At 53.9% G+C, this 60,948-nt stretch overlaps 1 long non-coding RNA gene, 1 other non-coding gene and 1 pseudogene across 4 annotated transcripts; 1 reads left to right on the top strand and 2 right to left on the bottom strand.

Moving 5' to 3' along the window:
- Positions 1 to 5,130: 5,130 nt before the first annotated feature.
- On the bottom strand, positions 5,131 to 16,786 carry LOC114204132 (uncharacterized). Of its 3 annotated transcripts, none has more exons than XR_015766977.1 (3): positions 16,134 to 16,786; positions 15,561 to 15,802; positions 5,131 to 5,236 (listed from the first exon to the last, which is right to left on the bottom strand). It is a non-coding gene; the product is annotated as an uncharacterized LOC114204132 (long non-coding RNA). The 3 variants fall into 3 exon arrangements; XR_003608123.2 differs by lacking the exon at positions 5,131 to 5,236 and adding an exon at positions 14,446 to 15,147; XR_003608122.2 differs by lacking the exon at positions 5,131 to 5,236 and having other exon boundaries at positions 14,446 to 15,802.
- A 2,098-nt stretch (positions 16,787 to 18,884) lies between these two features.
- LOC148162344 (U6 spliceosomal RNA) lies at positions 18,885 to 18,989 on the bottom strand. Its single transcript, XR_015767060.1, has one exon. It is a non-coding gene; the product is annotated as a U6 spliceosomal RNA (small nuclear RNA).
- A 1,808-nt stretch (positions 18,990 to 20,797) lies between these two features.
- On the top strand, positions 20,798 to 35,849 carry LOC148162343 (sec1 family domain-containing protein 1 pseudogene; annotated as a pseudogene).
- The last annotated feature ends 25,099 nt before the right edge of the window (positions 35,850 to 60,948 follow it).

Genomic DNA, 60,948 nt, shown 5'->3' with positions numbered 1-60,948 from the left:
GGAGGCAGAGGTGAGCATCTCCCACTTGGGCAGCTGGCCCAGGAAGCCCCAGTTCTGTTCATCTCCTCTGCCTGCCTGTGGCGCCATCTGTACGGGCACACACCTGTGACATGGACCCAGCAGGGTCCTCAGCCCCCATCTGTCTGTCCTGGGGCTGCTGCCGAGGGAGAGATCCACCCTCCTGGGCTGCAGGATTCCCCCTCGCAGGTTTAGGGGCGCGGAGGGGCATCTAAAGCCCCGCATGAGCCGTGGAGGGACCAGGCATGCGCCAGCCTCCTTCTCTGGTTGCGTCAGCCCTCCGGGTTTTCTTACAACACAGTCTTGGGTTTGTAGCTCTGGGTGGGGCCTGGAATTCCGAATTTCCATCAGACATTCAGGGGTTGCGGATGCTGCCTGTACAAGCAACCTCCCTGCCCCCCCTTCCCCCCCCCCCCCCCCCCGGCCCCGGGAGGGATGAGGCCCCACCGCGGGAAGGCCGCGGGAGGGGAAGCAGGTCTGCGGAGGCTCCGGGCTCCCATCACCCTGGCGGGGACCCCGGCTCAATGCGTGTCTGAAGCCCCGGGGCAGGGCTCCGAGCAGTCCTGCTCGAGGAAGGTGCCTGTGGGATGAGCCCCGCGGAGGACGGAGAGTGACCTTGGGGCCCAGTCCCAGAGGGGCTGGTGGGCGGGGACACCCACGGGAAGGGGCCGCAGGGACGAGCGCTGCGCACGTGACCCCTGACTCAGATGCGCACGTGGGGCAGATTAGGGACCTCCAGCTACGCCTGGGAAACGAGGTGCCGGGGACACGATGCTGTCCCGAGAATGAGCTGGTATCTCGGGGAGTCTGGGACAGCAGAGCGTGGGGTGCCCGACAAATATCACACTGTCCCTGGGCTTCTGTCTTTAATTCTTTTATTTTTCCCTCTTTTCTATTATTTTAAGTTTTGAAGGTGGTATTTGAACGTATTATTATTTTTCCTCCCTGTCATCATTCCGCCCCCTTCCCGACCCCACGTAGAGCCCGGGGCCACCAGACGGGGCGCAGGTCCGGCTTAGGGACGTGCTCGCAGCTGCTAGGCCCACGTGTCTGCAAAGCCCCAGGCTCCCCGGCTCGCTCCCTGGCGGCTCCGCCCATTCCCCAGAGCCCACCCCATTGGGCTGGTCTGCTCATGTGCCCAGCCTGAGCCAATCCTGCTTCAGAGGACCAGAGCCTTTATGCTGATTGGCCGGGCCTGATTCCCTGCGCTCTCCTGAACCAATCACCGTGCGGGAACCGCCGGGACTAGAAAGGGAGCCAGGGCCCCTCCGCTCCCCTTCGTTGTGGGGGGAAATGAAGGCACGTGACCAGAGATGCCGGGAACCGCCCCCTGCTCACACCCAGAGAGATGTGCCCTCTGTGTCTTTGATCCTAGGTCCCCTGCCGGGTGATGGCCATGCTCCTGCACTACTTCTTCCTGAGCGCCTTTGCGTGGATGCTGGTGGAAGGGTTGCATCTCTACAGCATGGTGATCAAGGTCTTTGGCTCAGAGAACAGCAAGCACCGCTACTACTATGGGATAGGATGGGGTAGGTGGGGGCGGGAGGGGCAGCTGGGGGCGGGAGGGGCAGCTGGGGATGGGAGGGGGCCGGTGGGGATGGGAGGGGGCCGGTGAGGGTGGGAGGGGGCCGGTGAGGGTGGGAGGGGGCCGGTGGGGGTGGGAGGGGGCCGGTGGGGATGGGAGGGGGCCGGTGAGGGTGGGAGGGGGCAGCTGGGGGTGGGAGGGGGCCGGTGAGGGTGGGAGGGGGCCGGTGAGGGTGGGAGGGGGCAGCTGGGGGTGGGAGGGGCAGCTGGGGGTGGGAGGGGGCCGGTGAGGGTGGGAGGGGGCCGGTGGGGGTGGGAGGGGGCCGGTGGGGATGGGAGGGGCCCGGTGAGGGCAGGTGAGGGTGGGAGGGGGCAGCTGGGGATGGGAGGGGGCCGGTGAGGGTGGGAGGGGGCCGGTGGGGGTGGGAGGGGCCGGTGGGGGTGGGAGGGGGCCGGTGGGGATGGGAGGGGGCCGGTGAGGGCAGGTGAGGGTGGGAGGGGGCAGCTGGAGGTGGGAGGGGGCCGGTGAGGGTGGGAGGGGGCCGGTGAGGGTGGGAGGGGGCCGGTGGGGATGGGAGGGGGCCGGTGAGGGCAGGTGAGGGTGGGAGGGGGCAGCTGGGGGTGGGAGGGGGCCGGTGAGGGTGGGAGGGGGCAGGTGAGGGTGGGAGGGGCAGCTGGGGATGGGAGGGGGCAGTGGGGATGGGAGGGGGCAGCTGGGGGCGGGAGGGGGCCGGTGAGGGCGGGAGGGGGCAGGTGGGGGCGGGAGGGGGCCGGTGGGGGTGGGAGGGGGCCGGTGGGGGTGGGAGGGGGCCGGTGAGGGTGGGAGGGGGCCGGTGGGGATGGGAGGGGGCCGGTGGGGATGGGAGGGGGCCGGTGAGGGCAGGTGAGGGTGGGAGGGGGCAGCTGGAGGTGGGAGGGGGCCGGTGAGGGTGGGAGGGGGCCGGTGAGGGTGGGAGGGGGCCGGTGGGGATGGGAGGGGGCCGGTGAGGGCAGGTGAGGGTGGGAGGGGGCAGCTGGGGGTGGGAGGGGGCCGGTGAGGGTGGGAGGGGGCAGGTGAGGGTGGGAGGGGGCCGGTGGGGGTGGGAGGGGGCAGCTGGGGATGGGAGGGGGCAGCTGGGGTTGGGAGGGGGCAGGTGGGGTTGGGAGGGGGCAGGTGAAGGTGGGAGGGGGCAGCTGGGGATGGGAGGGGGCAGGTGGGGATGGGAGGGGGCAGTGGGGATGGGAGGGGGCAGGTGAGGGTAGGTGGGGATGGGAGGGGGCAGGTGAGGGTAGGTGGGGATAGGATGGGGTAGGTGGGGGTGGGAGGGGGCAGCTGGGGGTGGGAGGGGGCAGCTGGGGGTGGGAGGGGGCCGGTGAAGGTGGGAGGGGGCAGCTGGGGATGGGAGGGGGCAGGTGGGGATGGGAGGGGGCAGTGGGGATGGGAGGGGGCAGGTGGGGATGGGAGGGGGCAGTGGGGATGGGAGGGGGCAGGTGAGGGTAGGTGGGGATGGGAGGGGGCAGGTGAGGGTAGGTGGAGATGGGAGGGGGCAGGTGAGGGTAGGTGGGGATGGGAGGGGGCAGGTGAGGATGGGAGGGGGCAGGTGGGGATGGGAGGGGGCAGGTGAGGGTGGGAGGGGGCAGGTGGGGATGGGAGGGGGCAGGTGAGGGTGGGAGGGGGCAGCTGGGGATGGGAGGGGGCAGGTGGGGGTGGGAGGGGGCAGCTGGGGATGGGAGGGGGCAGGTGGGGATGGGAGGGGCAGGTGGGGATGGGAGGGGGCAGGTGGGGATGGGAGGGGGCAGGTGAGGGTGGGAGGGGGCAGGTGGGGATGGGAGGGGGCAGGTGAGGGTGGGAGGGGGCAGGTGAGGGTGGGAGGGGGCAGGTGAGGGTGGGAGGGGGCAGGTGGGGATGGGAGGGGGCAGGTGGGGATGGGAGGGAGCAGGTGAGGGTGGGAGGGGGCAGGTGAGGGTGGGAGGGGGCAGGTGGGGAAGGGAGGGGTAGGTGGGGATGGGAGGGGGCAGGTGAGGGTGGGAGGGGGCAGGTGGGGAAGGGAGGGGTAGGTGGGGATGGGAGGGGGTAGGTGGGGATGGGAGGGGGCAGCTGGGGATGGGAGGGGGCAGCTGGGGATGGGAGGGGGCAGGTGGGGAAGGGAGGGGGCCAGTGGGGATGGGAGGGGGTAGCAGGGAGTAGGTGGCCATGTCTTTATCGTCATCCTTCGTGGCACCCCGGGGGAGGGTAGGAAGGGAAGGAGAGTCCCCTTGGATAACAATGGCAAAGACCTGTTGGTTTGTTTAACTTTACTCTTGTCCACACTGAGGAGTCTTTTGAGCAGTTGAGGCCCTGTTTCCTGACGGAGGTTAGGCTGCATAACTGACACCTGGAGGTCTTGGGTCTGCCACGAGGCATCTACCAGACACTAGAGATTTGCTACTTGTTCTGGTTTTCTCTAAATAGATTTAATTTTCACGGTTCTCATTGTACATGAAGATAACATGTTTTGTGCTTTCAGGGAGCAAATTTCTTTGAAGAGGAAGTGGAGATAAAATATACACCCCCACTTCCGGTTTTCTAGGTGTGCATGGCTTCATTAGTCCCCTAAAGGGTGGAAGAGGGACACATGGGACTTCAAGGAGCAGCTAGAGAGCGGAGTCCCTAAAGGAGGGGCCACCAAGGGAGGGGCGTCTCATGGCAAGAAGGAGGCGAGAGGTATGCTGGTAGACAAACTGTCTGCCCTGTCCTGCAGTAGTAACTGAACTTTTTATATCTTTTATTGAAATGGGGAACTAGGTGATGGGAATTAAGAGTATACTTATCAGGGGCGCCTGGGTGGCTCAGTTGGTTAAGTGTCTGACTCTTGATTTTAGCTCAGGTCATGATTTCAGGGTTGTGAGATCGAGCCCCAGGTTGGGCTCCGTGCTCAGTAGGGAGTCTGATGGAGATTCTCTCTCCCTCTGCCCCTCTCCTCCGCATGATCTCTCTACAAAAAATAAAATAAAAGTGTACTTATCGTGATGCACACCGAATAATGTGTAGAACTGTTGAATCATTGTACACCTGAAACTCGTAACACTGTATGTTAATTATCCTTGAATAAAAAATAGAACAAGGGGAAAAGCTGTTCAATTATTTGCAAAGTCAAAAAAATGTGAATCTCCCCTTTTGCAATAGATGTGCTCCTGACAAGGAAGGGACTACAACAGTTTTTTAGCAGTTTATGATAACCAGGATGGGACATAGTTGTGAAGATGAGGGCTCTCTACTTCCCCTATCTGAAAGGTTGCTTTACTCAAGGACTCTTAATTGTGGTTGCAAACTCACACGTCCACCCAGACCAGACAGGACACATACACCTGTGAAGTGCTAGGTGTAGAATGGGCTGTAGGGGGGGGCAACACGTGACCCACCTGAAAGCATGTGAATTAAAAAAAAGTTCAGACCCTGTTGAGTCCAAGTAAAGCAGTTTTGAGGTCTGGACTCAGCACCCCAGCAGTTTGATGCCTGCCTCCCGTGTGTATACAGTGACACCATGGTTTCCAAACCCCACAACCTAAATAGACATGCATAAAAGAGATTTTTTTTTTTAAGATTTATTTTTTTTAGAGAGAGTACATGAGAACAAGTGGGGGGACGGGCAGAGGGAGAGAATCTTCAAGCAGACTTCCTGCTGAGCGTGGAGCCTGAGGTGGGGCTTGATCTCCAGACTCATGAGGTCATGACCTGAGCCGAAACAAAGAGTCGATTCGCGACTGAGCCACCCAGGTGCCCCACACAGAGGAGATATTCTATATAATTTATTTTATTATGTTATGCTGTCACCATACAATACATCATTAGTTTTTTTATTGTTATGTTAATCACCATACATTACATCATTAGTTTTTGATGTAGTGTTCCATGATTGTTTGTGCATAACACCCAGTGCTCCACGCAGAACGTGCCCTCTTTAATACCCATCACCAGGTTAACCCATCCCCCCACCCCCCTCCCCTCTAGAACCCTCAGTTTGTTTTTCAGAGTCCATCGTCTCTCATGGTTCATCTCCCCCTCCGATTTACTCCCCTTCATTCTTCCCCTCCTGCTATCTTCTTTTTTTTTTTTCTTAACATATATTGCATTATTTGTTTCAGAGGTACAGATCTGTGATTCAACAGTCTTGCACAATTCACAGCGCTCACCATAGCACATACCCTATCCAATGTCTATCACCCAGCCACCCCATCCCTCCCACCCCCCCCACCACTCCAGCAACCCTCAGTTTGTTTCCTGAAATTAAGAATTCCTCATATCAGTGAGTTCATATGATACATGTCTTTCTCTGATTGACTTATTTCACTCAGCATAACACCCTCCAGTTCCATCCACGTCGTTGCAAATGGCAAGATCTCATTCCTTTTGATGGCTGCATAATATTCCATTGTGTATATATACCACATCTTCTTTACTCATTCATCTGTCGATGGACATCTTGGCTCTTTCCACAGTTTGGCTATTGTAGACATTGCTGCTATAAACATTGGGGTGCACGTACCCCTTTGGGTCCCCACATTTGTATCTTTGTGGTAAATACCCAGTAGTGCAATTGCTGGATCATATGGTAGCTCTATTTTCAACTGTTTGAGGAGCCTCCATACTGTTTTCCAGAGTGGTTGCACCAGCTTGCATTCCCACCAACAGTGTAAGAGGGTTCCCCTTTCTCTGCATCCCCGTCAACATCTGTCGTTTCCTGACTTGTTCATTTTAGCCATTCTGACTGGTGTGAGGTGGTATCTCCTTGAGGTTTTGATTTAGATTTCCCTGATGCCCAGCGATGTTGAGCACTTTTTCATGTGTCTGTTGGCCATTTGGATGTCTTCTTTGGAAAAATGTCTGTTCATGTCTTCTGCCTATTTCTTGATTGGATTATTTGTTCTTTGGGTGTTGAGTTTGATAAGTTCTTTATAGATTTTGGATACTAGCCCTTTATCTGATATGTCATTTGCAAATATTTTCTCCCATTCTGTCGGTTGTCTTTTGGTTTTGTGGACTGTTTCTTTTGCCGTGCAAAAGCTTTTTATCTTGATGAAATCCCAATAGTTCATTTTTGCCTTTGCTTCCCTTGCCTTTGGCGATGTTTCTAGGAAGAAGTTGCTGCAGCTGAGTTCAAAGAGGTTGCTACCTGTGTTCTCCTTTAGGCTTTTGATGGACTCCTGTCTCATGTTTAGGTCTTTCAACCATTTGGAGTCTATTTTTGTGTGTGGTGTAAGGAAATGGTCCAGTTTCATTCTTCTGCATGTGGCTGTCCAATTTTCCCAATACCATTTTTTGAAGAGACTGTCCCTTTTCCATTGGACATTCTTGAGGAGATATTCTATAAACCCATGCATTGCAGGTGGCATGCAGATAACCACCATAGGTTTATTTTGTAAATCAGATTATTACTTTCTTGGTGAAGACCTCAGAAAACCCCTGTAATTCTGTCCCTGTAAACAAGGTCTGTGGGAAGCACTAATATTTATAGCAACGTGCTCACCACCTTTGGGCTTCCTATGGCTCTTTGCCCGCCCCTCTCACCACCCTCCACCGGGCCCATTTATTACAGCTGCTGGAGTGATTACAGCTCAGGTGGATGGGAAATTGGATGATGCTGCATTGGCGCCGAGCTCAGGAGGGAACCGGGTGATCATTAGAACATGCTGGGACTCCCCAGGGTGAGGGCTGAACTGGGTGAAGAGCTTCAGTGTGCCTGAGGTGTTCACAGCGCCACGGGATGCAGGCATCTCTCCATCCTCTCTCCTGGCTGTCCCCTCATCTCACAGCCGGCTCCATGCCCACCCGACACGTCCTGCCAGAGCCCCCCAGACCACCCGAGCGCGGGCCTTCCTGGGGACAAACCAGCACAAGCATCACTAGCTCCCCCAGCTGAAGAGGCCATGGTGCCGGCCTCCGATCGGCCCAGCTGCCATCGCCACCGGCCCCTCCCCTTCCTGGAGGCTGCAGCTGAGCGGCCATGCTCTGGAGGCCGGAGCGGGGGACACGCAGCGCAGCTTTTCCCTCACCGCCCGCAGGCTCTCCTGGGATTCATCCAGAACACAGCCCGCATTCTCACGGTCCAACTTGAGACAGACAGACGGGGTCTGCTCCGGGGACATCCTCCCGCGTCCACGTTGGCCGCCGGTGAGGCCCTTTAAAGATGCCGTGTTCGTGCCCTTGGGCATCGCACCCTTCCGCGCCGGGTCAAGGAGCGGTGCGGGCAGCCGCCGCGCTGAAGGAGCCGCACGCTCAGGGCCTCCCACGCCGCCGCAGAGCCCGTAACAGGCTGGAGCGGGGCCTTCGGGGAGGAGCCCTCGCCTGTTCGCAAGGTGCCCGGAGCCTCCGTGGCGGGCTCTGCGGGCGTCCTGAGGTCTGGGTGAGTGACGACTCGCCCTGCGTCCGCTCTTGTGCGGGGAGAGGGAGGCCGGTGGGGACCCAGGTCTGCGGGGCGGTCGGCGCGCAGGGCCTGGCGTGGTGCCCTGGGCTGGCGGGTGGAGGGGCCCGCTCAGGACGAGCCAGAGCGCCCGTGAGGGGGTGCGGTGGGAACGAGCCCTGATGGAGCAGTGGGAGAGAACGTTCCAGAAACGCAGGGGGGGCGGGGCCTGGTGTGCGGCGGTGGGGGCAGAGGGTGGCCCGCAGGTCCTGTCCCAGAGCTTGGGCTGGGGGAGAGGCCCGCGGGGATGACGCCCAGCCCGCCCGGCTCCCGGCGCTCCCTTCCCGCGGGGACACGGCCCCGAGTCCGGGTCACGGTCAAGGGCGGAAACCGTGCGCTGCTTTCCCAGCCTCCCTTGCAGCCAGCCCCCCTCCCGTGACGCGGGCCCCCCCATCAGAAGCCTCCCGTGAGCCTCTGCGCAGACAAGGCCCCGGGCGGAAGATGGCGCCGGGCCCCGCAGGTGCCCGGGCCCCGGAGGCCACGCTGTCCCTGGCGAGCGGGGCCGGAGCGGCAGCTCGGGGTCTGGCGGAGTGGCCTTCCGAGGCGCTGAGCCCGAGTCTGTGCCCACGACGGGCCCCAGAGCTTCGGAACGTCTACACCCGCCGCCCGGGGTCGGCCTCCCCCGGCGCGCTTTGGAAATGCGCGGCTTCACGCCCGCCCAGACCTCCTGCGTCCGAGGCCGCGTGTCCACCGGGTGCCGGGGCTGCGGGTGCGCGCTCGCCTCGGGGCACCTGCCCTGTGCCGCGTCCACCCCGCCCGGACCCCCGGGTCCCCTTCGGTGCAGTTAGGACCCGGAGGCCGGAGAGGCCGCGGGCGGGACTTCGCGGAGGGGGCGGGGGTCCGGTGTGTCCTCTGAGGGTCCCTCCTGCCGCTGCACTCGGAGGGGCGGCCGGGAGGCCGGGCGGCCAGAAGGGTCCGGGGAAAACCCGTCCTGGTCGCGTGAGGAGGTACGCCGGCTCGCACGCGGCTCGTGCAAGGGCCCGGGCACACGCCTGCACGCTGGGCCCCGCGGGCACACACACGGGCAGAGGCAGAAACACTCCCGTGGACGCACAACCACAGAGACTCAGAGGTGGGGGGCTCCGCCCGGAGGGTCTCTCGTGTCCCCAGAATGGCAGGCCCCTCACCCTTCTCTGCCCTCTCAGCTGGTGGTGAACATCCTCAAGCCCACGGGGGCCGGGTTTGGGAGAAGGACGCCGTGACGAGCGGTCACAGCCCAGGCCGGACGGAATGCCCGAGCTCCTGCCCGTGTCTGGGGGGCGGGGGGCCCTGGGCTCGGGCCATGCTGCACAGCGGGAAGGATCAAATGCTAACGGGTTTTTAGCCGGACCGGCAGGGTGTCTGTGTGCCAGTGGGCACCGCTGCCCTCCGCAGGGCAGAGCGGGCTGCCTCCCACTGGGACCCCGGGTGGGTGACGCGGCACGTGTCCCTCGCGCGTCAGCAGGGCCCTCGGCATAGAGGGTGTGGAGCTCCCCTGTACCCAATCGGTGGTAAACATGATTTGTGCCCCGGCTAGGTTTGTCCCAGTAATCCATTTCTGGGGAAGAAAATCACATTTGAGAGAGACTCATTATGCTTATATTGCACTCGAAATTATAATTGTATGAAATCTCAACGTCTAGACTAAAAGGAATTGAATTTGATTATTTAACTACATTTCCTGTTGCTCTCAGGAGGATGGCTGTGTTTCTAACAGCTGTCTGCCTCCTTCAGTAAGGGTGATGTTTTCAGAGCGGCACCCTGGGGGCTTCTAGAAAGCTCTGGGAGTCTCAGGGTTTGCCCTGGTGGGTCCTTCTGAAGGACATGCCCATTCTGGGCCTGTTTGCCCTCAGACCTCCCCCGCTCCCCACGTATCCCAGATCCTGGAATGGGCTGGTCTCTGTCTGGATTAGTCCACAGGAGGCAGTGGTGGAGGTAAGGAAGGGAGAACCCAGAGTATGCCTCTGCCCGGACCTGTGCCTGTAGTGGCTGCATCTCCGCCAGGCCTCTCCCTCCCCCCATGCATGGAGTGTGGGAACCCTACCCCTCTCTTGGTCTGTCTAACCCAGGCTTGGTGGCAGGTTGCTGGGCGGTTGACCTTTGCCTCAGCGCCCGTCTGCCTTCGCACCCTTTCCACACCAATGCCTACATTAACACTTCCCGGGGTGGAGCACCCGCAGTGATTCCTCTTTACCTGGGTGGACCCTGCTGTACGTGCGCCTGACGAGGACTCAAGCCTCTACAACGTCCTCCTTCATCCCCCCCCCACCCCCACGCACCCTCCACCCCAGCACCTACAGACTCCCGTCACCTTCCAGGCAGGCCCCAGGACCTTTGCCCATGCTGCCTGTTGGCAGGAGTCCTCACTGCAAACCCAGCCCCTCTTTTTTTTTTTTCAGATAATCTTCCATGGATGTAAATTTTTTTAAATTAATGTATAATGTATTATTTGTTTCAGGGGTACTGGTCTGTGATTCATCAGTCTTAGCACAATTCACAATGCTCACCATAATATGTACCCTCCCCAGTGTCCATCACCCAGCCACCCCATCCCTTCCACCCCCCTCCACTCCAGCAGTCCTCAGTTTGTTTCCTGAGATTAAGAGTCTCTTGTGGTTAGTCTCCCTCTCTGGTTTTGCCTTGTTTCATTTTTCCCTCCCTTGCCCTATGATCCTCTGCCTTATTTCTCAGATTCCTCATACAGTGAGACCATATAATTGCCTTTCTCTGATTGACTTGTTTCGCTTAGCATAATACCCTCTCGTTCCACCCAGCTCTTTGCAAATGGCAAGATTTCATTTTTTGATGGCTGCATAATGTTCCATCGTATATATATACCACATCTTCTTTATCCATTCATCTCCTGATGGACGTTTAGGCTCTTTCCATGGTTTGGCCATTGTGGACATTGCGGCTACAAACATTGGGGTGCACTCGCCCCTTCTGATCGCTACATTTGTATCTTTACCCAGCCCGTCTTTGATGCCCCCGGTCGAGGTTACCAGTCTTGATCCTCACATCTGTAGTGATGAGATCTGCTGGGTCCTCCCAGAGCCCCTGTTGGTCCCGTCGGGGTGCTCAGCAGGAGCGCATTGTGGGCTGGTCACACATGTTCACTTTCACTCTTTCATGCATCAATTATCCATCAAGATTTTATTGATGCTCACTAGGAGACCAGCTTACATCCCCAGGATGCTGTCTCTTTACCCCTCTTGGCTCTGCTTTCCTCCATGTGGATGCTGGAGGTACAACAGTGGAATGAGAATTTATTTTCAGTGATTAGTGACACAAACTCTACCTAGCATTGGCTTAAATGCAGAAATGTCTGTTGATGCAGATAACTGAGCCATCCGTGGGTCCTTAGCTTCAGGCATGGATGAATCTCCTTGATTCTGCAGGGATTCTCTCTCCTCACATAGTACTCTGCTTTCCTTTGGGTTCACTGCGTTCTCAGACAGACGTCCCTCATTGTGGTGTCAAGATACTCCTAACATTGTGAGGCTTGCATCTTAGCTCAGGAACCCGAGTGGAAGTGCTTGACTTTGTCCAGTAGTTTCAGAATTCAGTTTCCTGGTCTCTCCATGGTCTGGCTTGAGTCACATGTCCAGCCTCGGACCAAGGCTTGTTACCAGCCATGTGCAACATTGTGAATTGTGTGCCCGAGACACAGGCCCAAGGAGACGGGGCACCGAGTTGAGGCAGCGAGAGTCCATATGTGTCTGTTCAGCGAAGGTTTCGATCTTGAGGAAGTTGGAGGTGTGTGCTGTTGTAATGCAGGGAGACACTGCACAGGGCCCCAGATTGCCCCAGCGGGACCTCTGCCCCCAGTGTCGCACCACTTCACAGCCAGGGAGTGGACACTGAGGCCTTGGCAGGTGGAAAGGTGGGGGTCGTCCTGGCCCAGGCGTTCAGGAGATGGATCTCAGCTGTGTTCCCTGTGTGCTGCATGTGTCTGTGGGTGTCTGTGGTTTGCGAGCACACACTGCCCATCAGCCCAGCCCTCCCTGCAGGTGCAGGCTTGACCGGGGAGTCATCAAAGCCGCAGAAGTTGTCCTTTAGCTTTATAAGAAGAGGTTGTGCGCATGTCTGTGCACCTGAAGATTAACATAGACGTTCCCACCAAAGCTCCCCCAGGATGGCGGCCTAGGAAGGTGTCGGGTGCAGCATTTTGGCGATGAAAGTTAACTTTTAACATGGAAACACGTGAGGCAGCCTGCCTTTGCCGAAGGAGAACGTCTCTTATCTGCTGCGACATTCGTTCCATGCCTGGCAGAGAGAGTGTCATCTTCTGTCACCCCCTCACTGGATCCCTGGAAATAATATTCCAACACAACACAGCATCCAGCCCCACCAACATAACGCGTGTCTGCCGAGGGTGTGGATCTGGGCATCTCCCTGTTTGGTTTTTCCCACAGAGCCAGGTCCACATGGGGCCCCAATAAGGACGTGTTGACTGATGGCTTCCCGTCACCTCTTCACGCCACTCCCATGTGCCTGGTCTCGGGGCTGGCTGTTTTCTCTGTCAAGTCCCTCCAGCTGCTTGTCTCCTGGCTCCAGCCTGACGTGCCCGGGAGGCCCCAGCACATACCAGGGGCTCAGTAAGCTCCAGCTCATCCCGCTGAAGGGTGCGGATGAGTCTGACTCCGATCACCTCCCCTCGGGGCCTCTGAGCTAGGGGTGAGGTGAGATCCGCCCTGGAGCACGTCACGGGGGAGCTGGCCTCATGTGGACGCAGCAAGGAAACATGCCCCTCACCAGTGTTCAGATTTTGTCTGTCTCTGCAATTCTGGAAGAAATCGGGCACTGGCTCTGGAATGTTCCCTGCCGTCAGAACGGGCCAGGGCTGCAGTTTAGCCTCTGCTCAGCCGTAGACCCAGCTGGAGTTCCATCGGGCAGGAGGCACATCCCTCAAGAACTGTGTCTCCTGCTCCCGTGAGACGCCGTCCTGAAGGAGGCCCGTGTCATCAGTGGGGGCTCCGTGCGACGCAGCGTGCCCCCATTTCCATCCACCCTCCCTGCGGGGCCTTCGTTTCTGGAGACCAGGTCAGTAAATATATTTACACCTGCACAGTATCTAAATTTGGGTCTTGCTCAGGGGGACCTGTGTGTCCCCAGGTCAGGCAGGGGTGGGGGAAGTGGGGGCATCTTGGGGAAGCGCTTACTGAGAAGGATGCTTCTGCCAGAGAAGGCTTCATGGGGGAGGTGGAGGTGGCTGAGCTGTTCTGTGGGTCGGGGTCTGTCTACTTAGACTTAAGAACCATAAACCACACCTGCCACATCCCATACTCGCCAGTTTCGGTGGATTTGCGGCTGATTTCTGTGCTGCAAATTGCCGGGCCTCGGGAGAAGCCAAATTTCCCAAGCGGGACAACTTGACACAACTGACTGGGGTCCGCTCTGGGGCCAGCGTAGGTGTCTGTGACTTCACGAAGGCGGTGTTTCCCTCTCAGGGCCCTCAGGTGGAGTGGCATTAGCTCGCCGCGATGGGAGGAGGCAGCTCAGGTGGAAGGAGGGTGCGGTGTGGCCCAGACATGGCCCTGGGATGACCTTGTTCCCGGTGAGGCCGCCTGCCCCGTGCCAGGTGTGACCCAGGTCCAGCTCTCCCACGCTCCTTCAGCCCCGGGATGGACGTGCTCCTGCCCGCTCACACTAGGCGGTGACGAAGCTCTGCCCGCCTCGTTTCCCGCCGGCACCTGGGCAGGAAGTCTTCCTGAACCTCATCTCCGGTGTCCACACCCCCTTCAAGGTATTGGCACGAGATCCTGCCTTCCCGAGTCTGCGATCGGTGGTGTTTATCCCCTGGGACAGAATGGACTTTCACACCCAGTGTGAACAGCAGCTTGGGATTCACCTCGGCCTGGCCTCTGGCCGAGCCCCACCTGAGCCCAGTGTCTTACCCCCGACCAGCACCTCTGGCCGCTGTGGGGGCTTCCTAGTCACAACACCAATGTCCCCAAGCTGATTTTAAGGAAGAACCAAGTGCAGGAGAAAGCAGAGCTGGGAAGAGGCTGGTCCCAGCCGGAGTGTGGGGATCCGACTGTGCGGGAGACGGAGCCTCGGGGCACCGGCCACAGGAGGGAGTCGGGAAGATCGTCTCAGAAGCTCCAGGCTGCTGGGGGTTGACGGAGGGTCACACTGCTGTTTGGACACAGCCTGGGCAGGAGGGGCAGCTGGGAACCGGCCCCCCCAGTGTCAGAAGGAAGTCTGGGTCGGGGGACCCGGGCCCCCGGTGCATATCCTGTACAGCCACCTGTCCCCTGTTGGCTCATCCCCTGTTGAAAAGCTGGCCTGGGTCAGTGATGCGCTTGCACTGAGGGCCGTGAGACAGTGACGTGCAGTCCCTTCTCCTCTCCCCGCCCATCAGTGGCTTCGTTCTCCTGCCATGCGGAGCCTTTGGGAGGGCGGTGCAGGCTGAGTCCTGTCTCTTGAATCAGCACTTCCCACAGTTGTGGGGTCCTAGCTGGGCCCTGCTTATAACACCGACACACAGAACATTTTGAGAACATTCTGGAAAATTAGAATGTAATCTGGATTAGGAGATTACACATTTTTGTAGGTGTGATCATGTAATTTTGTCTGTAGGGGAAAATGTTGCGCTCTCGTGCTACATGCAGCCAAAAGCAAAAAAGCTTTACTTCCCTCAAATGACCCGAGTGTCATTGATCCCTGAGAAGTAGAGTGAAAATACAGTTGGTTCAGACACAGGATGACTGCGGGCACTCTACCTGCACGTGCGCACACACACTCACAGAGTGGGGCGAGCAGCACAGCCTCCCTCCGTCTAGTCCTGGCCTCCCTGTGCCTGGGATCCTAGCTCGGCCGCGGAGGAGACTGGAGGCGTGGGCTCTCCTCACCTTCATCCCCCTCCTGCGTCCTCACCTGTGCCGCGACTTCGGGTTGGCACAGGTGCGGCGCTTGGGCGGGGACACGGAGTCCGAAGGGGCGGGGCCAGTTCCCAGGTTCGGGCTGAAGAGCTGCTCATGTTTCCTGGACCCTCCGCCAAACCTGCTCTTGCCCCGACGACATGCGTGGGCTCACCCGCCGGCCACGGGGGTACGAGACTCGAGGCACGGGGACTCCGGAGCGGGTTCGGCCCAGACCAGGCCAGAGTTCTGCCCACCGCTGATCTGAGAGCGGGTCCCACCAGACCCGGGGATGCACCGAGGCGGACCCCACAGAGTAACCGGCCCTTAGCCGGTCGACAGCCCTGTGAGGACACAAGGCTCCTGTTTTAGGCCCCTGTTCAGGGTGCCTCCTGACACGGCATTCTGTGGCAAGAGCTGACAGACACTGTCCCCTTCCCGGTCTGGGCACCCAGGAGTACATGGGCGCCCTGTCCCACAAGTGCCCGGGTCCCTCATCCCACTGAAACAACAACTCTCAGAAAGCTGGGGGAGCCTCTCTTCTGTTGCATTCACGAAGACACCAGGCATGCCCGGACCCTGCTTTTCAGACACTTAACAGGCAGGTTACAGCTCGTGTAAGAAACACAGCATCATTGCTTATGAGGGTTTTGTGACTGCATTACGGGAAGATCGATCTCCACTCAGGAGTTAGTGGGGGAAAAACTACCGTCCCCAACAAGCCTCCTGAACAGTAACGTGCGATGTGTTTACTCACAGCGAGGGATCAGATTGTAATGAGCTTTCACGTTCAGACACGGCACACTCGGAAAACCGTCCTCAGTGGGGTGGTCTGATCAAGCTGGTAACACATCAGACGTGGAGAGGTCCTCCCGCTCCTGGTGAAGAGACTTCGAATCCTCGCCACCAGCTCCGAACTAATTTGGGGCCCCCGAGGCAGCAGAGCCTGTGGCAGGTGGTAAGGAGCTGGTGAAAACGCTGGATGTTCATTGGAGCGTCCTAGGAGGGAAGCAACACAACTTACCAAGTGGATCAGGAGTCATCACCATCCCCCCGATGGGGCCGTGGGAGCGGACCTCCCGGCCAGCAGAGGACACAGGGCTGGGCGGTGAGCACTGCCTGGTGGCCCCAGGCCCACACGCGCTGTGTTCTGGAGGAGGTTAGAGGACTTTGGGAGGTGTTCCGAAGTATTCTGTCCCTACTCCCACCCGCAGGGGCAGAGTTGTGCCCTGCTGCCCCTGATGTTGGGCAGGCGCCCCATGATGAGCCGTGAGAGGAGCCTGCCAGCCAGCTCACTAGTCCAGGAGATCAGGAGACATGCGGAGCTTACCCCAGGCCTGCAGGCTGAGGACGGGTGGCCCTGCTCACCAGGAGCCTCACCTGGCTTAGCCACCTCGGTGCCATCTCACCCGGCAAAGCCCCGCTGAGCTCCCTGAGGGCACCCCTCCAGCTGTGTCTGCCCTGCGGCCGCTGCCAGGGGCCACCTAGCTCAGAGCTCCTGCCTTCAGACTGATGAGCTGTCGGGGCTGAGCCGGAAATGGCCTCCTTCGGAAGCCTGCACCAGCTGCCCCCTGCCAGGGAGAAAGGCCCGAGTGACAGCTCTCCAGCATGAGACAGACTGAGCCTCCCATATAAAATGAGTCTCCCTTCCACAGGCTTTTCTCCTGAGGGTGGGCACTTTGCCAAGTCGACAATTTTAAGAATTGGGTTTGTGAACGATGGGTTTGCTCTTCTTGCTTCCAGAAGCTCAGGCGTGGCAGGTCTCTCCCAGCCCTCCCACATGCAGAGGCTGTGCCCCCAGCAGCCCATTCCCAAGGGCAGCACCCATGCCCTCTGACTCTGCTTGTGGGGGAAGCAGTGCTCAGGCAGGCGCAGATGCTCCCTGGTGCGGCCCTTCCGTCCCCAGCGTCTTTTTTAGAGATCTCAGATGAGAACGCTCGAGCCCAGTGTGGGCTCGTTCGGTCCACACAGGCTGGACTTGGGGGCCCTCGGCTTTTCTGAGAAATGCCCCGAATCTTCCCCTTTGCTTCTCTTCTCTATTTTTAACAGCTCTGTTGAGTCACCATGGGCGTAAAACAGAAGGCACGTGCTGATAACTGTGCATGTGTGTATCCCTGTGAAACCATCGCCACGGTCAGAACGATGAGCATATTCATCACCCCCAGCTTCCCTTGCTTCCTTTTCTCACCCCCGCCCGCTGTTTGGCAACAAGCACTCTGCGTGCTGTCACTATAACACATTTCCACTTTCTAGAATTTTTCATAAACAGAATTCTGCCATTTGTACTCACTTGGGCTTCTTTTCCTCAAAATCATGGTTTTGACCTCATCCGTGTAGTTGTGTGTCAGTGGTTCACCCTTCCTGTGGCTGAGCAGGTCCGAGTATGGATGGACCACAGCTCGTCGATCCATTCAGCTGTGGATGGATGTTCATTTATTTCCAGTTTGGCTCATTACACATAAAGCTGCCATGCACATGTGAGGATGTGGTTTTATTTAGGCATTTGCTTTCATTTTCCTTGGGTGACAATCTAGGAGTGAATTGGCTGGGTCACACGGATGCGTGTGAGTGTCTAAGCAGCCGCCGTATTGTTTTCTGGAATCCTACCATCTCTCAGGATCATTAGCAGGGCACGAGAGTTCTGGTCGGCCCACACCCCGGGCAGCACTCTGTACCATAGGTCTGAAACGTTGGCCATTCTAATAGGTGTGCGGTGGTATTTTTAAACACCCCAGAGAGGTAACTTAGGTACCACACATTGACTTGTTGAAGTGTACAATTCAATGATTTTTAGTCAATTCCATCACCACACCATCACCACAATCCAATTTTGGAGCATTTGATCTGTACGGTCTACTTTTTTTTTTTTTTTCCAGTTATCTATTACAGTATAATTCATTGGCCCAAAACATTTATCAGGCCCAACACCAGGAACAGGTGCTTCGGGACCAGGTCCCACTCTGGCTGTCCATGGGGAAGCGCATCTGGGGAAGAACGAAGGGAAACCGCGTGGCTCAGTGGCTAGAAGGACCACCGTGGCCAGGCGGCCTGACTCCCCGTCCTCAGCTGTGGGTGCGCCCAGATGCACACTCTCTGTTTACCGTCACCGGACCCGTCTCGTGTCAGAGCCAGCGTTCTCACCGATGCGACACATGTGGTTCAGTAAATTCTAAGGGAATTCAGACCAGATCCAAGTAAAGTACAGCAGGGTGTCCTAGTGGGAGCTTCGACGCAATCCCAGGCGTGACGTGCATGCAGCCGTGACCCTGGTCGGAGTCTGGTGCTCGGGCAGCAGGAGGTGCTGTGCCCCCACCGCTGGAGCCCGAGGACGGGGTGCTGCCCAGGCCCATCCTCATGCCGCCCCTGCTGAGAGGAGTGCCGACGTGTGGGGGGGGGGGCGGGAGACGGGACCGAGGGATCCCATCCCTGCAGCCTGAGAGCCCTTCTTGGGCCCCCAATCCTGACTCCGTCCTAAATGTAGCCGCTGTGTCAGGATGTTGATGGCAGGGCAGGTGTAGAGGGAAGGTTCCAGAGCCTCTCTCAGCCCCATGCTGGAAACGGTGTAGCCTGGAAACAAGGTTGTAGGTGTCCGTGTGCACAGTGCACATCCCACTGCCAGGGTCCTGCTGGAGGGCGAGCGTGTGCCCTGGGGTCACTGCCTGCATCTCTGCGCGTGATAGCAAGGCCCTGGGGAATCCTGAGGGACCCAGAGCAGGACTGTCCCGTGCATTCTGGGCCGGTGCTCGATGGCACCTCTGCAGAAAGCAGGTGGCCCTGCAGATCTGTGTTATTTATACCCAGTGGTCTCTGCTGTGTATCGAGTGCTGTGGGGAGGAGGTGACATGTCATTTACAATATGGTTCCGTTCCGGTAGAAAGAAGGTTGTATGTGTGCATGAGGGAATGTGTGCTCTTCTCTAGTGTAGCAGCATTCACACACGTGTTGTATTAGTGTGAACTGTTCACATAGCGACTCAGCAGGCCCGTGCGTGACTTCGTGCTCCCACAGTACGTGTCGTCACCCTCTGTCACCACACAAGGTGATTAGACTCTCACTGAGTAGAGTCCCGATGCCGTGCCTTCCATCTCTGTAATGCTTCATAAATGTGCATGTCTTCCTGGAGCTGGGGCCGTGCTAATCTTCTGGAATGTTCCAGGTTTGGTATCTGTGCTTTTTTTCTAAACCCAGGTGAAAATAAGGGAAAGATGCAGCATCAATTGGCAACGGTGATTGGTTTCTGGTGGTGGGACTGTGGGCGGTTCTACTTCTTCTTCGACTCCCTGCCTTTTCTGGGCTCCTCTCCTGTGCCATTAACATGCACTGCTTATGCAACTAAACTAATGGGAAGCTTTTAAATATTGGCTTTGCCTGCTGGCACCTTCCTCCCTGGGCACGCGTCTTGGTGAGAATGGCCCGTGTGTGTCCCCATCTTTGTGAAATGCATGTGAAATGTGCAGTGTCTCCCACCGGCACCGCGGACCCACGAAGGTAATCTGAATAGTGGTCAGACTGGACAACAGAGGTCTACACTCGGAGTTTCAGAATGTTCCACTGGTCTTGTCTGTGCACAAAGTTCAGTTTGTCTCACACTTTCATCTACAGACGAGAATAATCTCTGAGGGAGTCTTCCCCAGAGAATTTATACCTTCCCTATGAATAAATCAATTCCTTTTGTATCAATGATTTCATCGCAGAATTACGTTTAAAAAATATCATTTGGGGGCGCCTGGGTGGCTCATTCTGTTAAGTGCCAGACTGTTGATTTCAGCTTAGGTCATATCAGGGTTGTGATATTGAGCCCCAGCTCCGGTCCACACTGGGCGCAGAGTCTGTTTAAAGTCCTTTTTTCTCTCTCTGAACCTCCCCCCTCGTGCACTCTCCCTCTCTCTGTTTCTCAAAAAAAAAAAAGGAATTATTTTAAAAAGTGTCTGGAAAAGAACAAAGACCAATGTGCAACTCTTTTAAGAGTCACAGATGAAGGGGCGCGTGGATAGGAGGGCGGGGCTAGGCCCGAGGGGCGTGGCTGAGGCAGAGGGGCGGGCCCGGATCCGCATTTCCCCAGGCGCCCGCTGGAGGGAGAGCGCAGCGTGACTGTGGTGCCACCTGCTCGCCCACAGACCCCAGGGTCCCGCACACCTGCCAACCAGACGCCCAGGGCTGTGAGGAGATCCCAGCCGGAGAGCTATAGTTCTCGTTATAGAGACCTCTTTGTTATAGGGGAAGCCCCACACACGCAGGTCAGGGTGCAAAGTGCACATCCGAACATGCAGCCGATGCTTCAGAGGGACATGATAGGGACATAGCCATGTCATTCCAGGTGGTTACGCAGACAATAAAAATACACGATGCCAGTTACCTTTAATTTCAGATGAATGACAGATCATTTTTACTCGATGTAGGTCCATGCGGCGTGTTCCTAAACACATGGGGTCTGTTACGAGGGGATGGGCGTGTGGGCGGGGTCCACCCCTTGTTATGCTCCCTGAGCCCCTGGACGCAGACCACCTGGGCGGGGTGGGGGCGACCACAGAGTGACAGGAGCCAGTGGGAGGGAAGAGCCCTTAGATGATCCATGAGAACATTCTCCTGCAGCTGCTGTGTCCCTGGAAGATTCCCCGTGAGTGGGAACAGCGTGGCCTGCATTTCAGGGGTGAGCAGGGCGGAGAGATCCGGTGTTCAGCTCCCGAAGGAGTGAGGAGGCAGCAGGAGGAGAGCAGGCAGGAGTCTGTGCAGGGCAGCAGGGGAGGGTAATGTGGGAGGGTGGCTTTGGGAGATGAATTATTCTGAGTGGGAAGAAAACGGTAAAGGTGGGTGGGAGCTTCTGGGTGGGTGACCAGCTGGAGATCTAGGGAGTTGGTGTGCCTGGGGAGGGCAGGGAAGCTCCGGGCCCTTTCTCCATACCCTGCCTTGTACATCTCTTCTGTCTGGCTGTTTCTGAGTTGGAGCCTTTATAATAAACCAGTAATCTAGATCTTTGAAGTCAGTTCTGAGTCATACCATTTAAATTTTATTTGCGCTATCTCAGAAACATACTGGAAAACACCGTAAATGCAGAAGTAGCAGCTTGTGCTGTAAAACAAGTAACCAGCGTTTTTGATCCACATCTCAACTTTATTACTTTGGAATGTGATATGCTTGCATTATGTAGGAGATGTTTCATACCGCAGAATTAACAGTCCAGATATCACACAAACATGGAAACTGTTGTGGACACAATTGTTGATGGCCTCTTCTACTCTTGTCACAATTGGTCCTGGTCCTAGAACCGCACGTTCAGGAGGAACAGCAGCAGAAGAGGTGGCAGTGAATCGAGATAAGGAACTTCAGGTGTGTGTAAGACATACAAAGAACAGTGTCCTTGCAGGCAACACCCTTGGAGCTGGCCCAATTCAGCCTCCGAAGGTCTTTATTCATCCTGTTGACAGGAACAGATTTGGCAGCTCCTTTGCGCTATCCTTGGGTGCATGAAGGAAATGGATTCCCACTTAAACAGAGTTAATCTGGAAGAATCTTCAGGATTGGAAAATTTTCCAGCTGGTGCTAGACCAGAGAGAAAAAACAAGAAGTCTTGTGATTTAACTCCAATTGATGAATTTTGGCAGAAACACAAAGGAAGTTCATTCCCAAAAGCTGTGGAATGAGTTCAGCAGGAAGTAGAATCTCATAGACCACAGGGAATGAGGTCAAATGACTTGAAGGCCTTATAGTGCTGGAGGGGACAACGGAGCAGCTTTGAGTATGCTTTCTGAGAATATGGCTGAGCTAACATCCGCTGCTGGTTGTTTGCCAAACTCCTTGGAAAACAGGCTTCCTGATCTCCATACAGATATTGTCACTGCTGTCTGAGAACATATAAAGGCAAGAAAACTGGATATATGTTTTGAGTATGAAGAAAAAAATACCGAGCTAAGCTACTCTGGATAAATCTCCTCTAGATACAATCAGACCCTGATATGGGAAATCCCAAAATGAAAGAGGCTGCTTCTCACCTTTTATGCAAAGGCACAGCAAGCAGCCTCGGAGGCTGATTTGGAGCAAAACAAAAAGCTTCAACTGACAGAGCATGGAAACCTAATCCCCTATAAGGAGTCAAGAGGATTCAAGTCCTGCCCTGGGCAGTGGGGAGGGGGGTTAGCACCAAGGCAATGGGCCCCTTATCACCGGTTTTAAAAACAGGGTCCACCTGAGGATGGAAGGGGGCCAAGAGCACCAGGAACTGAAACAGCAGAATCCAGGGCTCACTTGTATTTTAGACAGGGACGAAGTCAAACCCTGACACTGATGACTATAGATATTTGATCCCCACATGCTGCGTGGCAAGGGCAGCTCAGTTCCAAGAATGAAAATCCATTCCAAGAGGCTACTGTTTTTGTGTCAGGAGGAAGCAACTACATTGAATACCAAGATCTTGTTGACTACATAAAGGGGGAACTAGGCAAACACATTTTATGTGACTGCAGTGAACATTTTCATGCTTTTGTAAAATTTCATAAAAGAGCTGTCACAACTCAGACAAGAAAAGGTGGCCTGGAGTTTAATGGGCGGGGAGGGGCTCCCAGGTAAGGCTGTCTGCTCCTCCTGGACCCGGACCCCCTCCCCAGCCTCAGCTGGGCTGCAGCTCTGCGGAGGCAGCGTGGCCCCGGGCGAGCCCCTCTCTGCAGGAGGTTCTTGCTTGCCCTCCTGGCAGCACCTTCTGATGCCTATTCAGCTTCAGCGAGTCCTCCTAACGGTGCGGTGACACGGCGAAAGTATTTCTCCACCTGCCTCGGATGGTTTCGTCTTTGATTCCTCTGTATGCCCAGGACGCATGCAGGCACGTTGGGGTCTTGATTCATCTGTGACTTAACAAAGGGCTCTCCCAGCGCGGGGCACCTCCGTGTCACACACGGAACAGCGCAGGCCACACCCTGGCCAGGTGGGGCCAGAGTCGGAGCTGCTTTCTGAGAAGCTGTCGTTAGGGACACCGAGGGGCAGGTGGTCTGGCAGGTGCATTCCTGCTCAGGGACCTGTGGCCAAGGCCCCTCCACGGTCACACAGAGCGGTGTCTTCACTGCAATGGCACGTCTGCTGTTGGACTGTCATTCATTTCCTCTGCTTCCCCAAACCAGAGCCTGGCTTTGCTTTGGGAAACCACCTCTTCCCTTAGTTCTCACAACAGCTTTGGAATTGGTTTCTCCACAACCCAAGCATTTAACCATCAGATCTTCCCATTCTTCTGGAGAATGGGAGGAAGGGGCAATTTGGGGAGAAAAGGTTTCCCAAGTGAGAGCATCCTGGGCAAGAACGTACAACCGGCGTGTCCGTGCTGGGCTCTTGGGACAGATAAAGCCAAGTACATGTAATTCCCCGAATGCAAACACAGTCCGCGTGATTGGGGTGGGGGAAGGCCACCGTCCCACCTTGGCTGTTTCTCTGTCAGGTGTAAGTCGAGAGGCAGGTGTGCTCCGGAATCTCCTCCTCCCAGTTCAGGGCTGCTGGTTACCTGCCCGAAGGGCCCCTTGCTCACCGGGGCCAGGTGCTCTCTGCGGTTCTCCTGAGCAACCTCCGTGCCTCAGGAGCCTGTGAGGCCTCACAAAATGCCCATGGAAAGATGATGAATGTGGGAACATTCACGGAGTTGAGCCCCCTCCCCCCAGATGCAGACTTTCTCACGGTCACAGGGGCTCCTGGCTCCTCTCTGGAGAGACCAGTGTAAACAGCCCGAGTGGACCAGGGCACTGGCAGCCCAGTGGTGGCGCCCGTGTCGGTGGCCTGACCTGGGAGCACACCCCACCCCCTGCTCGGCCTCGCTCTGCTCTTCCCCACCCCCCACACCTGCCTCTCCCGGGCTCCTCGCTGGGAACCCTCAGAAGGACCCCCCCACAGTGCTGGCTGAGATGGCCCCCTGTCTGTACCCACACAGTCTGTACTTGGACAGGTGAGGCTGAATGTGAGACACTGTGGAGCACCCTGCGGTGGGGGTGGAGGGCTGGCTCCAGGGACGGCATCGTCTGCCGCAGGGTCTGATGATTCTCTGCCCGCACGGTCGGTGAGTCCACACACGTCTCCGTCTCCAGCTGACATTCCATGTTGTGCCCTGGGCCCTCGTGATGAGAGGCTCTGTCCGTTATGTATTCAAGTGCTGTAGATGTTTGACCCCACACTGGACGAGCAGCAAGACGCCAGCTGCAGAGACAGTCCCGTGACAGGTCTGATCGCCATGCCTGGCGTGCGGTGGCTGCCCATCCCCAGCCCAGCTCAGCTCCGGGCACTGAGTGCACTGTGAGGACTGGGCCCCTGGCTGCGTCCTCAGGGACCACACGCTGGGTGGGAGGGCGCTTTCCTCATGAGGGATTCCTGCCGAGCTTGTCAAGTGCAGCAAAACATATGTCAGAGACCATAAAGGGAGCTGATGAGCGAAAGCGTTTCCGCTCTCTCCCCCTAGTGCGGAGCAGGCTTCCTCGGGGCTCCAAATCCCAGGCCCCTTGTGCACGGAATCAGCCTCAGTGTCGTCACTGAGTATAAATTGCGACACTTTGAAGATCAGACTGGAACAGATATTCATGCACTGTGCGTGTGTGGGATCCTAGAGCCTTGTTGCAATGTGAACTCCACAAAGTATGTTTCTTGAGAAATGCCAAAAATGCAACCTCTCCTAATATTTACCTTTTAAATCCTTTCTTACTCTGCTTGTTTTGTACAGGGATTTTTTTCTCCCAGAGGAGGCTGACATGCACAGACACGTCACCGTTCAGGTGTTCTTTATCACTGTCAACATCAGAGGACATTTTTTCTGGGTTCTCCTGTTTCAGCCCATCGAGGGTCCTCAAAGTCTTCACACGTTTCTGCTCTGCCATGTGCTTGGTGTGCATCTGTGTCCACCTTCCTGGGCTCTCCTCTGAAATACCCTCGTGCCCCCTGAGAGGGACCGTCACATTGTGCACAGCTGTGCAGAGCCGGGACTCAGGCAGCCGGGGGGAGCCCCACACTGCCCCGCCCCGGCGGTGTGGCCCTGATGGCGTCCAGTCTCCTTGTCTGTGAACTTGGGAGTTAAGACAGGGCATGTCACACACAGGAGATGGGATGAGGTGGATATATATGGAGTTAGCACCGGGCCTGCATGTTAGCTTGTCATTTTTACAATTATCTATCTATCTATCTATCATCTATTTATTTAGGGAGGGTTGAGAGAGGGAGAGGGAGAGAGAAAATCCCAAGCAGGTTGTCATTTTTACAATTATCTAACTTTACTTATTTATTTAGTTAGTTAGTTATTGGGGGTTGAGGGAGAGAGAAAATCCCAAGCAGGCTCCACACTCAGTGCAGAGGTCTATTCAGGGCTCGATGTCACAACCCAGACATCATGACCTGAGCCTAAATCAAGAGTCGGATGCTTAACTGAGTGAGTCTCCCAGGTGCTCCCACAATTGTCTAACTTTTTTCCTTTGTGTGTTTCTTTGTTCCCTCAGGAGACATTGCTCCTCTATGAGATTTCTATAGTGGCTTCTGGTTATTTGTAAGGATGTAAAATGACTGACATTTAGAACAGGAATAAGGGAATGCAGTCACCATATCTTCGGCACCTACTATGTGCCAGACACTGTGATCTGTCACTTAATCCTCACAATATCCCACGGACATAGGTACTATGATTATCTCTATTTTGCAGATGAAGGAAATGAGGCTCAGAAGGTTGAAATCACTTGTCCAAGACCCATGGCTGGGAAGTGCCAGAGCTGGTATTTGTATGAAAGATGGGACGAGTCTGTAGTCTGTGTTCTTTTTCTCTGTGTCATGTTTTCTGTCTGTTCCATTTGTAATTAAGAAAAATTTTAACCCTTAATTTTTTATAGCATAGTACAAAGAAAATAGCAGTACACTTTTAACTTTGGTTCAGAATTTGCTGAATGCTAGCCTGGGTCAAAGATATGTTTTAGTTCCCCCTTTCCCTTTTTCAGTTTAATGTTCATTGGCCTATTCATAATTACTTGTTCTGTTATTGGCTGTGTGTCAAGTTTATAGAGGAGTCTAAAAAGCATTCTGCATGTCTGTTACTATGATTTATTTTCTCTTACAGGAGCATTATAATTTCCATCTCTCTTTTAACAGTTTATATGTGTTCTCCATATTTTCTGTTAGAGGCTTTAATGTATTAATCAGAGTTGTTTTAAATTCACTGACTTACATTTCCAATATCTGTGTCATATCTGAGTCTGGTTGTATTGATTGCTTTGTCTCTTGACAGTGGGCTTTTCCCCCTTGTCTTTTCTTGTGTCTTGTACTTCTCAGCTGAAAGTTGGACACAGGAAGGGACAGCAGAAACTGAGATAATAGTATTTATACCTGGAAACATGCATGCCTCTTGTTTTATGAGGGCTTGTTTTGGGGTGGTGTGGGTGAATCTAGCAGGAGTTGAGCTGGAGTTGGATGTTGCTCTTTTATAGTTACTGTTAGTGTACCACAGCCTTCAGATTCTTCTAGGGCTAACTTGTGCCTATGGTGGGGATTAAGGTACTGGAGGATTTTTCTCAATGTCCTTGAGAAACGTCCTCAGTGTCCTCTAAATGTGAGCCTATGCCTCAGAGAGGGTCTCTCTGTACACATTTGCCCCTCTCCCAGGGGTCCTCTGCTGTGACTTGAACTCAGTGCCTGTTAACCTCACGATGGGGGAGTGGGGCTTCTCTGGTGTCCTGGTTAATTGTCAGGATTAGGTAGACTCCATGTTACTAGGTCTTGGGTGAGGCTTTTGCAGTGATCCTGATCCCTCAGTGCCATCCACACCCTGTCTTATCATTTTGATGTGTCTTGTGTGGGAGTTTCCTGCTCTCCACCAGCAGAAGGATCTCTTATGAACTGGGCCTGGGATGTTTTTACACCCCAGGAGGGTGTTTCTCTGAGCCCTTCCTCTGGCCATAATGGGTCTCCACCTATGACATGGAATGGTAGGGTTTTCTGATCTCCTTGAGTTGTTTGAGGTTTGTGCTACATGATTCAACAGGGGCGAAGGATCTGGGAAGGGCTTCATTCCTTTCCCGCAGTGACAACTATGCCCTTCTCCCAGGCCAGCACAACAGAGGGCAGCTTTCTCCAGTGTCCTGCCCTGCCTCCAACCTTTTTCTTGAGTATGTAGCAAGATCCATGGAGCATCCACACATGGTTACACACTCACCACGTGTCTGGGGCTTCTAGGATTCTATACTCGAGGCCAGCCCATATTGAGACTTTAGAAAACTCTGAAACAGTTTAGAAGAAATGTTCTTACTTGCTTTTATGGAAGCTCTGTGTTGCTGTCACTCTGATGCAGATAAGCCAGTGCTCCATCCCCATCTGTCCTTGGAGGCGCCTTTCTTCCTTAGATTTCAGGTTGGTTGGTTTTCCTGCACCCTCGAATCTCTAATGGGTTCCAGCAAAGCTATGCTTTTGTAGATCACTAGGCCTTTTCTTGTTGCTAGTGTGGGAATAACTTCCTTTACAGCAGTCTAACAAACTAAATGGATTCCAAACATGACCTTTCTCTTTAAGGGTATGTTACTTTTCCTCATAGCCTACTGGAGAGAAATTAATCATATGGGCCATGCACAGCTGAAGAGGATGCTGGAAAATGTAGTTTGCATTCTACACAGCAATGCATCCAGATAAATATGACCACTCAGGATGTGAAGAACGGTTACTAATGGCGACTAGTAGGCTCGGTTACACCCTGAGTCTTCTCAGTTTTCACATTATTTCCCCCACTTGGCAAACAGGAATACTCAAGTTCAGAGAAGTGGCATCCTTTGTCCCAGTCACAAAGCCCCAGAGCATCAGTGCTCAGGCATAGATGCTCCATTCTGGGCACAAACCCAGTCAGAGGAAACACTGACAAAGCAGACCCAGGTGGAGCCCTGCAGCTCCTCATAGGTTTCCCTCAGGGCCCATCATGCCTGTGTCTCCCTTCTGAGCTGCCATCTGGTTGGCTTTTCTCCATCAGGCTTTACTGGTATCCAGAGATGTTGTCAACTTTCTGCAAATCTCCAGGTGTCTCAGGGAGCTTGAAAAACTTCTGTAAAGTGTGTGGGCACCTTGAGTGGAGCAGCTGGTCTCAGAGAGAAAGGCCATTTTCCAGAGAAAGACAACTGAACCAGGAAGATGGAATGCACCAGGAGATGGTAGAGAACAGCTTCTAGGGGATGACTGTGGGGTGTGGGTCTGATGAAGGCAGCGCCTCTGCCCTGCTGTGAGGGAAGTGTCCAAGTTCTTCACCAGCACCTCCAGTGTTGCACCCGACCTGGCCCCACTGCCCTCTCCAATCTGAGCTCATGTAGACGTGCCTCACCCCAGCTGCACTCCAGTCCTTTTAGTTTGTTTTCTGTTGCATCTGGTGGAACTTTGCAGTTGCCTTCCTTCTGCCTAGATGCTTTTTCTGACGTTCCTTCTTTCCTTCCCATTCTCAGGACAAAGGTCATTTCACAGAGAACTTCTCTGACACTATGAAAGTGGCCTACCCAAGTCATTCTCCATTTCTTCACTGTCTTTGTTTCTGTTGTAGCAACTATCACTATCTAAAATCCTCTTTTTTGGTTACATATTTTGTGTTTGTTGTCTGTTTGTTGCCTGTTTCCTAAGTTCCCTTGTCTGCTCTGATCACCATTTATCAGCAGTGCCTGGACAGTGCCAGGAACACAGTACATGACCAGTTAAACTCTCATGAATGACTGAAGGAACCAGGGAATTATGAAACCTTTTATGAATCTGATGAGGAAGTTCTTCTGGTTTTTCCTCCTTCAATCCCATGCCTTCCTCCCTCCTCCCAGACTGTGGGGAGGCAGCTGCTCCCAGATCATGAGACTGAGGGAAGGGTCAGCTCCTTACCTGTGGTTCCCCCAACGCAATGCTGCTTCTCCCAGCCCAACTGTCTCTTTCCTTTTTGTCTCTCTTCTTCCTTTTTCCTCCATCTGTCCACTGCTTCCCCTACACCCTCCACAGCTCAGCCACTCCCTGAACTTGGGTGAGTAGCCCTCAGTCCCACACTGAAGTTACTGAATGTCCCCCTGAGCCCACCCTCCAGACTCCAGATGGTATCAGACCCAGACCAGCATCCTCAGTCCTGGGCAAGCCCTACTTCCTGGTTAAGAAAAAAATTGATTTTGTCCCTCCTGAGCCTTAAAGCAAATTTGACGTTTGTTAAGCTGAAAGTAACTGTTTTCCCCAAAGCATGCTCAGAAGTATAAAGGCACAGATTTCCAAGCTATCAACTCAGGTGTGTAAAATAACTTGATTCCATTATAACTATAGTTTCTCTCTAGAGCCTTCACTCTGCCTAATGGTAGAAAAAAACAGATTCAATTCCAGGTGAATGGCATTGATTCAGGGTGGTAAGCTGATTTTCTAGACAATTCAGGACTTCCTCCCTCCCGTCTTAGGTGGCTGGTTCACATGGGGTCAGGGTGGGATGCTCAGCCCTCGCCTCCCTGCTGACATCTGCTGACCACGCACATTCCGGGTCTGGTCCTAATGGTCCATGTGCCTTTCCTGCTGTCGCGTCCCCTGACCCGGCATGTTTTCCTGGGGCCCCATCTCTTCCTGCTCCATAGGAGTCCTCTGTGGGACCCAGGGTGCACCACACCGCCCCCGCCCCCGTTGGGATGCAAAAACCCCAGGGCTGTCTCCCGGGTCCCCTCTACCCTGAAGCCCCACCTGCCAGCTCTTCTCTCCCTGCCCTCACGCTGGCTGTGCGGGGTCCCTGGGAGGTTGCTGCTTCCAGAATCTCAGGTGGGAAGCAAACCCAAGTCCTCTCTGCGTTCAGCCCTCTGATTTATCAGGGGTGTCGGCCGCTCTCCATTTCAGAGGTAACTTTGGGGGAGGGCCTCTCACAGACCCTCCTCTGTGTCTCCTCTTTCTTTCAGATTTCACTCCCCCCACCCAGGGATGACCTTCACCTGTTTGGGGGTGGGAAACCTGGGAGTCCCGAAACAGGAGTGTGGGGGGTCACAGTGAGGCCAGGTGCTCCTCGCCCACAGCGTCATAGCCTCAGGTGGCCCCCGTAGCAGTCAGCCACTCACGTGGCGAAGGTGGATTTCTGTCCTGGGTCCTGGGCGTGCACAGAACGGTTGGGAGGACTGGACATCAGCACTGGCCACGGACCCCGCCTGGCCAGACGAGGTACCGGGGATCTTTGCTGCTGCTCCAGCCCCGAGCACACCCTGGATGCAGGGGGGCCGGGAGGGGGCTTCTGTTTTCTGAGTCAGCTCATAATTCTATGTCTAGAAGTGTGACAAACATGTCCCAGCCCCACATCTCTACTCCACCAGCCCTGGCCGACTCTCCATAGGCCTCATGAGCCAAGATGGCGCCCACTCATCCACTTCGGTCAGGGCATAAGAGGAAGCCGCTTAGATCATTTCCTCTCTCAACCTGCCGGTTGAAACTGTGTCACGTGACACAAACTTGCTGCAAGGGTGGCTGGGTCCAAGATGGCGCCCACTCATCCACTTCGGTCGGGGCATAAGAGGAAGCCGCTTAGATCATTTCCTCTCTCAACCTTCCGGTTGAAACTGTGTCATGTGACACAACGTTGCTGCAAGGGCGGCTGGGTCCAAGATGGCGCCCACTCATCCACTTCCGTCGGGGCATAAGAGGAAGCCGCTTAGATCATTTCCTCTCTCAACCTGCCGGTTGAAACTGTGTCACGTGACACAAACTTGCTGCAAGGGCGGCTGGGTCCAAGATGGCGCCCACTCATCCACTTCCGTCAGGGACGTAACCGAAAGCTAATGCGTCACTTCCTCTTTCAGTCGTTGGTCAAAACTGTCATGTGTTAAAACCTTGCTGTGGGGAAGGCTGGGAATTGTAGTCTTTATTCTGGACGAAAAAGAGTTCTGCTAAACCCATGGTGCTCTATGGCCACAGCGCACAGGATGGACCAAGGGATGCATCCAAGCCTGGAGGGTCTTTTCCATTTATAGCTAAATAATTCAAATGAAGGAGGTGGATACTGAGACAGCGGTTTCAGCTGGGTACAGGTGATCACCAGCAATGTTAGGAAGACAGATCAGACCGCTGGTTTCAAACAAGCTGTAATTTTGAGTCCATGAGATCCATGAATCACTGGGTGATACAAATCTAAACAAATAAGACAACAGACCCACTAGAAGGGAGCTGGAAATTGTTTCTTAGAACATTTGTGCCACTGCAGGCAGAAGAGCCCACGGAATGCTGATGACATCTTGAAGTAGCTCTTGTGCTACTTCACTCTCTTGAACAGTCGTTCACTTTATTATTTGTCACTATGACAGTCAGTTAACGCATTTCCTAGGATCCACGCGTCAGCTGTGCTCCCTCTGCAACGTAAATCCAAACACACCGTTCCCTCAGACAGCCCTTCCCTTCCACGGTCTCTGGCACTGCCTGGTGCATCTCACCGTGGGCAGGTGGGATGCTTTGTCCACCCAGCCATGGTGGGTGGGGATCCAGCCAGCCAGACACCCCCTGAGAACAGTGTGCACACCAGACCAAGACTGTGTGCAGGAAAAGTGTCATCTGAAAGGAGAGTTGGATGCATAGCCATATTCTTGCTGAGCAGTCTTGTCTTGCTGAGCCATCGGTAAATGGGCATTCCTCATATCTGCACACACAGAAGTCAACGCTGACTATGGGGGAGGACCGAGCTTCTCTCTCTATGAGCAATTTTCCTGCACAACAGCCTCTCATTTGCCTTTCAGTTCTAGAAACAATTGTCCATCTGAATGTCAGATAAAGATAGAATTGTCTCAAAGATGAAGTCCAGACATGCAATAATGTGTTTCTAGCACTCAGGCATCCACTTCATCTTCCTGAACGAGCATCAGTATTTGTGCAGCCAGACACCTGAGTCTATTCCTGGAGTGGCAGTTCCTGAAAGGGCCCAGACACACACAGATACATGGGCCCAAATCTGGGGTGATGACCTAGAAACTAAACACCCAGGTCTGTTTCCAGTTATACATTTCAGGAATGCCGTCTGCCTAGTACTAACATCACTCTTTGATTTCATGAAGAGAGAAATTGGAGCCAGAGAGTCAGCAATTTTTGGTCTATTCTGGAAGGGGGTGGGGGAGACATCAGAGAAGCACCAGTGTCAAGCTGACTCAGAAATTAACACTGACAAGTGCTCAGTGATCTCCAAGAAGCATCAAGCCAATACCTGTTGGGGTCCAGGATGGACCAAGCCAATCAGAGTGCTTCCCTGAGATTTTCCAAGGTGGAACTGATACAGTGTGTATTTCTCCAGTGGCCATGACTCCATGACATGAGGCTCAGGGGCTGGGGACTCCCAGGTTTCCAGCCTCCTGGGGAAGCTGGTCCAGCTCGGCAGAGGATACAGTCAGAGCAGGGAGGGGAGTGGAAACGGTGGTGTCCCCTTGTCTGGCACCTGCTCCTCCCGAAGCTCATGCCTGTCTGCCCTCTGTAGTTGCCGGCCCACCCGACTCAGGTAGGATCCAGGTGGGACCAGATGGCGCACCCAACATGCGTGACTGAGGAGTCTGGAGGCATCCTCAGAGGTGCAGGCAAGCGAAGGGGACCCGCAGGAACACGGAAGCACCCCTGGGCCTTGCAAGAGTGGGGAGTCTTTATCTTGGGCTTGTCTGAATGACGAGGGAGGAAGCAGGTTTTCTGGGAGCCGGGGAGAGCTGTAGGCTGGGGAGAGCAGCTGCAGGCAGGATCTGGGACCTTAGAGAAATGCAGCCTCCGTCAGAGCCACAGGCCAGCCGGACAGAAGCAGCAACTCCCCAGCCCCCCTCTCCTGCTGCCCTCCAGTCTCCTGCCCCCCAACTGGCTGAAGCCAAGCAGGAGCTGAAGAGCTGCTTTCAGGCCAACTTGGGACCAGCCTCCCTGCACAGAGCAGGGCAGGGAAGAAGGAAGAGCGGAACAGGAGGGGCACAGAGAACAACCAGTTCAGAACCCTTCTTCGTGGTCCTTGACCGACAAAGGCCTCTTGACCTCTGGCATTTGGAATTGTTTCTGTTGCCTGAAACCGGGAGTTCTGACTACTCAGTGTATTTCCATGACTCGCTACTGGACCACAGTCTGATCCAGGACTGTACTGGCCCAGAACCTGGTATACAGTACGTGCGCAAGAACATCTATGGAATGGCTGGTTGGGTGGACAATAAAATCTCACGTTGATGCTACAGGGGACAAGACTCTGATGGATAATCCCTGCCCGGGTGTATGACCTTCTACCCCGTCCTTAGGTGAGAAAAGCATCTTTGCCACGTTCTGCTGTCCCAGAGCAAGGGAGAGGTGGGGCCGGCAGTCAGCCTCTCCTTTGCAGAGACTACGACCCAGCAGGGCACCGAGCTCTTGGTTCATCAGTGACTATTTTACATGAAAGAAAAAAAGGGCATGAGTGACTGCTTCCATGTCCATTGCAAACCATGTGCACCTCCTACAGAATTGCCCCCGATGCTAGGACTTCAGAGGGGCGGCTCCTTGGGAGTGTCATGACACAGTGGCCCCTCATTCCATGATCCCACTCCTCACTAACCGGACTAGACGTCTAGACACGAGCCAGCCTCAGGCCCTGGACACCAGTCACCCGTCTGCCTAGCAGACAAACCCACCGCTTTGAGCACAGGCTCAGCCTGGCTGTGTTCCTCCTCACACTGCGGGGCTTGGTGCCTGTGTCCTGCTGGAGAAGTGCTGCTGGGAGCTGGAAAGGGGCAGACCAATCAGTTCGGTTTCAGGGTAAAAGCTGGGAGAAACGCTGAGTTCCTGGCAGGGGGCCCTGATTCTCGGGGAGAAGTGTACAACAGTGTCCTGAAGGGAGTATTGATTGCTCTGATTGAGCCTGGAGTCTGGAGTGTGTGTGATCAAGGTCTGCAGAGCCTCGCCCAATCTTCGAGGCAGTTCCTGTAGCAGAGCGAGTGTGCTTGCTGTGGAAAATCCTCCATGCCTGGACAGCCTGTGACCCAGTCTCCCACCCCCACCCCCACCTCTGTGCAGGGGCAGCCGTGTTGTCGGCCCCATTCCCTCTCCCCTGTGCTCTTTGCATAGGAAGGATCCTTCCACTACAGAGGAAGACACAGGATTTATCCCAGCACATTTCAGCGGGAACTTGCCTGGCATGCTCTCTCCTTTGTGCATTAAGCAAGATGGTTTGAGCTCCACGCAGAACTCAAAGCTGAGCTCGGCTCAGGATGGATTCCAAGAGCTGCTGAGTGCTGGGCATCTCCCTGGGAGGACATGTGGTCAGCCTGGCCATGCTCCTGAAACCACAGATCCTGGGACTGCTCCCCCCACCATGCTTTCCTCTGGAGTGTGAGCTGGCCCAGGCCAGGGGCTGTAGGGAAAACACAGGGAGGCTCAGAGGTGGTACCTGGATAACTAGGGAATCTCTCATTCCAGGCCCCTCCAGGTGCAAGAGACAGAAAACCCGATGCCAACTAGCCTCAGTAGGAGATTGATCGACTCCGCTAACTGAGCAGAGTGAACAAAATCAGGGAACGTTGGATCGGAACTTCAAAACCCAATGTCAAGATCCTGTTTTCTCTGTCCATCCTGAGGTTCCATATTCTTTGTTGGTTAATATAACCCCAACTCCTCCCTGAAGGTGGCTGCTGTACTGGTTTAACGACAACCCCTGTACTAGTTTATGTAACCGCAGCCCCTGTACTGGTTTATGCGACCGCAGCCCCTGTGCTGGTTTATGTGACCACAGCCCCTGTATTAGTTTATATAATGACAATCCCTGTATTAATATATATAATGACAGTTCCTGTATTAGTTTATATAATGGCAGTTCCTGTTTTAGTTTATATACGGCAGCCCCTAAACTAGTTTACATAACAATTCCTGCATTATTTTACATAACGACAGTTCCTATATTAGTGTATATTAACGGCAGCCCCTGTATTTATATAATGACAGTTCCTGCATTAATTTATATAACAACAGTCCCTGTATTAGTTTATATATGGCAGTCCCTAAACTAGTTTATATAATGACAATTCCTGCATTATTTTACATAACAACAGTCCCTGTATTAATTTACAGAACGACAGTCCTGTATTTATATAACGACAGCGCTTGGACTAGTTTATGTAACGACAGGCCCTGTGCTAGTTTATGTAACGACAGTCCTTGTACTAGTTTATATAATTAAAGCACCGGTATTACTTTACATAACCACAGCACCCCCGCAAGTGGCTGCCCCATCTCCAGGCCACATGCCCAGGTTCAGATCCCGCAGGAAAGGGGCTCGTTCTGGGGCCGCCCACACAGCTCCCACGACTGTGATTGGACGGACATGAGTCATAAGCACACTCTCAGCCAATCACATGAGTCCTGGCACTCGGGGCTCTGATTGGCAGGCCAGGCAGAGGGTGGGAACTGGTTCACAGGCTGGGCGCTGGGTAGTCGCAGGGCCGGACACTGGGCACTGGCTCTTCTCACGTGCTCTCTAGGCTGAGCTCCCGTCCTGGGAAACCAGGAGCTCTCCGAGAAGCTGAGACCCCAGCCTGCTACCCTCACAAGGAAACAGTGTAGCTTCTGGTTCCCCAGGCCTCTGGACCCCCGGCTGAGACCCCACCTCGGGAGAAGCCCGTACAGAGGGACTGAGTGGGGATCAGGGCTCGGCCCTGGGGGGAAATGGGCCTGGGACACCCCTGGCGTGGGCTTACAAGGATTCCCTGGGAAGGAGGCCATCAGGCAGGTGCTCACACTGCGGACTGGGCGTGAGGCACACAGACCCGACCCCCTGCTGGCCGCTGCACCGTCGGTGGTTGTCAGCGGTGTGCACTGTCCTGGCCCACCTGCCACCCTGGGGACCCGCGGGTGGACGGCCTCAGGGGCGGTCAGGTGGCTGTGACCCGAGGCGAGGGCCCGCCGTAATCGCTGCCTCAGTTCAGATGGACACCCGGGACTCAGGAGTGCGAGGGTCTCAGGATGAGATGTCCCCCGGGGCTGTGGACCAAGCCCAGGCTGCAGGAGGACCTGCGCGGTGTGGGTCCGGGACGCGACGTGCTACGACGTGCGGATCCAGGACGGAACTTGTGCTGTGGTGGTCCGGGATGCGATGTGCGCCCTGCGGATCCGGGACCAGACGTGAGACCTACAGATCTGACAGGTGACGTCGGATGGGTGATACAGCGACGCGCCGTGTGCCCCGCGTGTCTGAGAGAGGACGCAATGCGCACCCAGAGCCCACCGCGCAGCCGCACCTGGAACAAGGCGGGAAAGCGCCCCAGGAGCTGCGGCGTGGCGGGAAGGGGCTGTGGATGGAAACACCAGCTCCTGTGACTGTGGCTTGGAAGAGGGGCCACGGGTGAAGCTAGTGGCCATTTCAGGTGTTGAGAGTTGAGGAGGCTTGAGTAGGAGCCTCACCCGCAGAGCAGACGGAAGCAGGTGACGACCCGAAGGCAGGTGAAGAGCGCCCAGCAGAATCGCGCGTGCCCTGCACTTGCCCGTGGGGTCACAGGACGGGGTGATACTCAGCCTCTGTGAGTCCGGGACTCAGGGGGGGATACGGGCTCAAGGGCCAGGTAAGAAGACAACCACGGATGACTGAGGTAGTGGTGCTCAAGAAAGGGAAGGAAGAAAAAAGTAAAACCTTTTAGAGCGCAAGGTCATATTAACACAGAAGGAGAAAGGGCGCAAGGTCATATTAACACAGAAGGAGAAAGGGCGCACGGTCATATTAACACAGAAGGAGAAAGGGCGCACGGTCATATTAACACAGAAGGAGAAAGGGCGCGAGGAAAACAGAGCCGAGCCACGGGGCCATATATTTGAGAAACAGCTGGAACAAAAATACCCTTAGGATGAGTTAAGGAGGAAAGCACTGATGTGGAAGCAAAAGGAAGTGCAAGATGTCTCTAATTTGTGTTCCTCAAGAAGAGAAAAAGGAAAAAGAGAAGTAAAATACCCAGACTTGTAGTTTAAGAGAGCTTTTCTGAAGTCAAAGAGAGGCTGAATCCACAGACTGCAAGGATGTTGTGTATTCCAGATAAAATCCATATGGGCTCATCAACCCCAGGGTATGTTCTAGTTTTACCAGACTTCACAGAAAAAGAAACATTTCTCCAAATTTCAGGCAGCAATAACAGCAACATCAAGGCACTTTTAGGGCAAATTTGGAGTTGCTCAGACTTTCTGGAGCAAAATGAAACATTTGAAATGCAGCCATTGTGACTGGAGGGAAGTGAGTGGGAGGGGGGTGTAGAATGAATTCAAAGGAGGGCAGGGCCCAGGTCATGTTAGAGATTTTAAGTTGCAAGAAGAGATTTAGATTTTGATGTTCAGCACAGTGAGAAGGATTCAGGAGCTGCTGTTGCTGTGGCCCAGGCAAGAGATGGTAGTGATGGGGGGACTAGGGTGACCGCAAGGGAGACAGGGAGAGATGGACACATTCAGTGCCTATATTGGAAGTAGATTCAGCTGGACTTGGTGCCATGCTGTGTGGGGGTGGCAGCAGGGGGAGCAGGGTAGGAGAGAGCGTGGGAGTGAGGATTTTGAATGGAGCAGTTTAGTTGTGGTGGCACCATCTTGCTGAGGGGCAGGCCCAAAGAGGAACTGTCTTGAGCGCAAAGAGTTTGGTTTTGGGCATGTTAAATTGGAGATGTCAGGAGTGAGAGTAACATAATCAACAGGTAATACTCTCACAGGAACCTGCTAATAAGAAGGGGCACTTTTGTGATCAGGACACGTGTGATTCAGTCAGTATATACACCGGTGCTGGAGTGCCCCGCTAGAAATTGTAGTGTGACATTGAGTGCGCACTGTGTCGTGGTGGAGAAAACCCAGGACAGAGATCCAGACTGAAACACACACAGGCGTCGTTGGGCTGGGGTGATGCTCACTGCCTGAAACTGGATGACATTCATAGGCATGTAGAAAGGAAAGTCGAGATCCTAGGACCAAGCCCTTGGGGGCACACTGACATTGAGAAATCAAGAAAGGAACAGGAGCGAGCAAAGACTGAGCCAGAGGGATAAGAAGAAAACCATTGTGAGTTAGTGTGGAAGCTAGGCAAGGGGCATGTTCAGGGCGGGGCGGTCAGCTGAGTCGGGCTCTGTTAAGAGCGGTAGGATGGAGACAGAAGCAAACCATTGGTTTGGCGACAAAGCGGTCCCAGGTGGCTTTGACAAGAGTAGTTTCGGTAGGAGTGGGAATTAGGCACTTGGCTGAAGAGGGTAAAGAAGTACAGGAGGTGAGGATGCAGAGACCATCACCATAGACAGTTTGACCGGGAAGCTGTAAGATGTAAGGTGGGAGCTGGAGAGAGGAGAAATCCAAGAGGGGGTTCCCATTTTTTAAGATGGCGGGTCAGGAGGCACGTTTGTCTGCTGGTAGGACACATTCAGAGTGGAGGGAGAAGCTGATGCTGGTGCAGCAGAGGGGAGGGTTACCAGAGAAGGGCTTTTGGGGAGGCTGAAGGAGGTGGGGTCCAGGGCATGAGCGAGGGATTGGATGCCGCAAGGGGAAGGCACAGACCAAACATTACACCAAGAGAAGGTGGGAGGCATGGGTGCGCCGGAGGGTAAATTTGGTGGTGAGAAGCTGGGGAAACTACTAATTGTTTCTGTGTTTTCCACGAACTCTGAGCCCAGGTGATCAGCAGAGATTGGAGAAGAGAAGGCATGTGGGAAGCTTGAGGACAGAAGGGAAAGTGAAAACGTTTCTGAGAATGGAAATGAACCTTGTCGGAGACGTGCAGTGGTGCAATTTGAGATCCAAAGACTCGAATTGACAATGAGACCAGTTAGCACAGAGTGTGGGGCACGTGCAGGTTAAGTGGGGAGCTGGATGTAAATCGAGTGAGAGCAGCGGAGGGAGGGGGGCAGGGCAGCTGGTGGTGTCTGCTGAGCATGAATCTAAGGTGAGCTGGGCAGTGAGGTCACAGGGAGACATCGACAGTGAGGACTCGGTAGACACCGATGTTCTCACGGGGACAGCACGGCCAGACTCTGGGCTGAGGGCACTACATCCGTGGAGTGAACGGTCCTGAAATAGTTGTAAACAAGACCCGGGGGTGGAGAGGTTATTCACGATGGCAGGGTCACAGGAGGTGGGGCAAAGGGAAAGGTGTCAAGGAATGAAGACCAACAAACGGAAAGGACCATCCACTTGTCACTTGTAATGTGTTTAAGAACAAGTGACGCGCACACACAGTGTTGGATGTCAGGACAGCTGTGACCTGGGGGAGGAGGGAAGGGTGGCGACTGGGAGGTGCGGGTGGAGGCTTGGGGGTGGGAGCTGCTGAGGTTCTGTGTCTTGATCCCGCACCACTTGCCCGGGTGCGTTCACTTCGTGAAAATTCCTCAAGCTATTAACTTATGATGTGTGCACTTTCCTGTTGGAAAGTTGAATTCCGTAACTCGATATGGAATTAAACATAAACAACAAAAAGTAAAGGAATATGAAGACAGGGTTATGTCAGTTACGGTGCAAGTTACCCCAGCTGTCCCTCCCCCTCCTCTGTGTTTGACTTCTTCCTACACACACCCACACCCAGACACAGAACTGTGGACCTCCTGGATACCTTCTGAATATTTGTTGTTTCGTTTCTTATAATTAAGTCTTTAATCAGTTTTTCACTAGTAGCATCAACAGGGGATTACATTTAAAACTGAGTATTTTTAGTGGCCCAATATGCTGTGGACTCTAATTGTTCTGTTTGCAGGGTTATTTGAGAATTTACTGAATACGTCCATTAATAACCCGGCCAAGTGACGCGTCCGGTCCAGGGACCTGGGGTTAAGGTCGCTTTCTTTCAGTCCTCTCTGCATGACGGTCACTAGGTGTAAAACCTCCTCTGGAGGTGAATGTCAAGGATGTAAAGTGCAGGCCCTTTGTGAAGGGTAGGTGGGCTCCCATTGGTCCGGCAAATGTTCCTCTTTTTGTCGTCCAGATGGCCCCAGAGTGGGGCCTCCCGCTCTTCCCGCTGTGTCCGCGCTCAGGGTAGACAATGCGCCCCTTTGTGTTTCTTGGAGCCCAGAGGTTCGGGCTGGAATGCTGCTCCGTGCCCAGCCTGGCGGGCACGATGCCTGCAGGCGGCTCTGATGATTGACATAAACCATCCCCCTCCTCCAGGGCGCAGAGGGTTCCGAGCCACGGCCGAGCTCCCTTTTCTGGAATCCAGAGTCTCCCCCACATCCCCTGAGAGCTGGGGGAGGTCTGTGTTCCACAACAAAAGTGTCTGAGATGCACAATCCCACTCAGTTGTGCAGAATATGATTACCTTCCTCTCTCTCGAACTGGATCCTGCTGGTCTCTAAAAGCCCCACTTCCCCCCCTTAATCTCATCATCGTGATTTCTACCTTTATCAGTTTTCTCCAGGATAACCCAATCACTTGGGTTTAAAACAGTCATTTTGGAGAAAATTTCCAATCAGGATTAAGGTTTACATTCAAGTTCAAACTCCAGATCAGGCTGCTCTGTCTCAGGGCTGTTTTCTCCTCTGCTTCTCTTGGGTGTAAAAGCCTGGGGAGCTAGGGAGATAAAGCAGATAAAACACAGGACTCCCATTTACGTTCGATTTCCAGGCAGTTTATTTTTATTATAAATATGTCCTAACAATTTCACAGAACATTTTTCCACTAACAAGTACGTATATTATTTGCCAAAAATGCACACTGAACGGCACATCCTTTATTTGTTGAGTCAGGCCACCCTACCTCTCCCTCCCCCCTCCCCCACCTCACCGACATGGCTTCCAAACCTTCTGGCTGTGCGGGGCCGGCTCAGCCCCCTTGAGCTGGGCATCAGAGCCAGGAGGATCCGAGTCAGCATCCTCCCCTGACATAGGGAGACTGCACCGCTCAGCTGCCGGGACGGAGGAACACTTTGGGGGGGGGATGCAGCGAGCAGCAGAGATGGGTCAGCTGGTCGGGACGTGCCTCTCCCCTGCCCCAGGCTCTGTTGAAGCCCCTTTGCTGGGCACCCCTGTGATTGCGTCTGCCTCCCCCAGGGGGCCATGTGCATCGTGAGCTCAACAGCACGTTTGGGTCTCTCTCCGCATGGCTGGGTGGTGGGTGTGAGGTTGGGGTGCCTCTCACAGGGGCTGTGGGGCAGACTGGCCTGGGGTGAGCAGGTCACTTCGAGAGAAGTGGTGGGTCCTGGAGGTCACAGGGAGTGGCACACCCTTGTGTTGACCTTCGGGAAGGTCACCTTCAGAAGACCACGCAGCCACTGCCCTTTGGGTTTCTCAGGAACCCGGCAGGGAGGCCCTCTGAGACCAGGAGGCGTGTGGGGCACGGGGAGCAAGGTGCAGAACTACGTTGCCCATGGAGAGCAAGACATGGGGCGTCGGGTGGAGAACTGTCACCTGTGGGGACAGCCTGGGTCAGGGCCCCAGGGCGCGGCCAGAGGTCAAACCTAGCCGATTTCTCCTGGCCACTGTTAAGGCTTTGCCCCTTGACGCCTCCTGATGCCTTTATACTCAAAGCTGCCACCTCGGACGCGGGTTTCAACCGTCGACTTTGGAACTCCGAGGCTGGGGGTGTTCACTGGGGACACTCCAAGTGGGGATGGGTGGGGCTGAAGGAGGTGACCCGGGTCACACAGTACGAGCTTCTCGGGTGTGAGGGGCTCCAGCAGATATTTAAACGCACACCAGTGTGCACAGCAACCTCACTCCAGTAGCTAGATGTGCAAGCAGGCCCAGTGTGCCCCAATGGACGAATGTGGTCCATGCGTACAGTGGAACATTATTCCGCCGGACGACGGAGGGACATTCTGATGCTACAACCAACAAAAACACAACTACGTCTGATTGCACTTGTGTGAGGCGCCCGAGAGTCAGTCTCTTGGACACAGAGTCGGGGGTGGGAGCCAGGGGCTGGGGGGTTAGTGCTCCAGTCCCCGGGGACGACACAGTGAGGGTGGTGATGGTTGCACGACCATGTGACTGTGCTTCACGCTGCTTGAGTGCGCGCTCAAAACTGCGGAGGTGGTAGGTTTTATGTCATGTGCACTTGGCCACAATTAAAAGTAACTTCCAGAAGAGAACAAAAGCTGGTATTCTCGTAGGTCTCTGGTGGCATCGCCTGTCTCACGTAGATGGGCGCAGGGCTTTTAATTTCATTTCTTCTCCATTTCTATCCATTTTCCAAACATCCTACAATGAATCACTGTAATATGCAGACAAAATGTAAGCGACACTGTGGGAGGTCACATGGGAACGTGCTCTGTGCCTTAGCTTAAAAGGCCGCGTCACGTGCCCGCCAGAGCTGCCTCGGCAGATGGGGCCACAGCCCAAAGTCTCTTCCTAGACCAAGCGGTCAGGGACCCTCACACACCAAGCAAGTGTGCCGGTCGCACGGGAGCCCGTGTGCCGCAGCTCAGGCGTTCCCTGACTGGCGCTGGCAGCCAGCGGGGACGGAAGACCAGGGAGCAGGCAGGCGGCGGGCCAGCTCTCCCCACCCCACCCCCGTCTGCGGCAGGTGCAGCCTCCCTCCCCCTTAGAAGCAGTGTTGAGCTGCGCCGTCACTTCTGTCCCCTCTGAGACCCCGCAGGTGGAGAGGGGCACCTGCACAAGGTCCCAGCAAAGAGTCCCAGCTCCACTCTGTGGACCAGGATGGCGCTGCTTAGAGGGCGGTCCTCGCGCACACGGGGCCTCACCCGGTCCAGGCCTGTGCGGCCTGTTGCACCGGCTGAGCCGACCCCGTGAGTGTCCCACCGTCTCAGGCTGCCCCAGACGGGGACACTCTGTTATGGGGCGAGTGGGTCATCGCAGCACCTGTGGGAGAGGCCAGACCCACCAAGCCTCTGGAAATGCAGTTCTCAAAGCCAGTCACGCAAAGACCTCACCTAAATCTGAATGAATCATCAAAACCCTTGTCCCTGAGCTACTCTCCATCAACTGAGCAGAAGTGCAGTGACCGGGGGGCGGGGGAGCACTTCTTGAGGAACCCCAGGTTACATGTCCCCTTCCCAGTCCTCAACCCACGCACCCTCCTGCACGGCATTTTGAGAAAGCACACCTGGCCACACAACCTACACCCACACACGTGTGCACACACAACACACAGTTCTCTGCCATATGACTCAGTATCCAAACCGTGACAATCCCAAGACTGAAAGGGCCACTCTTTCTATTTACCCCACGTCCACAGATGGCCACCGGGACTGTCCTGGGAGTATGTCCTCCCCCCGCAGAGGGTCCTTCATGCTCTGGTTCCTGCCATTTTCACCTCCTCTCCCTCTTGCATTCCAGCCATACCGGCCTCCTCCTGCTGCCTCAGGGCCTTTGCACGTGCCCTTCCTGTGACCTGAGCCGCCGTCTCCTGTCCTGGCTCCTTTCTACTCATCTTTAAGGTCTCAGCTGAAGTGTCCCTGCCTGGGAAGTGCAGTCACTGCCCCTCCATGTCCATCCTTCATTTCCAGCTACCTCGACGGGCTGGTCGTGTTTCCTTTCTAGCACATACCACAATTTGTAATGACCTACTGGTTTCATGTGATTATTTGTTCAGTGTAGAACTTCTATAGACTGTGAGCTCTGTGCAGAACAAATAATCCTTCTTGCCCGGTGTCCACCACAATGCTGCCACTGGAGGGATATTTGTGGAATGCTTGAATGAGTTTGTTACAACACCTTTCCTTTATGGGGGCAGAAACTGAGGCCCAGACAGAAGGGATCAGGTCACCTCCTAAGGATCAACATGGGTCTTTCCGCCTAAGCTTGGCCCCTCACAGACTGAGCAGGAATCTGGGCTCCTTCCCTGGAGGGCAGTGAATCCACATTGACTTGAGCAGAGCAGTCCCCCACTCATCGCCCTCTGCCCTCTGCCCGGTGTGTGTGTGTGTGTGTGTGTGTGTGTGTGTGTGTGTGGAGGGGGGTAGGAAACGTGGTCCCCGCCCGCACAGGACAGGTGGAGAGATAGCAGGCGCTCCCTGAGGCCCGGTTCTGGTGATGGGGTTTGGGGCTCAGTCCAAGCCTGACGTGCTGGGTGCTGGTGAGAGGCACAGCCGAGTCCCCGGAGGGCTGATGGAATGGCAGCCCAGAGCCCCGATTCAGCACCCCCAAGCCCGAGGGCTCCTAAACCGCAGGAGGTCCCATCCAATAAACCCAGAATAGCAGGGGGGTTAATGAGCCTGTGAATGAGAGTTTATCTTGGCAGAACAGGGAACTGCAGCATGACGGCAGTGTGGAAAAGACCATTAGTAGGAACACGGAGAGTAGAAAATCAGCGCCACCCCCCCACTAGAGTCCCCAGAGCCCACCCCATAGCCAGTCCCTCGGGAGGCCCGCAGGTGGCCCCGAGGCCATCAGCCAGATTTTCAGTTGGCGGCGGCAGCAGTGACCCACTTTGGATAAGAAGCCATTTCTCTTTCCATCAACCACATCGAATCTGTCAGTTTGAGTGAATGTTCCTTCCTGCCAGTTGCTGTGTTTTAGCTAATTCTTTCCTTTTTTCAGTAACTGTACTAGTTCAGGCCCATTTCAGCAGCAAGTGACAGACTCTAAGTCAAACTGGCTTAAGTGAAAAAGCCTACGGACATGAGAGGAGTTTACTGTAGACCCCAGGAGTGTCTGGGCTTGCTCTCCTCTCATCTCTGCTGTTCTCTGAGCGGGGATTCTCCTGCAGGTGGCCGGAGCCAGGGTCGGGACGTTTGGTTGCTGCCTCGCCCGCCCGTGACAACAAAGCCGGCACCTCTTGAGGCTGCTGGTCCTGCCTGCAGAGGTGCTGGCTGACTCGGGCCTCCAAGAAGCCCGGGACGATTCCGTGTGGGCAAAGCTTCCTCTTTATAGATTCTGCACAAAGTCTCCTGGGGACCTGGGAAGGGAACACGGCTTCCGTGGTGCCACTGAGTCCTGCATGGAGACAATTCTGTAGAAGCGTGAACTGAATCTAATTTCCCAACCCCGGGCTTTTGGTAACCTACTCAAAGGAACACATTTTCCTCGAATTGCAAATTAGTGTGCTGGGACGGGTCAGGGAGTGATGTTTTTGGAATGGGTTAAAAGTGATCTTTTGGGTCTCCTGGGTGGCTCAGACGGTTGAGCGTCTGCCTTCGGCTCAGATCATGATCCCAGGGTCCTGGGATCGAGCCCCGCATCGGGCTCCTGGCTCAGTGGGGAGTCTGCTTCTCCCTCTCCCTCTGCCGCTCCCACTGCTCATGCTCTCTCTCTATCTCTGTGTCTCAAATGAATAAATAAAATAAAAAAAAGTGATCTTTCAAAACATGATAATGTCAGACAAGTCTCTCACTCACTGTACAAAGTTTGTTTATAAGTGCTGGAGAGCAGCGTCTGTCCCCCAGGGCACCCCAGAGACCCCCTACTTCCCTCCATGTTCCAGACGTGGCATCCCAGACTGCACGATGGTGGAATGAGTGAAGTCCTTCCCTGCAAGGGCTCCGGGGTTTTCTCATCCACATATGAAAGCACCACGCTGTGTCCCACGGCCTGCAGGGCCCTGCATGGCATAGCCCCTGCTTGCCTCCTTGATTCAAGGGCCCGCTATCCCTCTGCAGATTCTGCTGCAGCCCCTCTGACTTTCCTGCTCTTTCTTGAACACAGCAAGCTCACGTCTACCTCAGGGCCTTTGCACTTGCTGTTCTGTTTGCCTGAATACTGTTCCCCGTCCTTCCAGTCTCAACTTGTGTCACCTCCTCAGGGAGGCCTTCCCTGACCTCCTGTCACACTCTCATCACCCTCTTTCATTTGCTTCACATATTTGTCACCAAGAATACTTGCCTATTTGTTTAGGGTGTAGTTTCTGAGTCCACTGATTCCAGAACCATAAGCCTTCTCTAAGTGTCTTCATCACCACTTCCCGTGTGACCTTGGGAAAGTGACTTGGCCTCAGTGTGTCTCAGTTTTTCATTTATCAGTTGGGGCAATGATAGCACCTACCTCAGGTGTTAGGGCATCAGTTGGCTGATTTAGTCCAGGTGAGGTTTTTAGAATAGTGTCTGGTGCATATAAGTGCTATGTAGGTGTTTACCTATATGATTACTCCTGTGTTGCTTCCCCTGCTGCTGCTCACACTACCACCACCACCACCATCACCACCACCACCATCACCACCACCACCATCACCATCATCACCATCACCATCACCACCACCACCATCATCACCACCACCACTGTCACCTTCACCACCATCACCATCATCATCATCACCATCACCACCACCACTATCACCATCATCACCATCACCACCATCATCATCACCATCATCACCACCTTCACCACCACCACCACCACCATTACCATCAGCACCATCAGCACCACCACCATCACCATCACCATCATCATCGTCATCATCATTTCATTACAAAAATATAAACTCAGGGAGAGCACTCTCCCCAGTGTCTAGGACGTGCCTGGCACGGAAGTATTTATGGAATGAATGTGGAGTTATTGAATGAAAACGTGCAAATACTCCAGTTGCAGTGGGAGTCAGCTGCAATGCCAACATAAATGGAATAAACTGCTGATTGCTGGAGTCTGGACGTTTTAGGATTAAAAATAACAACCACCCTTCTGCCCACTCTGGAAGCTCTTCCAGCCTTGCCTGCACCCCTGGCACCTCTGAGTCACACGGGGCTCTATGCTGCCTCATTGATTAAGTGTCCAGGCCCATTAAATGATGTATTTTACATCAATACCATCCTGCCCTGGGAGCAGACCTGGGCAGGAGAGCTCTCTAAATAAAGACATCTAATGATGGGTGTGTGACCCTGGGCCAAGGGAAGTGGGGGAAGGAGCTTCGTTTTCATTAGTGGAGGCCAGAAGAGGCCCCGCAGGAGGTGTGGGGCTGGAGCCTGCGTTGCGCTCTGAGCCAAAGAAGCCTGGCTCATAAAGCTGCCTGTGGGCTCTGCTGGGCCGCAGGTTTTTGAGTGGATTTGGGGTGAGTAGTCCTAGGCCACTCAGAGCTACAAAGGAGGATGAGAATCTCAGGCCTTGACTTTCAGCGTCTGCTTGGAGGCTGCTTTGGGGCAGCCCTCCCGCCATGCCCAGCAAAGGGAGGGACTCAGATGATTTGCTTATAACATTCAGCACATCGGGTTACAATGGGAATCTGGGTTCTTTTTTTTTTTTAATCTTTATTTTTTATTGTTATGTTAATCACTGTATCTTACATCATTAGTTTTTGGTAAAGTGTTCCATGATTCATTGTTTGTGCATAACACCCAGTGCTCCACGCAGAACGTGCCCCCTTGAATACCCATCACCAGGCTAACCCATCCCCCCACCCTCCTCCCCTCTAGAACCCTCAGTTTGTTTTTCAGAGTCCATCGTCTCTCATGGTTCGTCTCCCCCTATGACTTGCTCCCCCTCATTCTTCCCCTCCTGCTGTTTTCTTCTTTTTCTTTTTTCTTAACATATGTTGCATTATTTGTCGCAGATCTGTACTTCTACGACTCAACAGTCTTGCACAATTCACAGCGCTCACCATAGCACATACCCTCCCCAATGTCTATCACCCAGCCACCCCATCCCTCCCACCCCCAACCACTCCAGTAACACTCAGTTTGTTTCCTGAGATTAAGAATTCCTCATATCAGTGAGGTCATATGATACATGTCTTTCTCTGATTGACTTATTTCACTCAACATAACACCCTCCAGTTCTATCCACGTCGTTGCAAATGGCAAGATCTCATTCCTTTTGATGGCTGCACAATATTCCATTGTGTATATAGACCACATCTTCTTTATCCATTCATCTGTCGATGGACATCTGGGCTCTTTCCATAGTTTGGCTATTGTGGACATTGCTGCTATAAACATCGGGGTGCACGTACCCCTTTGGGTCCCTACATTTGTATCTTTGGGGTAAATACCCAGTAGTGCAATTGCTGGATCGAATGGTAGCTCTATTTTCAACTGTTTGAGGAACCTCCATACTGTTTTCCAGAGTGGCGGCACCAGCTTGCATTCCCACCAACAGTGTAGGAGGGTTCCCCTTTCTCCGCATCCCCGCCAACATCTGTCGTTCCCTGACTTGTTAATTTTAGCCATTCTGACTGGTGTGAGGTGGTATCTCATTGAGGTTTTGATTTGGATTTCCCTGATGCCGAGCGATGTTGAGCACTTTTTCATGTGTCTGTTGGCCATTTGGATGTCTTCTTTGGAAAAATGTCTGTTCATGTCTTCTGCCCATTTCTTGATTGGATTATTTGTTCTTTGGGTGTTGAGTTTGATAAGTTCTTTATAGATTTTGGATACTAGCCCTTTATCTGATATGTCATTTGCAAATATTTTCTCCCATTCTGCCGGTTGTCTTTTGGTTTTGTGGACTGTTTCTTTTGCTGTGCAAAAGCTTTTTATCTTGAGGAAATCCCAATAGTTCATTTTTTCCCTGGCTTCCCTTGCCTTTGGCGATGTTTCTAGGAAGAAGTTGCTGTGGCTGAGCTCGAAGAGGTTGCTGCCTGTGTTCTCCTTTAGGATTTTGATGGACTCCTGTCTCACGTTTAGGTCTTTCAACCATTTGGAGTCTATTTCTGTGTGTGGTGTAAGGAAATGGTCCAGTTTCATTCTTCTGCATGTGGCTGTCCAATTTTCCCAACACCACTTGTTGAAGAGACTGTCTTTTTTCCATTGGACATTCTTTCCTGCTTTGTCAAAGATGAGTTGACCATAGAGTTGAGGGTCCATTTCTGGGCTCTCTATTCTGTTCCATTGATCGATGTGTCTGTTTTTTTGCCAGTACCATACTGTCTTGATGATGACAGCTTGTGTAATAGAGCTGGAAGTCTGGAATTGTGATGCACCAAGCTTTGCTTTTCTTTTTCAAGATTCCTCTGGCTATTCGGGGTCTCTTCTGGTTCCATACAAATTTTAGGATTATTTGTTCCATTTCTTTGAAAAAAGTGGATGGTATTTTGATGGGGATTGCATTGAATGTGTAGATCGCTCTAGGTAGCATTGACATCTTCACAAAGTTTGTTCTTCCAATCCATGAGCATGGAACGTTTTTCCATTTCTTTGTGTCTTCTTCAATTTCTTTCATGAGTATTTTATAGTTTTCTGAGTACAGATCCTTTGCCTCTTTGGTTAAATTTATTCCTAGGTATCTTATGGTTTTGGGTGCAATTGTAAATGGGACCGACTCCTTGATTTGTCTCTCTTCTGTCTTGTTGTTGGTGTATAGGAATGCCATTGATTTCTGTGCATTGATTTTATATCCTGCTACCTTACTGAATTCCTGTATGAGTTCTAGCAGTTTTGGGGTGGAGTCTTTTGGGTTTTCCACATACGGTATCATATCATCTGCAAAGAGTGAGAATTTGACTTCCTCTTTGCCGATTTGGATGCCTTTGATTTCTTTTTGTTGTCTCATTGCTGTGGCTAGGACTTCTAATGCTATGTTGAATAGCAGTGGTGAGAGGGGACATCCCTGCCACGTTCCTGACCTTAGGGGAAAAGCTCTCAGCTTTTCCCCATTGAGAATGATATTCGCTGTAGGTTTTTCGTAGATGGCTTTTATGATATTGAGGTATGTACCCTCTATCCCTATACTCTGAAGAGTTTTGATCAAGAAAGGATGCTGTACTTTGTCAAATGCTTTTTCTGCATCTATTGAGAGGATCATATGATTCATCTTCTTTCTTTTGTTAATGTATTGTATCACGTTGATTGATTTGCGGATGTTGAACCAGCCTTGCAGCCCAGGGATAAATCCCACTTGGTCGTGGTGAATAATCCTTTGAATGTACTGCTGGATCCTATTGGCTAGTATTTTGGTGAGAATTTTTGCATCCATGTTCATCAAGGATATTGGTCTGTAATTCTCCTTTTTGATGGGGTCTTTGTCTGGTTTTGGGATCAAGGTAATGGTGGCCTCATAAAATGAGTTGAAGGTTTTTCCTTCCATTTCTATTTTTTGGAACAGTTTCAGGAGAATAGGTATTAATTCTTCTTTAAATGTCTGATAGAATTCCCCTGGGAAGCCATCTGGCCCCGGGCTTTTGTTTGTTGGGAGATTTTTGATGACTGCTTCAATTTCCTTAGTGGCTATAGGTCTGTTCAGGTTTTCTATTTCTTCCTGGTTCAATTTTGGTAGTTGATACATCTCTAGGAATGCACCCATTTCTTCCAGGTTATCTAATTTGCTGGCATAGAGTTGCTCATTATATGTTCTTATAATTGTTTGTATTTCTTTGGTGTTGGTTGTGATCTCTCCTCTTTCATTCATGATTTTGTTGATTTGGGTCATTTCTCTTTTCTTTTTGATCAGTCTGGCCAGGGGTTTATCAATCTTGTTAATTCTTTCAAAGAACCAGCTCCTAGTTTCGTTGATCTGTTCTACTGTTCTTTTGGTTTCTAGTTCATTGATTTCTGCTCTGATCTTTATGATTTCTCTTCTCCTGCTGGGTTTAGGCTTTATTTGCTGTTCTTTCTCCAGCTCCTTTAGGTGTAGGGTTAGGTTGTGTATTTGAGACCTTTCTTGTTTCTTGAGAAAGGCTTGTATTGCTATATACTTTCCTCTCAGGACTGCCTTTGCTGCATCCCAAAGATTTTGAACAGTTGTGTTTTCAATTTCATTGGTTTCCATGAATTTTTTAAATTCTTCTTTAATTTCCTGGTTGACCCATTCATTCTTTAGTAGGATGCTCTTTAGCCTCCATGTATTTGAGTTCTTTCCGACTTTCCTCTTGTGATTGAGTTCTAGTTTCAAAGCACTGTGGTCTGAAAACATGCAGGGAATGATCCCAATCTTTTGGTACCGGTTGAGACCTGATTTGTGACCTAGGTTGTGATCAATTCTGGAGAATGTTCCATGGGCACTAGAGAAGAATGTGTATTCCTTTGCTTTGGGATGGAATGTTCTGAATATGTCTGTGAAGTCCATTTGGTCCAGTGTGTCATTTAAAGTCTTTATTTCCTTGTTGATCTTTTGCTTAGAGGATCTGTCCATTTCAGTCAGGGGGGTGTTAAAGTCCCCCAGTATTATTGTGTTGTTGTCAATGTGTTTCTTCGCTTTTGTTATTAATTGCCTTATATAATTGGCTGCTCCCATGTTCGGGGCATAGATATTTACAGTTGTTAGATCTTCTTGTTGGAGAGAGCCTTTAAGTAGGATATAGTGTCCTTCCTCATCTCTTATTACAGTCTTTGTTTTAAAATCTAATTTGTCTGATCTAAGGATTGCCACCCCAGCTTTCTTTTGGTGTCCATTAGCATGGTAAATGGTTTTCCACCCCCTCACTTTCAATCTCGGGCTGTCTTTGGGTCTAAAATGAGCCTCTTGCAGACAGCATATCGATGGGTCTTGTTTTTTAATCCAATCTGATAGCCTGTGTCTTTTGATTGGGGCATTTAGCCCATTTACATTCAGGGTAACTATTGAAAGGTATGAATTTAGTGCCATTGTATTGCCTGTAAGGTGACTGTTACTGTATATTGTCTCTGTTCCTTTCTGATCTATGCTGCTTTTAGGCTCTCTCTTTGCCTAGAGGACCCCTTTCAATATTTCTTGGAGGGCTGGTTTCGTGTTTGCAAATTCCTTTAGTTTTTGTTTGTCCTGGAAGGTTTTGATCTCTCCTTCTATTTTCAATGACAGCCTAGCTGGATATAGTATTCTTGGCTGCATATTTTTCTCGTTTAGTGCTCTGAAGATATCTTGCCAGTCCTTTCTGGCCTGCCAGGTCTCTGTGGATAGGTCTGTTGCCAATCTAATATTTCTACCATTGTAGGTTACATATCTCTTCTCTCGAGCTGCTCTCAGGATTTTCTCTTTGTCTCTGAGACTCGTAAGTTTTACTATTAGATGTCGGGGGGTTGACCTATTATTATTGATTTTGAGAGGGGTTCTCTGTGCCTCCTGGATTTTGATGCCTGTTTCCTTCCTCACATTAGGGAAGTTCTCTGCTATTATTTGCTCCAATATACCTTCTGCCCCTCTCTCTCTTTCTTCTTCTTCTGGGATCCCAATTATTCTAATGTTGTTTCGTCTTACCGTATCGCTTATCTCTCGAATTCTGCCCTCGTGATCCTGTAGTTGTTTCTCTCTCTTTTTCTCAGCCTCTTTATTTTCCATCATTTGGTCTTCTATATCACTGATTCTCTCTTCTGCATCATTTATCTTAGCAGTTAGTGCCCCCATTTTTTATTGCACCTCATCAATAGCCTTTTTGATTTCGACTTGGTTAGATTTTAGTTCTTTTATTTCTCCAGAAAGCGTTTCTCTAATAACTTCCACGCTTTTTTCAAGCCCAGCTAGTATCTTTAAAGTCATGATTCTGAACTCTAGGTCCGACATCGTACTAATGTCCGTATAGAGTAGGTCCCTGGCTGACGGTACTACCTCTTGTTCTTTTTGCTGAGGTGATTTTTTTCGTCTTGTCATTTTGTCCAGAGGAGAATAGATGAATGAGAGAACAGAATGCTAACAGGTTAACAACGTCCCCAGCAAATATACTGTATACAAATCAGAAAAGACCTGAAACCAGGGGAAAAGAAAGGGAAAGAAAGAAAAAAGAAAGAGAAAAAGAAAGAAAAAAGAAAAAAAAGATAAAAACAAAAACAGAACAATACAAAAAAAGCAGAATATGATCAAATATGATCAGGCTAGTGCATAGATCAGTGCCACACACTAGATTTTGGGTGTATTTTGGTCTGTTAGAAAAAAGTGCCTCCTAAAATTTTAAAGGAAGAAAGACATATATGTACAAAATAAGGGTTGATACGATGAAGGGATGGAAGATGACTGTAAAGATGAAAATTATAAAAGATTTTATAAAAGGAATTGATAAGATAAGTTGTTTGAAAAAAGAAAGAAGATTTAAAAAAAAAGAAAAAAGGGAGAGAATGCGGTCAGGCAGGAGACTAGAACAAAGCCATACACTAGTGATTTAGGGTATATTTTGATCTGTTAGAAGAAACTGTATCTCAAAATTTTAAAGAGAGAACAACTTATAAATATATGCCAAAAATAAGGGTAACTACTATGAAGGGATAAAATATGACTCTAAAAATGAAAAATAAAAAATGTTTTTTAAAAAAGGGATTGATAAAATGTTGGTTGAAAAAGGGAAAAAGAAAAATTAAAAAAAACAGTTAAAAAAATTAACTTTGATGAACTAATGAATGATGGTAAAAAAAAGCCATGAATCTATGTGCAGTATTCCCCTAGCGCTGGAGTTCTCCCGTTCTCCTTGATCGGTAAACTTGGTCTAGTCTTGCTGACTGTTCGTGCTGATCTTCTGGGGGAGGGGCCTGTTGCCGTGGTTCCCAAATGTCTTTGCCGGAGGCGGAAGTGCCCCGCCCTTGTCGGTCCGGGCTAAGCAAGCTGCTCGGGTTTGCTCTCGGGAGCTTTTGTTCCCTGCAAGCTCTCGGTACTGCTTTGGAGGACCAGGGTGAAAATGGTGGCCTCCCAATCTCCACCCGGAGGAGCTGAGAACTTGGGGCCCCGCTCCTCAGTGCGCCCCCAGAGAAAAGCAGTCACTCCCGTGTCCCCGGTCTCCGGCCGCACTCCGCGCTCACCCGGCCTGTGATCGAGCGTTGCTATCTCTGGCACCCGACCCCGTGCGGAGTCTCCAAACCCAGCAGATCCCTGCGGTGCGCTCCCGCGCCGCTCCTCCCCGGGAAGGAAGGGGAGTCTCCCCAGCTCTGCCGCTTGTTGGGTCCCTGCTGGAGGAGCAGTGGCCCGACTGGGCCGCGGATCACAGTTTATGGCCACCCCGAGCTGAGAGCCCGCGCCTCGGCTCCGTCTCTGCAGCCGGCTTCCCTGCTCCGATCCCTGGGAGCTCTGCCGCACTCAGGCACCCCCGGTCTTTCTGTGACCCCGAGGGTCCTGAGACCACACTGTCCCGCGAGGGTTCCACCCCCGCTTAGCCACTGCAGCGACGTCCCTCCGCGGAGCCGACTTCTAAAAGGTCCGATTTTGTGCTCCGCGGCTCTAGCACTTGCCAGAAGCGGCCGACGGAGGCCCCCTCCCCCGCCGTCTATCCTCCCGAATATTGCCTCGGATTCACTTCTCCGCACGTCCTACCTTCCAGTAAGTGGTCGCTTCTCTGTTCAGAGAGTTGTTGCTACTCTCCTCTTCGATCTCCTGTTGAGTTCGTAGGTGTTCAGAATGGTTTGATCCCTATTCAGCTGAATTCCTGAGACCAGACGAAACCCAGGTCTCCTGCTCCTCCGCCCTCTTGCTCCGCCCTTCGGGAATCTGGGTTCTTTAACATGAGTAACAATATTGTACTAATCCAGAAAAAAGAAAACAAGAGAAATATCTTTCTTTCATGTTGCCATCAAAATCCATCATTTATGAAATTCTCCTTTTTATCCAGATACTTGTTAAGTTGTTAATACTCTTGCACATCTTATATACCAAAAATGGAGGTGGATCTTTCCTTGGGCAGATCTTCTGTGTATTGGAAATCACCTGTGCTCTCCAGAATCTCATGTATCCCCAGGGAGATGGTCTCCTCTGGTACAGACTTCCCCTTCACCACACATAGATCTTCAACCCATATGTCCTGTTTCTATTTGCCCATAAAAATCCAGAGTCGGGACGCAGCCCTAGCCCCACTTTCCATGAAAGAAAGGAAGTGAGGGTGGAAAGAAGGGGCTTGCCCAAGACCCCCCAGCATGTCCCTGCAGCAACGGCCCTCCCTCCCCACCTGCTGCTGGTCGATCTTGCTAATTACCAGAAATGGCCCCACTTATGCTCTAATGAATTAACCCATGTGACACTTCTCTCTCCACCCCACCAACATCGCCTTTATGACTTTTCAGGGAAGAGTTGGTGCTGTGGAGTCATTGAGTCACACACAAGTGGGGCTGTGCAATGAGGACGCTGGACAGAGGTCCTCACTTTCCCTGAGTGTCCATGACCCCAAAGGGTCCTGGGTGGAGGAGGTAGAGAAACATCTAGGTGGGCATCACAGTCAAGGTGGTGAGTCTGAAGCTATTACTTGCATGGACCAGTGGTCAAGGCGAACACAGAGCAGTGGGACCTTGATGATCAGGAACGCATGGACCCAGCATCAGTTCCACACCCTGCACCCACCCGCACGTGTTTGCTCTGCACAAGCCCCCAGCTTGAGGATGAAGCCTCAGAGGGAGACTGCCTGACCTAGTGGGCTGGTCACTCTGTACGTGCTGGCCACACAGCCCACTGCTCTCCGACCTGGTAGTCTGACCCTGGGCATGGCATCCCTAACCACCATTGACGGCTGCCTTCACTGGGTTCTGCTGCTGGGCAGCATTGCATCCCTTCAGGACCACTGCCCTCCCTGGGCTCCCCCTCTCCTCCTTGGCCCCTAGACCTACGGGCGGGGAGGACTTCCTGCCCTTGCTCAGTCCCTGGTGAGTCAAGGTTCCTGGCAGGATCCCTGTACCCTCCCCACAACCCTGAGAACAACGCTTTATTAAACGGTGCCTGTGAACCACCTGTGCTTACTCTGCCCTCAGGACCCCGACTGGAGCCCCAAAGAAAGTCCGAAACATTGAAGATGAGGCTTCTCGCCCTGGAGGAGCCGGGGCTCAAGGCAGGGTTCACAGACTCGCAGAGTTCCTTCGTGCACACCGGATATATGGCCTGGGCTCACACCCGCCCCAGTTCCCAAACCCTCCTCTCCCTCCAAAACCACCCACCTCCCCCTAGAAGTGGGCTCAGAGGCGTCTGAATCTGCAAGTGGACTTCGGAGGTGAAGCTGGACTGACCAGCACTCGCAGTAAAAAACGGCACAGCTCCTGAAGGGAGGAGCCCAGAGCATCTGCAGAGACAGAGCAGATGCCAGGCCCCCCGGGGGGCAGAGCTTAGAGGACGTAAGGTCCCAGTAACACCGTGCAGAGTATTAACCACGGGGGCTCCCAGAGTCTTTCTCATGGAGCATTCAGAACAAAGATTGAGGGGACAAAGGTCTGCAGTTAAAGGCTCCTGCTCCCCCTGCCAAGCTGTCTCTGAGGCAGACGGTCTGCTAACCAAAGCAGGGAAAACCCGTCGGGGTTCAGGCCAGGACCCCAGCCAGACACCGCTGGTCTCCCCGCCTCGGGTGGAGCGGGAGGTCCTAGGGCTGTTAGGGCAGAGCCGCCCACCACCTGGGTTGGTAGGAGAGGTGGTGTCCTTGGGTAATATTCATATATAATGTTAAACATCCCGTGAATTTATGAGTGGCCAGGATGGCCACCACCGCAGGGCCTGTCCTCACGCCGTCATATTAGCTCGGAGCGTTAAACAGCCTTGTAAAAGTCATAGCTATTTTTAGGAGGGACGGTGTCCTTCCACAAAGGCAAGGATGCTTTAGAGTCAAAGCAAAACATGATCTACTGGTGAAGGCAGCCTGCGCTCCCCTCTGTCACTAAATTACTTGGCCTGACAGCGCGTCCGAGCTTTGAATTATTAAATACAGAAATGTTGGCCCCATTTAAGTGCAGTTCCCGTAAGCTCAGTGTTGGGAAGAAAGGTCACAAAGGAAACTCCGGACAAATATGAAAAGAAACGTGGTGCAGAGACCCAAATGTCCGGGGCGCTGCGGGAGGAGGGGGCGGAGAGGGTCGGGAGGAGGGTCGGGGGGAGGGTCGGGGGAGGGTCGGGGGGAGGGTCGGGGGAGGGTCGGGGGGAGGGGAGAACAGTCCCTCGCGGCGCCGGAGCGCACGGGGCCGTGCGGAGCAGAGGACGCCGGGTCCTGGACTTGGCGGCGGGGCTTTTCCCAGCTTGGACCTGGGTTCTCACGAGGAGGTGTGCAGACGAGGGGTGGCCGTTCACGGCAGAAAGGGAAGACAGACATTTGCTCCAGAGAGGGCGTTCCAAGTGTGCACCAGCCGCGTGACCCCGGGGAGAGACGTGCTCAGACGTCATTGTTTACCCGACCGGGCGTGTCTGCCTTGTGCCCATGGTGTGTCTATACTGACCAGCGATGTCCGTGGTTCCTCTGATGTGTCTAAAGGATGGAGGATGTCCCCCTGCTGCCCTTGGTGGGTCCGCCGAGGCCTGAGAAGCCGCCCTGGTTCCTCCAGTGCGTCCGCCCTGACCTGGGGTGTCTCCTGGTTTCCCTGGGCTGTTGATACTGCATGGGATGTCTACACAGGACTTGGAGATCACACTGGTCTCCGTGCTGTGTCTACACAGGCTTCCTGGGCCTCACTCCTCAACTGTGTCCACAGTGACGGTGCAGGGTCCCCAGTTTAAGTGTTTCTGAACCGAGCAGGGATGTCTCTGAGGTTCCCCGCGGTGTCTACACTCACCTGAGATGTCACATTTGTTCCAGGGTTATGTCTACACTGGCCTGATTTCTCCCTAGTCTCCTGGTGTGTCTACATTGGCCTAGGATGTTTCCCTAGTTCTCCTAGCGGGCCCACACTGACCTGGGAGTCTCCTGGTGTGGACGCCTGATGGGGAAGGTCTCCCTCATTCCCCTGCTCTGTCTACACTGACCCGGTGGTCACCCCACCTCCCCCCGCTCTGTCTACACTGACCGGTGGTCTCCCCCCTCCCCTGCTCTGTCTGCACTGAGCCTGCTGTGGCTCCCGAGCCCCTTGGGCCTGCACTGGCCACATGAGCTGCATCGAGGGTTGCTAGTAAACCCGCCTGGAGCAGGTGCTCAGGGCCCCTCCCTGCCCACAGTCCCGCAGTTTTCAGCCCGGAGACCGGCTCCAGTGTGTGGGCCTCAGTTCAGGACCCCTTCCCTGCCTGTGAATCTGTTTCAGACAAACTCATGTCAGCAAGTTAAGGAGCTCACACCTGAGCCCTCGGTCAGGTGCCGACCGTCCCGCTCTCAGCTCGCTTGTCCACTGAGCGCAAGGCCGCCTGGGCCGGAGCCCCCCGAGCAGAGGCAGCCTTGCTGGGGGAGAAGAGCTCTCCTCCTGGGCCCTGAGGATGAGTCTCCTGCCCCGGGGGGAGCTGCAGCGCCCACGGCCCCTGAACTCCCATGCCGAGCCTGATGGAAGGGAAGTGAGCTGGGGTCAGTGGTCACAGTGAGAGGCCTGCCCGAGTCCCAGACGCCTCTCCCTGCACCTCAGGCCACAGCCAGGGGGCTTCAGGCCCCTTCCCACAGTCGAGGCCTCTGAGAACCCCTGCAAGGCTCCCCAGGTGAGGCCCACTAAGTGTGGACCCCTCCTTAGATCTGGACCCCAGATGAGGTCCCCCAGGTAAGGTTTCCCCAGGTGAGGCCCCGAAGCAAGGATCCCCCACCCCTGTGAGGTCCCCCAGTGAGGTTCCAACCAGGAGAGGCTCCCCCTTAGGTGAGGCCCCCCAGTTGTGGACTCTCAGGTGAGGCCCCCTAAGTGAGGCTCCCTGCAGGTGAAGTCCCCCAGGTAAGGTTCCCCCAGTTGTGGACTCTCAGGTGAGGCACCCTAAGTGAGGCTCCCTGCAGGTCGGGTCCCCCAGGTAAGGTTTCCCCAGGTGAGGCCCCGAAGCAAGGACCCCCTCCAACCCCTGTGAGGTCCCCCAGTGAGATTCCAACCAGGAGAGACTCCCCCCCAGGTGAGGACCCAGAGAGCTGCCCTCGGGGGTCTGAACCCATGGACTTGATGGGGAGCAGGCCTGAGCCACGGGGTCTTCTGGGAGGGAGGCGGACTGCGTCCCCTGCTATCACCCTCAGACCGTCTCTCTGCGTGCGGGAACGGGTCTGCGCGTGTCTGCAGAGAGCGGGGTCTTGTACCGGCTGCTGCACCAACAGACAGGGCACCTGGGTCCCCACAGCTCCCTGTCCTCTGTGCACCTGCTGAACTCAGGGCCGGCTGTGGGGCAGGAAGCATGGCCTGTGCATCGTTCACACCGGCCGAGTCCCCAGGTGAGTGGCTTTGCAAAAAATGCCCCCCGAGTGTAGGTCGGGGCCTCCAGGGGCCGCTCAGTGCCCTGCTGTGTGTCACCTGCAGCTCAGTCCAAGGAGGAAGGGCAGGTGTATTTGCTCTGTTCTGTGGCCTTAACCGCAGGTGTGAGCAGCAGAGGGAGGGGTTTGAACGTCAGCAAGGAGTAATTGAGCTCCTTTGTAAAGAGAGAGGCCCGGAGGCTTCTGGAAGGCAGAGCCAGCCTCCCGCCTCAGAGCCCAGCCTGAGATTGGAACCACAAGCTGACCTGCTTCCTAGCCCTCACCCCGTGGGGCTGCACGTTTGGGAGCAGCGGAGCCCGGACCCCAGGCTGAGGATTCAGTCCTTCCCTTGCATTATGAACGTCGGTGCAGGTTAGAGGCAATGAACCGGCAGAAAGCAAGCCCAGGGTCTGGCAGGATCCCTCTGGGCCCCAAGGGTTCCCCTCTGAGCTGCCCAGTGGAGCCCTGCCTGGTGCCCGGTGTGGGCGGTGGGCAGTTTGCTCTGCCCCTGAGGCTGCAGGAGGGAGGGGGCTCTGTGGGGAGAGGTAGTAACTGAGCAGGAGTCCTGGGACACCTGCGGGCTCTGGGGCCTGAGGGGCTGTGGGGGCCTCTGGGAGCAGGGCCAGCTGGGGGTGGGGGCTCAGGTGGAGAAGACCAGGCTCAGGAAAGCAGGAAGAGGGCGTGCAGGTTGGAGCAGTGTGTCTGCAGAGCTGGGCCAGCAGGGAGGTGTTTCCCACCATCCCATGTGAGGCTGCTTCCCGGGTGGTGAGCCCCCTGTCACTGGGAAGATTCAAGGAGACAGGGGTGATGGATCTGCCGTCAGGGGCTCGGTCCTCAGGGAGAGACTGGACTCGCCCAGGTCCCCATGAGGGTTCCCTGATGATGAATGAGTGCAATGGCCCCTGGGAAGCTTTAGGCCTTCCCTGCAGGGTTGGCCTCAGGGTCTGGGGTGGGGCCCGAGGACCCCCTGCCTCTGCAGCTGCTCCCGGGTCTGAGAGCCCCAGGCCCCGGGCCCCAGTCTGTGCGGCGAGGGCTCCAGGAGGGCAGGGGTCTGTGTCCTGGATGCTCCACCCCACCCCTGGGGCAGGGACAGCGCCCAGCTCGGGGCGGACCCTCACTTAGCGCGTGTGGACAGACTGAACACACAGGGCGGGAGGCGCCCCTTCCCTCTGCCGGCCCCTGGGCTCTGACCCAGGAGCCCTGATCGTGGGGCTGCAGCGTGCAGCCGGGCAGACGAGCCCTGGACGGGGACGCCCCGGCACGGGAGCCCCTGGGAGGAGGCAGCCCTCGGAGAAGCCTGGCCCCCAGCCCGCGGTGGGGTCCCTCAGGAGGGGTCTTCGTCTGTGATGACGCAGGACGTGCTGACGGGTCACCCCTTCCTGAGCAGTTGGCAGAGGGTCCGTGGTTTGAAGTCAGACTCAAATGGGAGCCTCCGTGGGCCTCAGGTGTGTTTGATGGACTGATTGTCAGGCACGGAGGCTTGTTTCTGATTCAGGACCCCAGGTCCACCCCCGCCCCCCAGTCCCTCTGTCACACGTGGGGGAAGGGCAGGGAGGAAGCCCAGGGAGCCCTGTCCACAGGGCCGCCCCCCTTGGCCTCACCCCGCGTCAGGACCGGGACCTGGGGGCTGGGGTCTGGGCGGGGCAGGTGCTCGGGTGGAGCAGGAACTGGTGGGGGGAGGTGGCTACATCTGCTGCAATTTAAATCAATTTTAAACCAGGAGACAGGCTGAGTCTGAGAGCCCTTGCATGCTGCTGTATTGGGCTAGCAAATAGGAAGAGGGCTATTTGGGGGCATTTCCATGAATTTAAGTTAAAAATGAGTCATTATTTTTTTTTAAAGATTTTATTTATTTGACAGAGGGAGACACAGCGAGAGAGGGAACACAAGCAGGGGGAGTGGCAGAGGGAGAAGCAGGCTTCCTGCCAAGCGGGGAGCCTGATGCGGGGCTCGATCCCAGGACCCTGGGACCATGACCTGAGCCCAAGGCAGACGCCTAACGGCTGAGCCAACCAGGCGCCCCCAAAAATGAGTCATTATTTTAAAAGTTTATTTTTGGGGTGCCAAGCTGGCTCAGCCCCCAGAACGTGCCACTCTTTACCTCGGGGTTGTGAATTTGAGCCCCATGTTGCTCGTGGGGCCAGTCTGGCAGTCCACATAACTGCAGGCCACGTGTGCAAATAAGCACAGGTGCATAGAGTAATCACCTCTGAACTCGGCAGCTTAGAACAAGTATCATAAAAAATGGTTTATATATTTTTTTCAAGTAGTGTTAGGTTCACAGCAAAATGGACAGGAAGGGACGGATTTCCCATAGACCTCCTGACGCCCCCCACACAGCCTCCCCGTTAGCAGCGTCCCCAGGAGATGGGACATTTGTTACCAGTGAACCCACACGGACAGGTCATCACCCCGCAGAGTCCATGTTGTGGTGCTCGTTCGCTGCTGGTGCTGGAGGCAAACGTGTGACAGAAGGGCCCCATCACGATGGGGCCACA

This window comes from Eumetopias jubatus, unplaced genomic scaffold (assembly GCF_037043125.1).
Source record: "Eumetopias jubatus isolate StellerSeaLion01/CBP00866 unplaced genomic scaffold, mEumJub1_p1.0 scaffold_16, whole genome shotgun sequence".
Classification (NCBI taxonomy): Eukaryota; Metazoa; Chordata; class Mammalia; order Carnivora; family Otariidae; genus Eumetopias; species Eumetopias jubatus.
This window is presented reverse-complemented; position numbering and strand designations above follow the sequence as displayed.